This window comes from Castanea sativa, chromosome 12 (genome assembly GCF_040712315.1).
Source record: "Castanea sativa cultivar Marrone di Chiusa Pesio chromosome 12, ASM4071231v1".
NCBI lineage: Eukaryota > Viridiplantae > Streptophyta > Magnoliopsida > Fagales > Fagaceae > Castanea > Castanea sativa.
Genome location: NC_134024.1, coordinates 13,572,633 through 13,643,982, shown reverse-complemented (window position 1 = coordinate 13,643,982; position 71,350 = coordinate 13,572,633). Strand labels below are relative to the sequence as shown.

Here is a 71,350-nt window from a genome sequence, read left to right as displayed (position 1 = left end):
GCTCGTGCAAACTCTTTGAACTGCTTGTTGTCCCTAAGTGACATCCCCAACACAAACTCAGGATCCTTTAAATATTCACTTCTGAATTCAGGTAATTTTTTCTTTTGCTCACTATCAGAATTGTTGAGAGAATGCAGCTGGTCCGAGGATGCATCGTTGGATCCACTTGGAATTTCATCCAATGGCCAATTAAAAAGAGTTGGAACTAGATCTAGGTGGGATAGTGATTGGTTTGCAAAATTAGGTGGGTGTGACAATGGATGGATGACATTTGTGAGTTCTTGTGAGGGCTGATTGTTATGGGTTATGGTGGGCTGAATTGTGTAGTCATCCACAGTAATTTCATACAATTGTTCATTGGCTGGGTCATCATAGTCAGAGTCAAATCATTCATAATCCACATCTCCCATGACATCATTCCCATCCTTGGCCCTAACACCATTCCCTTCATCGACTACATTACCACCCTCCTCAAACTCATCATCCGCAAGAGCCTTATTCCCATCCTCAACATCAACTTCATCAATACCACAACCAACCAAATTTGCAGCATCAACAACACTGACATCCCTAACTAACAATTGTTTCTGAACAAGGGTTGCATGTTCTACATAAATGTCTATTTTAGGATCAATGGGGTCAAGACACTTAAATAATTCATGAGTATCACCATCAGCAGACAAATATCTTAGGCCATTGTCAAGATCCAACCCAGGCACAAGATAGTAAAACTGGAAATAATCCAATACCCCCAACTCCGCATAATAATTCTAAACCTCTGGTACAAAAAAGCAATCTAAATCCACATTATCATAAACTTTCACCTTGCCACCTATATACTTCCTCTTTTTAACTGAGTGGTGCAATACTCCATTGTAATGAAGAACTAATGTAAAATTCTGACCAATCATCTTCCCTTTGAAAGTTTAAAATGAAAAAAGTTAGCACACAACATAAGTATTTTATCCGACAAAGACAGTGTTTAATAACCCCACACACACCATTAGCCCAATAGAAAAATAAAGTGCTAACATCTAAATACCCCGTACAACAAACAATTCCTCCAAGTGGGGATCAAATTATTTCGAAACAATAAAATTGCATGTGAAGATGTTCAGCAAATAGACAATATATATATATATATATATATATATATATATATATATATATATATATATATATATATATATTATCCACTCAAAAAAAGAAAAAATAAACCATATAAAGTAGAATATCCCATTCTCACCTAACAATCAACAAAGTCCAACACAAACAAACAAAATGCAAAAAAAAAAAAAAAAACTTTTCAACAGAAAAAGTCACTAGCTTTATATAACACACAACTCATTGTTCTGCTACTACATATACCCAAAAAAAAAAACACACTAAAAGTATTCTTGTGCTTATTCTTTGCTAGGTGAAGGTATTTATGAGAGAAGTGTTGGTGGGTGAAGATATTTATGAGATGACCCATTTATATACAGATTAGTTTAGTTTAGTCATTAAGCTGCAAAAATATACCTACAAAGTGCCTGAGAAAGAAGCGGAGGACAGGCGAGGAGGAGCTACGGTAAGGCAAGGCAAAGCACACCTATCACTGATTCAGAGCAGTGAGGGTGGGGGTGGTTTACACGGTGAATTTTACGGTGGGGTGGTGTTGGTGAACTTAGTCTCTCTTTCTCTCAAACCGGCTCACTCTCTTTCTTTCTCAAAGTTTCACGGGTTAGGGATTTCGGTACTTGGGTTTTTTTTTTTCCTGATTTTTCTTATTTTAATTTCGAATTTAAAAAAAAAAAACACAACTAAAATGGCGTCGTTTTAGTGGGTCTGACGGCATCAGTAACAGACCAGTAACAGAGCCTTGAATTGACAAAAAATTGAAAATTAGAGGACTGAAATGAAAAACAGTGAAAGTTAGAGGGTCAGTTTTGCATTTTTGCCAATATAAAATGTCGATTCCAACAACACTGTCAAACTCAACGAAAACCCACAATAAAAAAAAACTACAGAAAAGAAAAAGTAGGAAAATGATATGCAGAAGCTGAGAAAATGCAATTACAATGACAAATTCATACAGATATGAACAGGGGTCTTAAAAAGCAGAGCACCAAAGATCCAATCCCACAGAATATCTCATACAAAACCCTCACTCTTGTTCTTAATTTTTATTAAACCCTCACCTTTTAATTTTGTATTCCTTTGTTCTTTTATGTTTTGGAGGAAAGAGACATAAAATGGGAGCAGAATTACATATTTAGCCTCATTTTAAATAAAAATAGGTTACGGAATCCTAACTGAGCTAATCTCGGGTAGCTAAACTGTCAAAAATTAAACCACAGATAGACAACTTAAATTTCTATCAAACAACATGTAAGTAAGTTACAATTAACCATTTTAAAAACTAGACCTAACTAGGAGCTTGGGTTGTAAGCTTAACAAAAAAAAAAAAAAAAACACTTTACATCATTTAATTTTAATTCACTTTCATTTTAGTATATAATATTTTTTTTTGAGAAGAACATTTATAGTATATTAAGTTTAACGGTTGTTAATTTGTTCATTAAAACATTAATAACATAAACACTCTTTATTCTTTAGTCTTTGTCTATTGTTGACTTGTCGTCGTTAAAAAATTTCATTTACTCCTCATTCTTGTTTTATATTTTAAAATTTAATAAACTAAAATGGTAATTTTCAAATTTAGTGGACTAAAATAATGACTCAAAGTTAATAAATTAAAAGATTTGGTTAATGTATACCCTTAGAGAATACATTAATAATTTATTTTAAGAAATTTTTTTATGGAAAATTAAAAAAATTATCAAAAAATTTAATCACTTTTTTACTTTTTTATAAAAAAATTTATAAAATGGTTTACTAATATATGTCTTAAGGGCATACATTAGTAAAACCCTAAATTAAAATAACAAATTTTAAATTTACCGAAATAAAATAATAATCAATGGGATGTAAAGTATATTTTTTTATAAAAATTTTAATAAATTTGGGAATTGGACCGGTTCAACCAGTTTTTAAATAATTGGTGACAAGTGCTGAAAGTAGAACAAAACTAAATCAAATGGAAAAAAAAAAAAAAAAATTGAGTCCGTAACGTCTATTGCTTTTGATTTGGTTTTTGGTTTGCATGTTTGATGGATATTGCTGATTGAACAGAAAAGCTTTAAAAACCATGTATAAAAATCCTTTTGGATATTCTTTTATTGTTCTAGAATCTCAGTTTTGTTAGGTGACTAAATGTGTGTTTGTATAAATTGTTGAAAAACAATGTTTTAGATTTAAAATGAGTATTTGTAAAAATGTTACTAGGAGTTCTAAGTTTTAAAAACTTGTTTTTAGACTCCAAAGCGTTTAACCAAATAGAACCTAAGTCAATTGTGGAGGAACTACTATTAAATTTGGAGGAAAGCTCACCTACAAAATCATTTCTTTAATAGTTTCATAGTATGCACCTAAAAGTAAGGTTTTCAAACCCGGATTGTTCATTGAACTGTAAAAGAGAGATGTTCAAGGTTTTTGAGGTCGAACTGAGATTGAACTAGGGTTGAACCGTGATGACGTCATAATTAATTTTATAATTATTTAAAATATAAATAATTATATTAAATTAGTACAAATATTTAAAAAATTAACTAAAATAGTGCAATTAAATATAGAGATCTATTATTCCTCTATATAAACAAAGAAACCTATCTTTCAAATGTATTTTCTACATCATAATTCATAACTTTAAGAAATATTAAATTCTAGTATTTTTTTTACGTTGATTAGTTAAATCTGTGATAATATCTAATAATGTAATAATTAGAATAAAAAATATATATGGTATTTGTGTAATTGTATTGCATGTCCGCAATGTGGCACTTAAAAATTACCAATGCATTAATTTTTTTTAAGAGAAATGATATGTTCACAATATTTTCACAACATTTTTACAACAAATCCTAAGTGGCAGGTTGTTACTAGATGTTATTGTTGGAGCAAAAAAGTAATCTTAACGTTAGGTTCAAATTTGAACCAATAGCAACTAACCACCTATAATTTATTGTGAAAATATTATAAAAATATTGCAGACATAACAACTTTTTTTTAAAATGATGAATGGATGATATTTGTATTGCATTGCATGTCTACAACGTGGCCCACTAGTAATATAAGAATCAGCTCTTTTCTTAAAAATAAAAGCAAAACATAAAAAATTAAAAACTTCAACCACTAGCAAACCAAAACGTGGCACTCCAATTAATTCTCCCACCTACCCCACCTACTACCTTGACCACTTCTCTTTCTTAACTTTTGGCCGTTAAAGCGGCGAAAATAGCAAATTAGCCATTACTTTCCAACTATATAGTTAGCAGTTCCTCTTTACAAACTATATTTTTTACCAGCATCTCAAGTCTGAAAGACTCGATTTTGGGCCTAAAAATCGAGTTTTTGAGGGTCGATTTTTAATGTCTGATGTGTCATTTTTTCCACGTGGAATCTACCTGGAAATCGAGTCTCTAAGACTCGATTTACAAACCCAAAAAAAAAAAATCTAAGTCTTTTACCATTCGTTCCTTGAAATAAACAACAACCATCAAAATCCATCCACCACGGGAAGATCACGACTGAGCAGAACCCAGCACGCACACAAAAAAAAAAAAAAAAAAAAACCAATGCTCTAGATCCACGGTTGCCTGGGTCGCGCGACCTGGGCGCGGCGGCCTGGGTCAGTGTGGGTCGGCGGCGGCTGGGCTTGTGCAGATCAGTATGAAGGAGGAAGAAAGAAGCAGACGGAGAGTAGTGAGGAAGAAAGAAGCAAATGGAGAGGTAGTGAGAAGAGAGACATGATGACTAGATGTGAAACGCAGAAAAAAGAAAAAAATAAGGAGAAAATAAGAATAGATATAAGATATAAATCGAGTCTCTAAGACTTGATTTCCAACTAGACGCCACGTGGAAAATATGCCACATCAGACAGAATTAGACCATAAAAATCGACCCTTAAAGACTCGATTTATAGGCCCAAAATCGAGTATTTTAGACTCGAGATGCTAGTAAAAAATATAGTTTGTAAACCGTAACTGCTAAGTATATAGTTGGAAAGTAATGGCTAATTTGCTATTTTCGCCCGCTAAAGCAATAAAGCCATAATTCATTATTCCAATCTTTCTCCTTTCTGTGCTTCTGTGAGCTCTCTATCTCTACTTTGGTCTTCGTCCTGGAGTAGCCTACATCTGTTTGCTGGGTTTCTTCTCCACAATCAACAATTTGCTCTTTCATCAGCGGTCTCTTTGTGTTTGCATCTGTGTTTGTGTTTGTGTTTCTGTTATCAATCAAAAAGAGTTCATTCTCTTGATTATCAAAAAAATAAAATAAAAGCTCTCTATCTCTCTCTGCAGCAGATTTGAAGATTGTGAATCACTGAAGCTTAAGCACTTCCAAAAATTGTTAGATCTCCTTCTAATCTTTGTTCTTCTTCGTTTTCTTTCATTTCTTTTTCATTTCTTCTAGATCTGATCTTAACTTCATACCGGTGTACCCAAAATTCACCGGAAAAGCTGAAGCAAAAAGAAACCGTTCGAACCTCAAAAATCGGTCACGGTTCTCAAAATCGTACGGTCCAACTACGGTTCGCACGGGTCCTTACTTTTTTTTTTCCCCATAGAACGGTTCTTGAAGCTTAAAAAACTGCAAAATTGAGAGGTACGCTGTTTTTTCGGTCGGACCATACGGTTCGGTCCGAGTTTCACAACCTTGCCTAAAAGTAAGGGCTAAGAATGACATGATCACTATCCAACAACCATCGAGAATTAAAAAAAGCACAAGTGGTTTCTTCCATTGACTATTATAGTTTTAACTTACAAATTAAATCAACTAGTTGTTAAAGATGCTTCCAAATTCCAAATAAGTTAAGAATAGATTATGATAAACAAAATGATCAACTGCTCCTACCATCTTTTAAGTTGAGCTATATGTCAGTTCATCCTAAATCACAATCTGCTTCACAAATTCATGGATCAAGCAAGAGAATTCAATTTCCTACCCCCTTTCTTTTTCCTTCTTCTTCCGCTTCTCTTTTTCATCTTCAAGCACATCAGTTCTTTATCTTCAAAAAGGCTACCTCTTCCACCAGGTCCAAAACCATGGCCTATCATAGGCAACATTCTCCAAATGGGAAAAATGCCTCACCTTTCAATGACCCACTTTGCACAAGTTCATGGCCCTCTCATTTCTCTAAGGCTTGGCACTCAACTCCTTGTTGTTGGATCTTCTCCCACAGCTGCAACTGAAATTCTCAAGACCCATGATCGTTTACTCTCAGCTCGATATGTTCCACAAGTCACTCCCTATGATGACTCTGTCCGTGATGGTAATTCGCTTGTTTGGGCCAGTGGATGCAAGGACAAATGGAAGTTTTTAAGGGCCTTATGCCGGACTGAGTTATTCTCAGCCAAAGCAATAGAGTCACAGGCCATTTTGAGAGAGCAGAAAGTAGGTGAAATGGTGGATTACTTGGGGAGCAAGGAAGGAAAGACAGTCCATATTGGAGAAATCGTCTTTACCACTATTGTCAACACATTGACCAACCTTTTTTTCTCAAAGGATTTAGTTGATTGGGAAAATCAAGAGGAGGCTTGTGGACTGAAGGATATGATTAGGAGGATTATGGAGTCGGCAACCACTCCAAATATAGCTGACTTTTATCCCATATTTGCAGGGTTGGATCTTCAAGGTTTAAGAAAAAATGCCTTCAAGTCTGTTAAGGAAATGTATGGTGTGTGGGAAGTTCTAATCAAGGAAAGAAGAGAGAGCCAGGGTTATGGTGTTAAAAAACTTGATTTCTTGAATGTTTTCCTTGCAAATGGGTTCACTGATGATCAAATCAATATATTAGTTGCTGTAAGCAAACTAGTCTATTTTCTTGTTCACACAGTTTTCAAATTTTTTATATGAATATGCACCAATTTAAAGATTTAAACTTTCTTTGCAGGAGTTGTTCACTGCAGGGACAGACACTACTACCTCAACGGTAGAATGGGCAATGGCTGAGTTGCTCAAGAATAAAGAAGCCATGAAGAAACTTCAGGAAGAGCTAAATAAAGAAATCAATACAGGATCAATAAACGAATCTCATATTTCCCAACTCCCATATTTACAGGCTTGTGTTAAGGAAACACTACGACTTCACCCACCTGCCCCATTCCTTCTTCCTCACAAAGCTCTTGAAACTTGTGAGGTTATGAATTACACAATCCCAAAGAATTCTCAGGTGTTTGTGAATGTTTGGGCAATTGGACGTGATCCCACAATCTGGGAAGATCATTTATCCTTTAAACCAGATAGGTTCCTAAGCTCAAATTTGGACTTCAAAGGCCATGATTATGAGTTTTTACCCTTTGGTGCAGGAAGGAGAATTTGCCCTGGCCTACCCATGGCCACTAAGCAAGTTCAATTGATTCTAGCCTCTTTGGTCCATTGCTTTGATTGGTCTCTTCCAAATGGTGAAAATCCTACAAATTTGGATATGATTGAAAAGTTTGGCATAACATTGCAGAAGGAACAACCTTTACTAGTTATCCCAAAACAGAAACTGTAAAATTTAGACAGGCTACTTTTTATTTCAATGTTGGTTTTGTTATCCATCACTTGTGTGATTGTTTTTTTCACCACCTTTATTTTTCAATTTTATGTAATCAGACAATAAATTTATAATGATTGCACCCTCAGCAAGCGGTTGGTGATGTCTTTAGGAACAAGAAAGAATCTCTTATACCTAAGTACCTTCGATTATTTTAATGAAAAATTATTGCAATTATTACCATTATTATTTTAAAGTTAAGGCACAGGAAGGTAGGGTTCAAACTAATGAGCCAATGACATTAAATTAAATAGTATTTTTGTTCTAGTAAAAAAAAAACCATGACCAAATTTTATTTGTGCATGAGTCAGTTTATTAGTAGAAAATAAACTAATAGAGATATCACTTAATCCAAAAGTATAAGTTTATTAATTTAAGTCCAATTATGTTATATTAATCACTAACTCTAATCATTATTTTTTTATGTGGGATTTTGCTCACATATGTATACCCGGCGGGGCCAACACTATACTTAAATAAACTAATTAAAAAAAAAAACTGAAAGCTTCTATTTGCACTATGTTCGCTTTCTCATGAAATCAGAGGACAGAAGATGATAGTTTAACATGAAAGGAGAAATTCAGACGTTGCTCCTAAATTTATTTACATTTTGCAGTTTCATGGAAGATGGGTTTTTTTTTTTTAATTTTTTTTTTAAAAAAAAGTTGTCTCAAATTTTTATTTAGTTAGTTATTGAGTTTCTATTTTGATTTGTTATGGGGAAAAAATCATTCCTTGTAAAATAATTAAAGCAATGTATTATGATGATGGAAGATGCCTCCCAAACTTAGGTGATCTTATTTTTTCATTCTTATGTTGGTATCTTAGGTTTGTAAGAGACAGAAACTGAAAGTTAGAGTAAATACATTACACATGACGAAGTTTCTTTGTAAATGTTTGATATAACATCTTGGGTCATCATTTAATCCAAAAACAAAAAACTTAAGCAAGTAAATTTGTACCAATGACATTATATCATTATGATTGTGTTTGGCATTGGCTTAAAAAGCCAACATTTTTTTTTTAGCTTATTTTTGCTACTATTCATGGGTTCTATTACATTTTTTGGTACTATTCATGGGTTTCACTGTACTATTTCAATTACCTTTAAGCTTTATTTATAGTACTTTCAGCAAAAAAATTTCAGTTTTAGCTAAATAAGCTGTTACCAAAAGAACTCATATCATTTCCCATCACTAGCCAATTTGTAATTAATCACTCATTATTTTAACCAATATTGAGTTTGACAAGTTAAAGCAAATGAATTGATTTTTTTTAATAGATATAGTAAAGTTTAAACCTAAACCTATGAACAACAAGAAGAGGCAATTAACCTAATAGAACCCTAGGGACGGAGCCAGGAATCGAATCTTGGAGGGCAAGCTCAATGTAAGCTCATCCACTTTCATTTTATTCATTATGCTACAATGAAGTAATATACAAATTTCATTGAAGTAAAACCATTATTTATTTATTTATTTATTTTTAAGATGCTTTGTTATTTTCATATCTTTCAAATATACTTTACTAGAAATTAATCCCTAACCAAAAAAACCAAATAAATATGCCCCATGAACCAAAAAAAAGAAAAGAAAATGTAAATGAAGTTTAAAGTAAACAAATATTTCTTAAAAAAAAAAAGTTAACCAAAAAAAAAAAAATAGTGTCAAGTAAAAAAGCATGTTATTTACAATTAGTGGGTTACAACCATTATTTATTATTTTTTTTAGAAAAAAAATTATATTTTTATACAACATTTTCAAAACTTATCACGTGCTATCTCAGCTATAAACCATCTGTTGCGTCCCTTACTCCCTTAACTGTTGGATCTAAGAAGCTCACCGGTGTTGCATCCATACATTGCTCGATCTCAGAAGCCCAATAAGATTGACACTCATTGTCAAGGGCTCAAGTCTCAACACTCAAGCTCACAACTACTGCATCTTTCACTCTCTCTATCTCTCACATTTAAGTGCGGTTTGGATAGCTGAACGCGTCTAGCGTCCAACGTTTCCAGCTTTTTTTTTCTTCCTGCGCACAGATTTCAACCAGGGACAAGAGGCACTGTTCATCACTGTGCGGGTACTGTTCATGCACTTTTCATGAACAGTACACACACTGTTCAGCTTTTTTTTAATTAAAAATGGGACCCGCGGTACTATTCACACATTTAAAAATTATTTTGCTACAGTGTTTTTAGTTTTAGTTTAGTTTATTTATTTTTTCTTTTTTTGGAATTTGATTGAATGATTTGGTATGTAAGATTCACATCGATTTGGTTCAAATATTTTTAAGGGCTGGGCCAATTTTTTGGTAAAATTTGTTGATTGAGCTAAGTTTTTTTTAATATTTTTTTTTATTGATTTTGTTGTTCTGGGTTTTCTAATTTGTTTTTTGAATTTTAGAACAGTAATTTTTTTTATGGGCCTTTTCTTTTTTTAGGGATAATTACACTTTACTTACCTGTGATTTACCTCTAATTCGATTTGCCTACCCGTAGTTTCATTTTTGACACTTTACCCACATGAAGTTACTTCCGTTTATGCTCTGTAACCCACCTCTGTTAAAATTAAGGGTAAATAAGTATTTTTGCTCAAGTTTTATGTCTCTCTCCTCTCAAAACAAGAAATAGCACAAAAATTCAAGAGAAATAAGATCAAAAAGTGCTATTTGTCTTGAACATGAAGAACATACCCAAAAAAAAAAAAAAAAACCCAGGTCAACCTACAAGATCACTGACTTAATCAAACATCTTCGAAAAATCATTAAGCTGTAAGATTAGAACCCAATTTTCATGGAGGGACAAGGAACTGATTCGGCTTCTTATCTTTTTTTAAATCCGCATTTAAACCCTTAAAATTTGAATTCAAATACTAATGTAGGAGGAAAATTGAGGTCATCCCCTGAACTTGAATGCATCAAAGTTTATAACATTGATAGCTTTCAGGTTAACCGATCCACGCGTATAATAGCAAAAGTATATATGTTAATCCAGATTAAGACCCACTTGAGTTTCTAGAACAATCCAATCCTATAATTGTGAAATAACATGAATCAATCATTCGAAATAGAAATAAAAAAGAATATATATATACTGACCGTCAAGCAGATTGTTGGAGAATAATTCCTTGGACTCCATTGACAAAAAGGAGAGAGAGAAGAAGAAGAATTTGGAAAGAAAAGAGAATAGGAATTGGTTGGGAAGAAACAATTGGTGAGAGAAAGTAACGAATGGTTTTTATAGAATTTGGTAAATTATTAATTAAAAGGGTGTATAGGAATCAAGAAATTGGAAACTAATTGAAAAGAGTGATAGAGAATGAAGATGAGAAGGCCAGCAATGAAGCGGCTGAGATTGGAAGAAGAACGCAGCTTGTCAAACCAGCTCATGTGTAGGAGACAACAACAACAATAGCAGCAGCAGTAAACGGCTTTTCCTTCATTTTTTGTGTCAAAAATACGATCGGATTCAAAGCGTTTAGCGTCGATTGCATAGATCGATGTTTGAGAGAGAGATCCACTCTGTTGAAGCTGAGAGATTTTGATCTAAAGGTTTGGAAGCGGCGAAGAGTGGTGACTGAAGTTGAATCAGTTCCTTGTCCCTCCATGAAAATTGGGTTCTAATCTTACAACTTAATGATTTTTTGAAGATGTTTCATTAAGTCAGTGATCTTGTAGGTTGATCTAGGTTTTTTTTTTTTTTTGGGTATGTTTTTCATGTTCAAGACAAATACCACTTTTTGATCTTCTTTCTCTTGGATTTTTGTGTTATTTTTTGTTTTGGAAGGAGAGAGACATAAAACTTAAGCAAAAATACCTATTTACCCTTAATTTTAACAGAGGTGGGTTACGGAGCATAAATGGAAGTAACCTCAGGTGGGTAAAGTGTCAAAAATGAAACCACGGGTAGGCAAATCGACTTAGAGGTAAACCACAGGTGGGTAAAGTGTAATTATCTCCTTTTTTATGAGCCTTTTCTTTGGTTTAAAGGGATTATTGAGTCAAATTGCTAAAAATTAGGTAGTTATATATATACTATTGATTTTTTTTCAATAGTACTTTATATTTGATAAGAGCATTCACAAGGGGAATGGTACATGTCATATGTGACCTCTATTTAGCATTTTCCTCTAAAAAACCTTCACCATCCGGAATTGTAAAAACTTAGAATTGTAAAAAAATTTACAATTTTGCTGCACTGCCATCCTACTTGTATGATGGCACTGTAGCAACTTGTATCTTATTTATATTATATTTTATATGCCTCCTTCTTTGAGTTCTCTCTCCGTGTCCATCTTCTCTCCAGAACTAGAAAGCTCCAAGCTTGTCTCTTCAGTCTTTTCTCTCTGTGTCCATCTTCTCTCTCTGTATCCATGATAGATTATTTTCAGGTGTGGGCGTGGGCTAGCATGGGTCTTGCAGCTTAGACTTGGTGGCGTGGGCCTGGGTCTGGCGGTGTTATCAGCTGGTGCTAATCGACGGCCTGGATTTCTAATCGGTGGCGTGGGTTTTTGATTGGCGGCTTGGGTTTTCTGATCGGTGGCTTGGGGTTGTTGATCAGGGTGTGGAGATCGGCGAGTGGGCATGGTGGGTTTCTTTGATTTTTTTTTTCTCTTGGTGGTTTTTATGGTGGCTGTTTCTTGTGATTGTGGTTGTTGGTGGTGGTTTTGACAATTTTTTGTGTTTCTTTTCCTGTTGGTGGTTGTTTCTTGTGGTTGTTGTTGGTGGTGAGTTTGGTTATGGTGGTGGTTGCTAGCCAGTGGCGTGGCGTGGTGGTGGCAAGGTGGCCGGTTTCATGTGGTTATTCTTGCTATGGTTTCTGGGTTTGGTGGTGGTGGCAATCGGCATCAATTGATTGTGGGTTTTTCTTCAATTTTTTGTTTTGCGAATATTGTTGTGATTTGCTGGGGTGGCTGGTGGTGTAGCAATGATTTTGGTCCGTGTTGTAGGTGATTGTTTTTGGGCAAAGGATGGGTAAGTGATTGTTGCTGGGTGGAGGAGGTGGTTGGGGTTTGGGTTTGTTCACGGTGGAGAGAGAGAGAGAGGGACGGGGGAGGAAGGAAATAGAGAAAAAAATTAGAGGGAGGAGATTATTTTTTTTGTTATATATTTTAGTGGATAATATATATTATTTTAATGAGTAGAATAGAAAAATAAAAATTAAAATATTGGGTGTGTTGTAAAATAGTATGGTATTATGATATAATTGATAAAATAACTTTTTAAAATTATAAAATAAGATAGGATATAATTTTCCATTAAGAATGCTGTAATTGCTCTGTTCGTGAAAGGCTGGAACCACCAAATGAATCGATAATTATGTCAATAAAGTACTTTATATTTGGTCGGGGCAATAATGGTTAGACAGTCAACATCATGAATCGAAGAGCTGGCACAGGGTCAGGCTCAGTTATGTGATATTAGACTATTAGTCCTAGTTGAAACTTTTCACCATCCAATCGATGTTCTCCACTTACAACGAGTGTGGATGTGATGCAGCAAAGAACAAACTTAAAAACAGATTTTCTCAATACAATACAGCCTTAGTGTCTCACAGAAACTATGGATCAAACGGATATACCAGTGTGGAAGACTGACATGATCTTCTTCCTTCTCCTCCTCCTTCCAATACTTCTCTTCTTTCGTTACATCAAGAAGCATGTATTCTCTAAAAATCCACCACTCCCACCAGGTCCATTTTCATGGCCTACTATAGGGAACATTCACCAAATGGGAAGGGAGCTCCATTCCATATTAGCCAACTTAGCTAGAGTTCATGGTCCCCTTATGTCGCTGCAGCTCGGCACCCAAACTATTATAGTTGCATCATCTCCAGCAGCTGCAAGAGAAATTCTTAAGACCCATGACAAAATTTTGTCAGGCAGGCCGCTTTCACATGCCACTCCAGTCATAAACCCAACACTCAACAACTTCTCAATTGGATTTGCTAACGAGTGCAATGATCACTGGAGGTGCCTGAGGGCTATTTGTAAAGCTGACCTTTTTTCAGCCAAAGCATTGGAATTATAAAAAGATGTCAAGAGAGAAGAAGGTGATGGAGTTGGTAGGCTTCTTGGGTTCTAAGGAAGGTGAGGTTGTGAATCTTGGAGAGGTAGTTTATATTACTGTTACTAATATCTTGAGTAATGCATTATTTTCAATAGACTTCTTAGATTTTGATGGTCAAGGTATTGGAAAAGAATTAAGGAAACTTTTAACGGAAGATGCAGAATTGGGTATTACTGTAAATTTATCAGATTTGTATCCTATATTGAGTGGATTAGATTTTCAAGGTATAAGAAAGAAAAGTAAGGAAATACTTGGAAAACTTATAACTATTTGGGAGGATATTATCAAAGAAAGACGGAAACAAGAAAGTGTGATTTCAGATTAAAGCGATTTCTTAGATGCTTTGATTAAAGATGGTTATACTAATGATTAATTGATTGTGGTAATTCTTTCTCTCTCTTTCTCTTACAGATGCATGTATGATAAGTTGCACGTAGCTATAATCAATGTAACTCTAAGTTTAGATGTTTGAATAATAAAAAATTTACACAATCCTTAGTGTACTTTCTAGAAATTTGAAAGTACCTCATGTAAGCTTTATCACCAACTTTAGTAATAGAACAGTGATTTGTTCTTAAAGCATTTTGCATATGTTATTTAGTAAATTTTCCTTTTGGTGTGTTATTTGTTTGCATGTCTTTAGGGTGGTTAAAAACAAGATACGGAAATAGTATATTTTAGTTGGTAGGTTATTGTTTTTCATATTTCAAATTATGAGTAAAAAAGAAATAATATGGGCATAGAGTTCAAGATAAAGAGAAATTGCTATTATTGGTTTTTCTTTATCATGTATTTAACTATTGCTACTTTTAGGTGATTTTTTTTCCTCTCTCCAAGTTATCTCCTTTGTATGCTACATAAGGCTTTCGTAGATTGTAAGAAATATCAAACAAGTGCAAGTGAAATAAGAGGCAAGAGTGGTGTGTAACAAATTAATACTTCGCTTTCACTAAGAACCCTTTCATGTATTATGTCATGAATGTGATGAGACTTATTACAAAGTATTTGATTAGATACCTTCTGTAAGCGCACAATTGTACCCGGACCCAAAAACAAGTGTTGGGCTCAGGCTCAATGAGCCTTATGCAATAAAATTTGTAGAGTATGGATTTGAAATCTAGGTTTGGGATGTTAGAAGTTTGATTAACAGGCTAGAGTGTCACTATCTGTGCAAATGATAAACGAATATGACAAAGAGACCTTCTCGGACGTAAGCCGAGGACGAGTTGTATAAATATTCTCTTTCTATGCCAAAGTTTACAATCCTTAGTTCCTATTTTTCTCAACATAAGGTGCAGATCCCCCCTCTCTTTCCTCTCTCTTCTCCTTATATACTTCTTCTTCTTCACTGGTTTATCCATGTGTCGTACAAATCTTTCCCTTGGATACTTGTCCCATCCATCGCCTTCTTGAAGTCTTCAAACTATAGCAGGGAGGCTGAATTATACTGTTCATACTTCATAGGTCACTTCCCCATTAATGTGGTCAGGGAGGTAGATGCAGGGTCTTTAATGTGGAGGTAGCAGCCTTTTCCTTAGATATTCCTCACACATCCTTACTTCTAAAGGGTGCTTGGATCACCTTCTTACCCATCAGTTTTTCCAAAATTCTGCCTCTAACCCATTTATCAAGCCCCAGGGTCATTGCTAGGCCTGTCCGAGGAGACATTCCTCCTCGGACAACTCCTCAGACCTTTACAGTGCGGACTGACTTGTGGGCCTAGAGGCCCTGATCAAAACAAACTAGTACCAGCCAATCAGGCCCAAAACCTAAATGTTTATTCAAGAGTTTTTACCCCCCACAATAGCCCCTCAAAACTTTATTTTGCCCCTCCCATCCGAGGAGAGAAATAGAGTTTTGATCCGATCAGCATACATCCCACACGCTTTGTAAACCGCCACGCGTGTATGGGTCCTTTCATTCCCTGAAAACGCTTCTGACGCTTCGAAACCCGGAACGCGCGCATGTATGACCGCAAGTTACATCATGTTCCCCACGTTCAACGGTGAGATGAACATCCAACGGTCCAGGTTGGCTCTGAAAATTTGATTGGGAGAACTTTAATTTCGAGGCCGCCTCCCGCACGTCAAAACGCCTGGGAACCTGTACCTTCATTCATTCTTTTAGAGATCTATCGCATCTAAGTGTCAATCATCACCTTTTCTCTCTAGAAGCTCGTGAAGAATCACATAACCAACTCCAGTAAGTTTTCTCTTTTCTTTATTCATTCCTTCTCGGCTTCTGTCCTCGGCCACCATTTAAACTCCTTTTCTTCCTTTAAATTTCACTTTCGCTCTCACCAAATGGGTAGATTTAAGTGTTTGGTGGATTCTGACGCCGGTATGGAGGGTTTTAGGGCCAAGTACCATATTCCCAATGACATAGGCTTGAGATACTGCCCAGTAGAAGCTGTAGGTAGCGCTAGGAGAGACGGAGAAGTCATCATTCCCATGATTGCCTTCATAGAAGGTGGGATGACTCTCCCCATGAGAAATGTGACCAGTGAATACCTTCGCAACCATAGGTTGTGCCCAGACCAGTGCGCGCCGAACGTGTTTAGGGTCCTAGGTAGTGTCGACGCTTTGAACGAGCAAATGGGCCTAAACCTCACATGGCACGACGTTGCCTATATGTACGAGTGCCACAAACTCAAAAATGTAGGATATTACATTAAATCCCGGTCTAGCATAGTTAGACTGATTTCCTGTCTTCCTAAATCCAACAAAGGCATGAAGGACGACTACCTCATCGCTTCAGGAAATTGGTATGACGGTCCCCACTGCCCAGTCGAATGGGGAGAGCCAAGTGTGACTCCTTAGGAGTTAAATTTCTTAACCCGTGATTCAATCCCATTACCTTTACCGTTTCAATTCATATTGCACACTATTACTTCTTGTCTTAATGTTTATCACTAATCTGACTGTGTTTGTTTTCTTGGATGCCTTTTTTCTCACAGATAAACAACACGTACGTCCACGCCTCAGCCTTTGCAATGTTGCTGACTTGAACCGTGTCCTCCGCTCCGAAGTATTTGTCAGCGAGGACCTACAAGTGAGGGCTGCCCACCTGATACTGGGATACGACCCCATATCAGTGGACTTCCAAGAAATTGAAAACGCAATCATCGCAGGGGATAGGCGACGCAGAAGGATAGACGTGGCAAGACCAAGCTTCCTTTCCAATCGCGAACTTCCCGACGATCCCACCACCATTCTATACACACGCCCTATCGCAGCGATTCTCCCCTCGGCGCACTCCCAGACAACCGCTGTTCGAAAAGAGCAAGCGTCCTCGCAACACTCGTTGGACGAAGAGATAGACCAATTTCAACTCAAGGACGTCGAAAGGCCTCGAGGAGATCCACTTGTTATTCTCTCGGACGACGAGCACGCGCCCGCCGAGACTTCGGGGATACAAGGTCTAGTGATTGCCTAGCCTGACTCCAACTCCGAAGAAGAAGAAGAGATGGACGCTTTAAAGCAATTGATGCACAGAAGGGGCGCGAGAGTCTCCCAAAAGGGAGCAGGTGGGTCGCAAGTCCCTCCATCACTGCCCCCACCCCCTCCTCCCTTTGATCCTAAGCCTCCCATGGCGGAGCCTAAAAAGAAGAGGAATAGCGAGGCCGAGGATACAGATGCGGAGGGGCAGAAGAAGTTGAAACAACAACAACAACAATCAAAACCTAGCAAGAGAAAGGGACGTGCCTCCTCAGTGGAAAACGGGGAGAATAGGGACCTTGCCGAGGTGCGCCGTGCACCGGCTAACTGGTCTCCCGAGCTTAAGCTGGACGGGGCACCAATCTCTTGTCAGTCTAACATTAGGGCGTTCCAACAAGGCCATGCTCTCCACCTGGCCGATGCCTTGGAACGTCCCCTTCTTCTGCCCAAGGACATGGAAGCCCTGGACAAGATGAACCAGCCACATCTGTTCCTTTCGCTAAAAAGGGACTTGGCCCTGGTAAGTATTTGAGTCTTATCCTCGCCTTATTTTTCATTACACCTTATGGTAAGAAACATTCTTATGTACTGGAGACTTGTGTTACTAATAGTGCATTCATTTTGATATTTCACCACAAGCCATCCAGGAAGTCTTTGCTGCCGAGAAGTGGGTGGAGGATTCTCGGAAGAAGGCTAGACTTGAACTAGAGCTTAGGCAGGAGACCGAGAAGTCCTTAGGCCAGGCCCTTGCGCAGAATGAGAAGCTAACCATGCAGCTGGCGGAGCTAAAAAGGGAAAAGGATGGTGCAGAGGCCAGCCTGAGGACAATGAGGACCCAGGTGGAGGGGCAACGCAAGCTTCTTCATCAAAAGGATGAAGAGTTATCAAAAGCTCAACAGGAACACTCCGACTTGAAGAAGGAGCTTGCCAAGATGAAGGACGAGGCTTGTACCTTCAAGGACTCCATGGAGGCCGCAAAGAAGGCTGCTTACAAGGAAGGGGTAGTGGCGACAGAAAACCAGCTAACTGAGGAGTTCGCTTGGCTGTGCCGAGAGTATTGCTAGCAAGTTTGGGAGGAAGCCTTAAATGTGGCAGGGATTCCCTCAACTTTCGAGTTGAGGAAGCCCGAAAACGTTTAGTTTCCCCTAGACATCCAGGAGATAGAAGAACTTCCTCCTGTTGCCCCTGCCCTTGAGACAGCACCTTCCATGCTCCCTCCTAAGATCCCAGAGCCCATTCCTACTCCTACAGAACCTACGAGTTCCAATAAAGAGAAGGAACAGGGTGAAGGTGCCGAGAAGGCTACGAGCTAAAGCGCCGAGCCTAATGTCCTTCCACCTGTGGCAATAGACAAGGGAAAACAAGCACAGTCCTCATTCGAAGTAGAGCTGAAACGCACAGAGGCTGCTAGCACTTCGGAGCAGAACCTCCCTTCAAAAGCTTAGGGTCTAGGCTAGCTAGGACTTCTCCCTTTTCTTGCTATGTAACAAATTTTTAAATTTTTTGCTTGGAATGTACATTAACAGAAATTAATGACAAACAGTTTGGTTTGATTTTCATTTGCCTTCCAATTTTTTAGTATAATAATGCTTATCAGCACAAAAAATGAATGAATGGAACAATTCACACCATTTGCAATATTTTAATTTGTCATGACTTTAAATAGAAGCACAGATACTTAGCTTATACTTTGCAAATCATGACCCACGAAAAAAACATATGTGAAACAGCAATATACAATCAAAAACTTAACTTAGAATTTAACTTGGGACGTAAAGCAATCCAAGTGTTTCATCAACCCCTCAGCACTAATGTGATATGGTTTTTTGCTAATGTTCTCAAAGTAAAGGGTTCAAAGACCCGACATAACCAAACTTCCTTTCTAGAACAAGTAGGATGCCAATTTTTACAAGGCATGTGGCCCGAGGACCATGCATGTCCAAGTTTTTATCTAATACTTAGAAATTGCAACTTGAGATGTTAATTTCTCCAAAGTAGAAGGTCTGTGGACCCGACATAACTAAGGTTCTGTTTAACACATTATAAAATATCAATTTCCACAAGGTATGTGGTCCGAGGACCCTGCATGACCAAGTTTCTGTTTGATACTTAGAAATTGTAACTTGAAATGTTAATTTCCCTAAAGTAGAAGGTCTATGGACCCGACATAACTAAAGTTCTGTTTAACACATGATAAGATATCAATTTCCAAAAGGTATGTGGTCCGAGGACCATCCATGACCAAGTTTCTGTTTGATACTTAGAAATTGTAACTTGAAATGTTAATTTCCCCAAAGTAGAAGGTCTGTGGACCCGACATAACTAAGGTTTTGTTTAACACATAATAAGATATCAATTTCCACAAGGTATGTGGTTCGAGGACCATCCATGACCAAGTTTCTGTTTGATACTTAGAAATTGTAAATTGAAATGTTAATTTTTCCAAAGTAGAAGGTCTGTGGACCCGACATAACTAAGGTTCTGTTTAACACATGATAAGATATCAATTTCTACAGGGTATGTGGTCCGAGGACCATCCATGACCAAGTTTCTGTTTGATACTCAGAAATTGTAACTTGAAATGTTAATTTTCCCAAAGTAGAAGGTCTGTGGACCCGACATAACTAAGGTTCTATTTAACACATGATAAGATATCAATTTCCACAAGGTATGTGATCCGAGGACCATCCATGACCAAGTTTCTGTTTGATACTTAGAAATTGTAAGAGATAAACCTAAGAACATATTGATAATTTGAACCACGAACGATAAAAGTGCTTTTTATTAATAATAATACCTTCATAGGTTGTTTACATTCCAGGGGCGTTGTACAATTTTTTCATCTAGATTAGCTAGTCAATATGATCCTATGCCTGCTACAGAGATGATCCGATAGGGTCCTTCCCAATTTGGTCTTAGTTTTCCCCATGCTGGGTTTTTGGCAGTACCCACAACTTTTCTTAACACTAGATCCCCAGGCGCTAGTGGCCTTAGCTTCACATGGGCATCATACCCTCATTTCAGCTTCTGCTGATAATAAGCCATTTTGACCATAGCGGCCTCTCGCCATTCCTCAACCAAATCCAGGCTTTTCTCCAGGAGACCATCGTTATTTTCTGGGCTAAAAGAACTCGTCTTTAGCGTGGGAAAACTATATTCTAAAGGTATCACCGCTTTAGCCCCATAAGTCATAGAGAATGGTGTTTTTCTAGTGGATCTGCGCGGCGTAGTCCGATATGTCCATAAAACATGTGGTAGCTCCTCTACCCATCTACCCTTCGCGTCATCCAGCCTCTTCTTGAGTCCACTGACTATGACTTTGTTAACGGCCTCGGCCTGCCCATTTCCCTAAGGATAAGCTGGGGTGGAGTATCTGTTTGTGATGCCTATGTCACTACAATACTTCCTGAAAGCTCTACTATCAAATTGAACGCCATTATCTGAAATAAGTGTGTGGGGTACCCCAAATCTAGTGATAATATTCTTCCAGATAAACTTCTTGGAGTCGATATCCCTAATATTTGCTAAGGGCTCAGCTTCGACCCACTTGGTGAAGTAGTCGGTTCCCACGAGTAGCCACCTTTTGTTTCCCACAGCCCTTGGAAAATGCCCTACTATATCCAATCCCCATTGAACGAAAGGCCAAGGACTGAACAAAGGATTAAGGACTTCCCTAGGCTGATGAATGTTGGGAGCAAACCTTTGGCATTGGTCACACTTTCTCGCGTAGTCTTGAGCTTTCCTCTGCATATTGGGCCACCAATATCCCTGAGTCAGAGCCCTATGGGCTAAGGACCTTCCCCCAGTATAGCTTCCGCTAATTCCCTCATGCAATTCTTCCAAAAGTGCCTCCGTTGAATTAGGGTGTACACATAAAAAGTATGGTTCGGAGAATGAGCGTTTATACAATTTCTGATCCTCGGATAGCCAGAAACGAGGCGCCTTTCGACGAATCTTATTTGCTTCAGACTTGTCCTCGGGAAGAATGTCGCTTTTTAGAAAAGATACCACAGGGTCGATCCAATTAGGTCTGGGCCTTATCAGATGGATATGGACGACACTTGCAGTGGTCAGAGTTGGTTCTAGCAAGTCTTCAACAAGAATAATCCTAGGCAAAAACTGAGCCGAGGATGTCGCCAAAGTGGCCAACGAGTTCGCATGTGTGTTTCCACTTCTAGACACGTGAGAAAGGATAAAAGAATCAAACTCGGATTGTAAACACTTGACTTGGGTCAGGTACTCTTGCATTCTTGGGTCCCTAGCCTCCATGGTCCCCGTTACTTGGCCCACAACTAATTGAGAATCCGAGAACATATGAACTTCCTTTCCCCCCATTCTACGTACCATATTCATACCAACCAAGACCGCTTCGTACTCGGCCTCGTTATTAGTGGTCGAGAACGCCAATCTCAATGATTTTTCAAAGACGATTCCCTCAGGGGATATCAAAACAAGTCCAACCCCAGACCCCCTTTGGTTAGCTGTCCAATCAACATACACTTTCCAAATCGGTGGTCCTTTGTTCATAATCATGCCAACTGACTTTTTATCCATGTGTGATTCCTTCGTAGTTTCTTCTAATGATGGTTCGGCGAACTCTGCCACCAAATCCGCGAGAACTTGGCCCCTCACCGAGGTGCATGCCATGTATTTGATATCAAAACCTCCCAGAATAGTCCCCCACTTGGCTACCCTCCCCGAATAGTCAGCACTTCGCAATACTGACTTGAGAGGTAATTGGGTCAAAACCACCACAGTGTGGGACTGGAAATAGTGAGGAAGCTTCCGCGTGGCATGGACTACAGCCAGAATTGCCTTCTCTAAAGGCAAATAACGCACTTCAGCTTCATTCAAAGATTTGCTGACGTAATAGACCGGTCTTTGTACCCCGCCGTCGTCCCTTATAAGGACCAGACTGACGGCATGGACGACTACATCTAGGTATGCAAACAGGATTTCATCAACCTCCGGCCGAGACATAATGGGTGGCCGGGAAAGATACTCCTTAAGTTGTTGAAAAGCAAAAGCACACTCCTTGGTCCACAGTTGGAAAAAAGGTCTGCACCTGTCAGCTGAGCGAGAGATAACTTGTTGAGGGCGGCGGTCATCCCGGTCAACTTCTGAACTTCCTTTGGATTTCGAGGTGGTTGTAAGGCTTGGATGGCTCTAACCTGTGCCGGATTCACCTCCATCCCTCTATGAGTCACCATGTAGCCTAGAAACTTTCTGGAACCCACCCCAAAAGAACATTTTGAGGCGTTAAGGCGCAACTTGTACTTCCTAAGTATTTGAAAGGTGTCATCGAGATCTTTTACATGCATAGGCACTGCCTTACTCTTTACTACCATATCATCCACATATACCTCAATGGTCTTTCCAAGTTGCAATTCAAACATTCTGGTCATCATCCTTTGGTAAGTAGCCCCGGCGTTTTTCAACCCGAACGGCATTACTTTATAGTGATAGTTCCCTGTTGGAGTAATGAAAGCAGTCTTCTCCTGATCACCCGCCGCCAATGGAATTTGGTGATAACCCTGGAAGGCATCTAAAAAGCTCATCCGAGGATGCCCGACCGTGGCATCCACAAGCTGATCGATGCGTGGCATCGGGAACGAGTCCTTTGGGCAGGCTTTGTTTAGGTCTGTAAAATCCACGCATACCCTCCACTTCCCATTCTTCTTTTTCACCACGACTGTGTGCGCCAACCATTCTGGGTAGAAAACTTCTCTAATAGCACCAGCCCTTTTGAGCTTAAGCACCTCTTCTTTGACAGCCTCGGAATGCTCTTTGGAGGATCGCCGAGGTGGTTGCCTTCTAGGAACAACAGCAGGGTTGACGTTCAAATGATGATAAATGAAACTTGGGTCAACCCCCGGGGCCTCATAAGGATCCCAGGCGAAGACATCTATATTGTCTTTCAAAAACTTGACTAATTCCATTTTCTCCTGGTGTGGTAACCGTATCCCCACTTGAAAGAACCTTTCGGGATCATCGGCTATTAGAAACCTCTCCAAATCTTCACACATGGCTTCCTCTGCTGTCACCACATCGGGCGCATCCAGAGTTTTTAATTGCTATAAGTCCTTCACAACCGAGGCCGAGGACTCTGATTTGGCTTGATGCAATACTGCAACCGATATGCATTGCCTTGCCACTGCTTGGCTACCAAGAATTTCTTCAATGAGTCCCCCCGAAGGGAATTTTACTTTAACATGCGAAGTTGAGGAGACAGCACCCAAAGCGTGTAACCAAGGCCTGGCAAGGATGGCCGTGTATGGGGAATAAGCGTCAACCACAATAAAATCCACCTCGACCGTTTCCGAGCCAGACTGTATAGGCAATCAAATCTGTCCCTTTGGTATGACAGCCTTCCCTTCGAAGCTTATCAGTGGGGAGTCATAAAGAGTGAGATCCTCCAGTTTTAACCTTAGCCCATTGAATAAGTCAGGATACATAATATCCGCGCCGCTGCCTTGATTAATCATCACCCTCTTGACGTTGTAATTCCCTATCCTCAAAGTGACCACCAGGGCGTCATCATGGGGTTGGATGGTCCCAACCTTATCCTCCTCCGAGAACCCCAAGATAGGCACAGTCTCTCTAATTCTTTTCGGCTTCAAGCCCGACTCCTCGGCCTGGGAGTGTGATACCGCCATCACCCTGGTAGGACATGAACCGGTCTTACCAGGTGCAGCGAAGATGACACTAATCGTTCCCAAGGGCGGCCGAGATGAGTTGTTCTTTTGATTATTTGAACCTAACTGACTGCCTTGCGCGTTAGGTTGGTACAGGTGCTGCTTCAACTTCCCCTCGCTAACAAGTTGTTCAAGATGGTTCTAGAAGGTCCGACAATTCTCTGTAGTATGACCCACATCCTGATGGTACTGACAAAAAAGATTCTGATTCTGGCTCGTAGGGTCCCCCGCCATCTTACTAGGCCATTTGAAGTAGGGTTCCTTACGGACTTTCTCCAGTAGTTGGTGCACTGGTTCTCGGAATACAGTATTAACTGCTTGAGGAGTGGCTGAGCCAAACTGCCCAGAGTAATCTCTCCTCGGCTTATTGTTGTGGTACCTGTCCGACCTGAAATCCCTTCTCTCCTGCAAGATAACCTTCGCCTTACCCTTACCCTGCTATTGATCTTCCTTAACCCTTTTGTACTCGTCAATACGGTCCATGAGGTGATGTACACTTCGTACTGGCTTTTTGGTCAAGAATTTTCTCAAATCATGATCAGTGGGAAGACCCACTTTAAAAGTATTAATCGCCACCTCGTCAAAATCTCCACCTATCTCGTTGAACATCTCCCAATACCTGTCGGAGTATGCTTTCAACGTCTCACCCTCCCTTATGGCCATAGATAATAGCGAGTCTAACAGTCGAGGAACTCTGCTGCATATAATGAACCGAGACGCGAATGCCCTAGTAAGTTCCCTGAACGAACCGACAGACCCCGACTTTAGTCCATTGAACCATCTCATAGTAACAGGTCCCAAGCTAGAAGGAAAGACTTTGCACATCAAGGTTTCATTGTGAGAATGCACCGCCATCCTCTGATTAAAGTGGCTCACATGTTCCACCGGGTCTGTCCGGCCATTATAAATGGTGAAGGTGAGCTGGGTGAACCGTCTAGGGAGCCTTCCATTCTTAATCCTGCGTGAGAAGGGCGATTTGGAGAGTTGGTGTAACGCTCGGCTCATAGCATCATTCCCCAAGCCCCTGAAGGGAAGCTTCCTATGCTTACGGCCTAATAGGTCATCCCCTTCACAAGAGAAGGTTTCGCTAGGGGGAGTCCTGGACCTTGAACTGTAACTGCTTCCTTGGGATTCCCCTGAAGAAGGATTGGACGGGGGTGAAGCCCGCCTTCGCCTGACACGGCGTAGCTTTTTCTTGAGGTGGTCAATCTCCCTCTGCATGGCCCTGGCATCATCCTCATGGGTGGCACTGCCTCCACCACGCGTATGACTCACGCCAGGATATACGGTATGAACACTTCACTCTCGATCCCTCCGGCGCTCAAGACGCTCAAAAAGATCTTCGGGCTGTGATCCCTGAGATTCTACATGGTGTGAACCTAAACCTGCCATGATGTTTCAATTCCTTCAATGCTAGATTTCCCACAGATAGCGCCAATTGTAAGCGCACAATTGTACCTGGACCCAAAAACAAGTGTTGGGCTCATGCCCAATGAGCCTTATGCAATAAAATTTGTAGAGTATGGATTTGAAATCTAGGTTCGGGATGTTGGAAGTTTGATTAACCGGCTAGAGTGTCACTATCTATGCAAATGATAAACGAATATGACAAAGAGACCTTCTCGGACGTAAGCCGAGGACGAGTTGTATAAATATTCTCTTTCTATGCCAAAGTTTACAATCCTTAGTTCCTATTTTTCTCAACATAAGGTGCAGATCCCCCCTCTCTTCTCCTTATATACTTCTTCTTCTTCACTGGTTTATCCACGTGTTGTACAAATCTTTCCCTTGGATACTTGTCCCATCTACCGCCTTCTTGAAGTCTTCAAACCATAGCAGGGAGGTTGAATTCTACTGTTCATAGGTCACTTCCCCATTAATGCGGTCAGGGAGGTAGATGCAGGGTCTTTAATGTGAAGGTAGCAGCCTTTTCCTTAGATATTCCTCACACATCCTTGCTTCTAAAGGGTGCTTGGATCACCCTCTTACCCATCAGTTTTTTCAGAATTCTGCCTCTAACCCATTTAGCAAGCCCCAGGGTCATTGCTGGGCCTGTCCAAGGAGACATTCCTCCTCGGACAACTCCTCGGACCTTTACAGTGCGAACTGACTTGTGGGCCTAGAGGTCCTAATCAAAACAAACTGGTACCAGCTAATCAGGCCCAAAACCCAAATGTTTATTCAAGAGTTTTTACCCCCCACACCTTCTTTCCAATTGTTAAATTTATTATTCTAACAAAATTTCAACAGCGAGGAATTTTTACTAACACCTCATATGCATTTTTATAACTTTAATGTGTTGAACGACCTTTATTTCTCTCTTTGCATAGGAGCTATTTATAGATGGCATCGACACTAGTATCATTGCAATTGAGTGGGGTGTAGCGAATTTGATGAAAAATCAAGATGCCATGCATAAACTTCGTGATGAACTTGATCGTAAAATTGGCACTGATATCATAAAAGAATCGCATTTAGCCCATCTTCCCTACCTACAAGCTTGTGTCAATGAGACACTGAGATTGCACCCACTAGGACCACTACTTCTTCCTCATCGTGCCTTACAAACATGCCAAGTGATGGGCTACACAGTTCCTAAAGACTCTCAAGTTTTGGTTAACATGTGGGCAATTGGTCGAGACTCCATGATTTGGAATGATTCATTGAGCTTTAAACCTGAGCGGTTTCTTGACTCAAGTTTGGATTCTAAGGGAAACAATTTTGAATATATACCTTTTAGTGTAGGAAGGAGAATTTTCCCTGGACAATCTTTGGCAACTATGCAAGTTCCATTTATTTTGGCATCACTGGTTCACTCATTTGATTGGTTTCTTCCAGGTAATATGAATTCAACTGAGCTAGACATGAATGAGAAGTTCACCATAACATTGCGGAAGAAGCAGCCCCTACGACTTATTCCTAAAGGAAGAAAATAGTTGTGTATCATTTCTTGTTTCTTATTATTAGTTATTAAGATAGTAGTCTGTACAAGTAGCGTTTCTTGTGAAATTGCGTCTTCAAAGCACAATTTCAATTAAAGTGTATACGATAATGTATAACTCAGCGTGTGTAATAATAATTAGCATTAAAAATTTGTGTATACAAAGGAATAAGGTGTGATCTAATTAAAGGCCCAATAGGGAGCTTAAGTGTAAACTAAAGATTGAGTTGGTTAAGTAATTATCTATCAAACCCACCACCTGCCTAAACACCTAGAATTTTCAAACGTTTAATCTTGATTTTTCCTAACCCTTTCTTTTGAAATTGATTGCCACCCTTCTATTCGAAGACTAATTAGGTGTATGATCAGTTCTAATTAGGAGAGAATACTCATTACATTCCATTCTCATTTAAACATACTTTCCATTAGGAAGAAAACTCATTTCTTTAATTAAAAGTGTGTGGTGTATGGTCATCGGCCCATTATCATTAGGCCCAAATGGTACAGACTACATGATGACTTCATATCCGACTCTCCTCCTATGCTCGGTAGGTTAGGTCGAGGCCTATTTAGGCCTCGAGGCTGCTCTTACTCTGATGCATCCCAGGATACATCGATAATGATTTAGGGGATATCGCCGCCGAGCAATATTTGACGTCTAGTACGAGTTCCAACGTTGAGTTACTAGTTCCATAGTGGGGCCCTTTGTTGTCAGGAATAATCTAAACCGGCCCCACTCACATGAGAATTGCTAAAAAATAATCATTGCTGGCCCACTAAAGGAAGGTTATAAACAGAGGAAAGGTAAGAGGGAAAGGGGTTAGACACTGTATAGAAGAGAACTAGAGAAGAGAGAGAGAGAGCGAGGAAACATAGGAGGAAGAGTGTTCGGTCAGTGCGATTAGCCATCTTTGTGGGCCTTAATCTACCTTTTCAGGAACTACACATTGTAGGATATTCACAAGTCCACGATAATAAATAAATTGTGAGCTCGAATTGCACAGTTGACCCATTAGCCGAGAATTGGGTATGCACAAAATGTATGTGAAAAATCAAATTATAATTTTATAATTATATATTTCCTTACATCCATACTTTTATAAACTTCTAAAAGTACTAGAGAATATAAATCATATTCCTCTACATTCTTTTATGATTTACTTTTCCAAGCCTCTTTTGTTTTGAGAGTTTATAAATAAAAGGGAATTTGTTTAAAGATGACCAAAACTTTCTGAATTTATAATTGCAACTATTTAGTGTTTGATTGGTTTAATCCAATAGAACTTGTTTAATTGCTTTAATCAAATAAAAGTAAAAGTGTAAAACCCTGAGCAATTTATTGGGTATACATGTGTGAGTGAAGTTCTATATTGAATAAAGATGAGAAGAATGAGTAGTTAATATAGCATAATTAAGCACATACCCATTTGAGTTTAGGCCTTTTGCGTTAAAGTGTGTATCTATATGTTATATTAATTACTCAAGGAAGGTCCCCAAGGTGTTTATCTCCCCAAAAAATGGTATTAGAGCTAATGTTAGAGTAGAAACGATGGCCGGAGAAGAAGGCAAGACTTTAGAAATTGAAAAATTTGATGGAATAGACTTTGGATATTGGAGGATGCTCCTTCTTTTGGGGAAGAAACCTGATACTATGAAGGATGAAGAATGGAACCTTCTTGATAGATAGGTATTGGGAGTTATTCGATTAACTCTATCAAGATCAGTTGCGCACAATGTTGTGAAAGAAAAAACCAACAGTTGTATCAGAGCTTGGTTGATTTAGTGGATGACTTTTTGTGTGTGAATTAAGATGGAAGAGAAGAGATTGCTTTGATTGAGGTGGAGCTATTCCAAGAGGAAAAGAAGACTACTTGATTACGGTGGAACTATCTCAAGAGAAAAGAAAACAGTTGAAGACAATTGATAAAATTTGAGTCAAGGTGGAGATTGTTGGGAAATTTCCTTAAATTCCAATTGTGACTTGGAAAGTCCATTAGGTTTCCTAATTGAAGAAGGAAAAATTAATTTAAATTTCCTTGTTGTGGATCGAAAGAAAGACTATTCCTTGGGGTGGAAGGAAAGTCTATTCCTTGTTAAAGATGTAATATATTTCTAGTCTAAGAGGGAATAGGAAAAGAGTCTTATAAATAGATAATGCTACAAAGAATTTGATAGCTTTAGCTTTAGCTTTGGCTTTGGCCCAAGGGTCCTCCCTATAGGGAGAAGGAAAATAGAAAGTGAAACTAAGAGAGAAAAAAAAAGGATTTTTGCTTGGGAGGAACACAAGAAGGAGGAGAGAGCAAATATATAGTTGCTGCCTTCGAGAAGATAGCCAAGAAGGAGAGAGCAAAGAATTGCCGCCTTCAAGGAGATAGCCAAGGAGGAGAGAGCAAGGTATTGCTGCTTTTGAGAAAACACAGAGAGTATGTGTGAGAGTAAAGAAAAATAAGAGAGTTTTTTTCTTTAGCCGTGAGACATCCACAAGAATTATTGTAATTGATTTGATAATAGTGAAATTGATTCGGAGTTTGTCCTATTGTTTTTCCCTTCAAAGAGAAAAAGGTTTTCCACATAAATTTTGTGTTCTTGTGTGTGATTATTGTTTTGGATTGCTAATATTGTTGATAATATTATTTGGGACCCAACAAATGGTATCAGAGCCCATGGTGGTGTGGGAAAAAGGTGGCAAAGGTTATCGAGGTTCATTTCGCAATGAAGCGGAATGGGGTGTGTGTACTTGAAGCCCTTTTGCAAATGGAGCAAGGCGGGTCCCTTTTGCAGTTGGAGCAGGGACAATATATTGTACTAAGAAAGCCCATAAAGCCTACACAAATGATCTTGAAAAAGGCCCAACAAAGGATGAGGTGCAAGGTTCCCATGAAGGATAAAAAGACGTGTGGGATTCACATGTGACGGCCCATAGATGATGTACTAGTGAAGGAAAAAGTTCATTAGGCAAGGGGGAGCGAGTAGGACTTGTTCATGGCCTATGGAGAGGTCTTGAAGCCCACAGAGAGGCAGAAACTCACACGTGAGGGGGATAATGGGTATACATGTGTGGGTGAAGTTCCACATTGAATAAAGATAAGAAGAATGAGTAATTAATATAACATAATTGAGTACATACCTATTGGGGCTTAGGCCTTTTGGGTTAAAGTGTGTCTCTATATATTATATTAATTACTCAAGAAAGCTCTCCAAGATATTTATCTCCCGAACACAATTGCCTTAACATCATCAACTATAAATCTCCCCTCTATGTAACACTGTTCCAGTGTTGATCAAAGAAATAAGAACTGGGTTCCAATATTCTACAGCCACCGAATCAAAACTAGCTACTCTATAGAATCGAAGTGCATGCAAAAAACACGTTTTACAGGCAATTAACATCAATTTGTATTAATTTTTGGTCCTCTTTTGATAGTATTAGGGATATTATAAATTTTATTATACAATAAGTCATTAGTCTTATAAGTTATAACATGATAAGTTTTCGGCTAAAGTGCAAAATCCACCCTCTAAGTTTTTCCATAATTCATTTCAGTACTCTAACTTTGCTTTCATTCATTTTCATCATTTTAGTTTCAGATTTATTCAATTAAGGCATTTCCATCAATTTTTTAAAAAAAAATCTGGGAAATATTTTTCAATCATCAATTGAATTTTTTTAATTTAAAAAATTTGAAGAAAAATTTGGAAAATTAACCACAACATATAAACTAGAAAGTTAGAGGACTAAAATGAACGAAAATATAGTTAGAGGACTAAAATGAATTTTGATGAAACATAGAAGGTAAGTGTTGCATTTTAACCTAAGTTTTTTATATTTGATAATTTATAAAATGATAAGTTGTAAATATTAGATAAAAAGAGAAATATCAAATTTACTAATATACCACACACACACACACGTGTGTAGGAAAGTCGCTAATAATTTTTTTATTATTAAAAATTTACAAATTTACATGACAGTGAATATAATTGGAATTACATTAACAAATAACAACATAATTAATAAATTTATTTATTGCTTTCTTAAGATTATTTGTTGGGTCATGTTAACCAGTACTCTTAAGGCAATTGTGAATAAACTATTTAAGAAACGTTTTGATACCACTTTTATGGGAAAAAGAAAAAAGTTGTCAAAATGTTAATGTTTTTTCTTTTCCCATAAAATTTTTTCTAAAATGATTCTCTAAGAAATGTCCTTAGGGCATCCGTTAACTTTTTCCTTATTTGTATTAGTTAGAACCATCATGTGTATAGTTTCTTCTTCAAGACTGAATGTTTTTTCGATTAGTCTTATCTTGATATACTTTTCTTTATTTATTTATTTTATTCAGGATAGAAATTTTATTCTAACTTAATCTAAGTATATATGTATGTGAAATTTTCTCCTGGAGACTTGAACCCCTACCCTTACCTCCCACACCTTACAAATAGTTAAATGCTTGTGAAGTGACTATCGTGTCAAAGGTGTGCGGTGGTCTATATTAATATACTTAATTAAACACTTCTCATACCTTATCAAATTTAAAATCTTGAATCCAAATCCACCCGTATCTATTTAGAAATTTTAATATTTGTTCGGTGGGATCAATAAATTAACCTACACTTATTGCCATCCTTACGTCTCAAATTAATTCATTTGGCAAATTAAGCTAGACGACAAGGTTTGTTTAAAAAATTGTATCATGCTGCTTGTTGTTTTCTGGTTACAAATCCAGTGCTTGGATTTTATTTATTTATTTATTTTTTTTGGAAAAAGAAATCTCAAGGAAGGTCATCAACAGCACTAAAAATAAACAAATAATAAAAAAGAACATGATAAATACACTCAAAAAATATTCTCAGCTCTGTAATTAAAAAAATAGGGAGTGGAAATTAAGCAAGATGCAAGTTGAGCCATGTAATTATAATTGCTTGGGCAATGATTTCACATTCTCAAAGTGCACATTCCATATATACAAAGTGTGGGCATTAGGTATTACATATTTCAAATTGAGGTGTGTATTTGAGGCATACACATTAGGAGTATGAGACAATAATTTACTTAATTTCTCAGCACCAATCCTTTGTCCATTTCACATAATAAGGGCACAAAGCCATAGTGCCCTACAGAATTGGTGACACTTGCTTCACTGTTTCTTTATTGAACAATGTTGTATACACAAAAAATTTCATAACAGTTAACTCGACAATTTTTTACTGATTTTTGTATGAATTCGTGACATAACTTTTTTATTTTTATTTTTTTTTCACTAACAATCTGCCACAGAATACTTTTGAATTCCTTCTTGTAAATACTTTTAAGGGGAGAGACGATCATAGTGTTGATTCTTTTGAACTATGGTTTTGTTGGTTGAGTAGACAGACTCAACAAAAAGAGTAGATAAGGGCACCACTTGTGTCATCATAGCTCTGCTACATACATAGAAAATGTCACACGGAGAAATGTAGTGGGTTTTTGTTTTTTGTTTTGTTTTTTTTTTTTTTTTTCAAAATGAAATCTCAAATATGGTTATCGACAACACTAAAAATAAATATAAAATAAGGCAAATAATAAAGGCACTCAAAACAATATTCTTAGCTTTTACATTTAAAAAAAAAAAAGGAGTGAGTTGATCAGTGGAATAAAGGGGCGCTTTTTCTATAATAAGAAAAGAAAAAGAAAAAAGACAAGTTGAGCAGTGTAATGATAAATGATAATTGCACCATGCACTCCTTATTATAGAAAAAGCGTCCCTTTATTCCACTGATCAACTCACTCCTTTTTTTTTTTTTTTTTTTTTATGTAAAAGCTAAGAATATTGTTTTGATGCAGCAAAGAGCAAACTTAAAAACAGATTTTCTCAATTACAATACAGCCTTAGTGTCTCACAGAAACAATGGATCAAAAGGATATACCAGTGTGGAAGACTGACATGATCTTCTTGCTTCTCCTCCTCCTTCCAATACCTCTCTTCTTTCGTTACATCGAGAAGCATGTATTCTCTAAAAATTCACCACTCCCACCAGGTCCATTTTCATGGCCTATTGTAGGGAACATTCACCAAATGGAAAGGGAGCTCCATTCCATATTAGCCAACTTAGCTAGAGTTCATGGTCCCCTTATGTCGCTGCAGCTCGGCACCCAAACTATTATAGTTGCATCATCTCCAGCAGCTGCAAGAGAAATTCTTAAGACCCATGACAAAATTTTGTCAGGCAGGCCGCTTTCACATGCCACTCCAGTCATAAACCCAACACTCAACAACTTCTCAATCGGATTTGCTAACGAGTGCAATGATCACTGGAGGTGCCTGAGGGCTATTTGTAAAGCTGACCTTTTTTCAGCCAAAGCATTGGAATTATAAAAAGATGTCAAGAGAGAAGAAGGTGATGGAGTTGGTAGGCTTCTTGGGTTCTAAGGAAGGTGAGGTTGTGAATCTTGGAGAGGTAGTTTATATTACTGTTACTAATATCTTGAGTAATGAATTATTATTATTATTATTTTCCTTGTTCAAAAAAAAAAAAAAAAAATTTCAATAGACTTCTTAGATTTTGAAGGTCAAGGTATTGGAAAAGAATTAAGGAAACTTTTAACGGAAGATGCAGAATTGAATATTACTGTAAATTTTTCAGATTTGTATCCTATATTGAGTGGATTAGATTTTCAAGGTATAAGAAAGAAAAGTAAGGAAGTACTTGGAAAACTTATTACTATTTGGGAGGATATTATCAAACAAAGACGGAAACAAGAAAGTGTGATTTCAGACCAAAGCGATTTCTTAGATGCTTTGATTAAAGATGGTTATACTAATGATCAAATTAATCAATTGATTGTGGTAAGTCTTCTTTCTCTCTCTTTCTCTTACAGATGCATATATGATAAGTTGCACTTAGCTATAATCAATGTAACTCTAAGTTTAGATGTTTGAATAATAAAAAATTTACACGATCCTTAGTTTACTTTCTAGAAATTTGAAAGTACCTCATGTAAGCTTTATCATCAACTTTAGTAATAGAACAGTGATTTGTTCTTAAAGCATTTTGCATATGTTATTTAGTAAATTTTCCTTTTGGTGTGTTATTTGTTTGCATGTCTTTAGGGTGGTTAGAAACAAGATACGGAAATAGTATATTTTAGTTGGTAGGTTATTGTTTTTCATATTTCAAATTATGAGTAAAAAAGAAATAATATGGGCATAGAGTTCAAGATAAAGAGAAATTGCTATTATTGGTTTTTCTTTATCATGTATTTAACTTTTGCTACTTTTAGGTGATTTTTTTTCCTCTCCAAGTTATCTCCTTTGTATGCTACATAAGGCTTTCATAGATCGTAAGAAATATCCAACAAGTGCAAGTGAAATAAGAGGCAAGAGTGGTGTGTAACAAATTAATACTTCGCTTTTACTAAGAACCATTTCATGTATTATGTCATGAATGTGATGAGACTTATTACAAAGTATTTGGTTAGATACCTTCTTTCCAAGTGTTAAATTTTTTATTCTAACAAAATTTCTACAGCGAGGAAATCTCAACACCTCATATGCATTTTTATAACTTTAATGTGTTGAACAACCTTTATTTCTCTCTTTGTATAGGAGCTATTTATAGCTGGCATCGACACTAGTATCATTGCAATTGAGTGGGGAGTAGCGAATTTGATGAAAAATCAAGATGCCATGCATAAACTTCGTGATGAACTTGACCGTGAAATTGCACTGATATCGTAAAAGAATCGCATTTAGCCCATCTTCCCTAACTACAAGCTTGTGTCAATGAGACACTGAGATTGCACCCACCAGGACCACTACTTCTTCCTCATCGTGCCTTACAAACATGCCAAGTGATGGGCTACACAGTTCCTAAAGACTCTCAAGTTTTGGTTAACATGTGGGCAATTGGTCGAGACTCCATGATTTGGAATGATTCATTGAGCTTCAAACCTGAGCGATTTCTTGACTCAAGTTTGGATTCTAAGGGAAATAATTTTGAATATATACCTTTTAGTGCAGGAAAGAGAATTTGCCCTGGACAATCTTTGGCAACTATGCAAGTTCCATTTATTTTGGCATCATTGGTTCACTCATTTGATTGGTTTCTTCCAGGTAATAAGAATTTAACTGAGCTAGACATGAATGAGAAGTTCACCATAACATTGCGGAAGAAGCAGCCCCTACAACTTATTCCTAAAGGAATAAAATAGTTGTGTATCATTTCTTGTTTCTTATTATTAGTTATTAAGATGGTAGTTTGTGCAAGTAGCGTTTCTTGTGAAATTGTGTCTTCAAAGCACAATTTCAATTAGAGTGTGTACGATAATGTATAATTCAGCATGTGTGATAATAATTAGCGTTAAAAATTTGTGTATACAAAGGAATAAGGTGTGATCTAATTAAAGGCCCAATAGGGAGCTTAAGTGTAAACTAAAGATGGAGTTGGTCAAGTAAATATCTATCAAACCCACCACCTGCCTGAACACCTAGAATTTTCAAACGTTTAATCTTGATTTTTCCTTACCCTTTCTTTTGAAATTGATTGCCACCCTTCTATTCGAAGACTAATCAGGTGTATGATCAGTTCTAATTAGGAGAGAATACTCGTTACATTTCATTCTCTTTTAAACATACTTTCCATTAGGAAGAAAACTCATTTCTTTAATTAAATGTGTGCGATGTATGGTCGTTGGCCCATTATCATTTGGCCCAAATGGTATGGACTACATGATGACTTCATATCTGACCATCCTCCTATGCTCGGTAGGTTAGGCCGAGGCCTGTTCAAGCCTCGGGGCTGCTCTTGCTCAGATGCATCCTGGGATACATCAGTAATGCTTTAAGGGATATCACCACCAAGCAATATTCAACGTCTGGTACGAGTTCCAACATTTGAGTTACTAGTTTCATAGTGGGGACCTTTGTTGTCAAGAATAATCAAAACCGGCCCCACTCGCACGAGAATTGTTAAAAAACAATCATTGCTGGCCCACTAAAGGAAGTTTATAAATAGAGGAAAGGTAAGAGGAAAAGGGGTTAGACACTGTATATAAGAGAACTAGAGAAGAGAGAGAGAGCAAGTGAGGAAACATAGGAGGAAGAGTGTTCGGTCAGTGCGATTAGCCGAGAATTGGGTATGCACAAAATGTATGTGAAAAATCAAATTATAATTTTATAATTATATATTTCCTTACCTCCATACTTTTATAAACTTCTAAAAGTACTAGAGAATATAAATCATATTCCTCTACATTCTTTTATGATTTACTTTTCCAAGCCTATTTTGTTTTGAGAGTTTATAAACAAAAGGGAATTTGTTTAAAGATGACCAAAACTTTCTGAATTTATAATTGCAACTATTTAGTGTTTGATTGGTTTAATCCAATAGAACTTGTTTGATTGCTTTAATCAAATAAAAGTAAAAGTGTAAAACCCTAAGCAATTTATTGGGTATACACGTGTGAGTGAAGTTCCATATTGAATAAAGATGAGAAGAATGAGTAGTTAATATAATATAATTAAGCATATACCCATTTGGATTTAGGCCTTTTGGGTTAAAGTGTGTTTCTATATGTTATATTAATTACTCAAAAAAGCTTCCCAAGGCGTTTATCTCCCCAACAAATGGTATTAGAGCTAATGTTAGAGTAGAAACAATGGCCAGAGAATAAGGCAAGGCTTTAGAAGTTGAAAATTTTGATGGAATAGACTTTGGATATTGGAGGATGCTCCCTCTTTTGGGGAAGAAACTTGACACTATGAAGGATGAAGAATTGAATCTTCTTGATAGACAGGTATTAGGAGTTATTCAATTAACTCTATCAAAATCAGTTGCGCACAATGTTGTGAAAGAAAGAACCAACAGTTGTATCAGAGTTTGGTTGATTTAGTGGATGACTTTTTGTGTGTGAATTAAGATGGAAGAGAAGAGATTGTTTTGATTGAGGTGGAGCTATTCCAAGAGGAAAAGAAGACTACTTGATTACTGTGGAACTATCTCAAGAGGAAAGAAAACAGTTGAAGACAATTGATAAAATTTGAGTCAAGGTGGAGATTGTTGGGAAATTGCCTTAAATTCCAATTTGTGACTTGGAAAGTCCATTAGGTTTTCTAATTGAAGAAGGAAAAATTAATTTAAGTTTCCTTGTTGTGGAAGGAAAGTATATTCCTTATTAAAGAGGTAATATATTCATACTCTAAGAGGGAATAGGAAAAGAGTCTTATAAATAGACAATGCTACAAAGAATTTGATAGCTTTAGCTTTGGCTTTGGCTTTGGCCCAAGGGTCCTCCCTATGGGGAGAAGGAAAATAGAACGTGAAACTAAGAGAGAAAAAAAATGATTTTTGCTTGGGAGGAACACAAGAAGGAGGAAAGAGCAAATATATAATTGCCGCCTTCGAGAAGATAGCCAAGAAGAAGAGAGCAAATAATTGCCGCTTTCGAGGAGATAGCCAAGGAGGAGAGAGCAAGGTATTGCTGCTTTTGAGAAAACACAAAGAGAGTGTGTGAGAGTAAAGAAAAATAAGAGAGTTTTTTTCTTTAGCCGTGAAACATGCACAAGAAATATTGTAATTGATTTGATAATAGTGAAATTGATTCAGAGTTTGTCCTATGGTTTTTCCCTTCAAAGAGAAATGGTTTTCCACGTAAATTTTGTGTTTTTGTGTCTGATTGTTGTTTTGGATTAATAATATTGTTGATAATATTATTTGGGATCCAACAAATGGTATCAGAGCCCATGGTGGTGTGGTAAAAACGTGGCAAAGGTTATCGAGGTTCATTTCGCAGGTGAAGCGAGAACAGGGTGTGTGTACTTAAAGCCTTTTTGTAAATGGAGCAAGGCGGTTCCCTTTCGCAGTTGGAGCAGGGACAATATATTGTACTAAGAAAGCCTATAAAGCCCACACAAATGATCTTGAAAAAGGCCCAACAAAGGATGAGGTGCAAGGTTCCCATGAAGGATAAAAAGACGTGAGGGATTGACATGTGAAGGCCCATAGATGATGTACTAGTGAAGGAAAAAGTCCATTAGGTAAGAGGGAGTGAGTAGGACTTGTTCATAGCTCACGGAGAGGTCTTGAAGCCCACAAAGAGGTAGAAACTCACGCGTGAGGGAGAGATTGGGTATACATGTGTGGGTGAAGTTCCACATTGAATAAAAATGAGTAGTTAATATAACACAATTGAACATATACCCATTGGGGCTTAGGTTTTTTGGGTAAAGTGTCTCTATATGTTATATTAATTACTTAACGAAGCTCTCCAAGATGTTTATCTCCCCAACACAATTGCCTTAACATCATCAACTATAAATCTCCCCTCCATGTAACACTATTCCAGTGTTGATCAAAGAAATAAGAACTGGGTTCCAATATTCTACAGCCACCGAATCAAAACTAGCTACTCTATAGAATCGAAGTGCGTGCAAGAAACACGTTTTACAAGCAATCAACATCAATTTGTATAAATTTTTGGTCATCTTCTGATAGTATTAGGGATATTATAAATTTTATTATACAATAAGTCATTAGTCTTATAAGTTATAACATGATAAGTTTTCGGCTAAAGTGCAAAATTTACCTTCTAAGTTTTTCCATAATTTATTTCAGTACTCTAATTTTGCTTTCGTTCATTTCCATCATTTTAGTTTTAGATTTATTCAATTAAGACATTTCCATCAATTTTTAAAAAAAAAAATCTGAAAAAAGAGAAATATCAAATTTACTAATATACCACACACACACACCACACACACACGTGCGCATGTGTGTAGGAAAGTTGCTAATAATTTTATTATTATAAAAAATTTACAAATTGACATGACAGTGAATATAATTGGAATTACATTAACAAATAACAACATAATTAATAAATTTATTAATTGTTTTCTTAAGATTATTTGTAGGGTCATGTTAACCAGTATTCTTAGAGCAATTGTTAATAAACTATTTTAGAAACGTTTTGATACCACTTTTATGGGAAATAGAAAAAGCTGTCAAAATGTTAATTTTTTTTTTTTTCCCATAAAATCTTTTCTAAAATGATTTCCTAAGAAATGTCCTTAAGGCATCCGTTAACTTTTCCCTTATTTATATTAGTTAGAACCATCATGTGTATAGTTTCTTCTTCAAGACTAAATGTTTTTTCGATTAGTCTTATCTTGATATACTTTTCTTTATTTATTTTTTTTATTCAAGATAGAAATTTTATTCTAACTTAATTTAAGTATATATGTGTGTGAAACTTTCTTCTAGAGACTTGAACCCCAGTTTTTGCCCCCACACCCTATGAGCAGTTAAATACTTGTAAAGTGATCATCGTGTCAAAGGTGTGCGGTGACCTATCTTATACTTAATTCAACACTTCTCATGCTTTATCAAATTTAAAATCTTGAATCCAAATCCACCCGTATCTATTTAGAAATTTTAAAATTTGTTCGGTGGGGTCAATAAATTAACCTACACTTATTGCCATCCTTACGTCTCAAATTCATTCATTTGGAAAATTAAGCTAGATGACAAGGTTTGTTTAAAAAATTGTATCATGCTGCTTGTTGTTTTCTGGTTACAAATCCAGTGCTTGGATTTTATGTTTTTTTTTTGGAAAAAGAAATCTCAAGGAAGGTCATCAACAGACTAAAAATAAACAAATAATAAAAAAGAACATGATAAATACACTCAAAAAATATTCTCAGCTCTGTAATTAAAAAAATAGGGAGTGGAAATTAAGCAAGATGCAAGTTGAGCCATGTAATGATAATTGCTTGGGCAATGATTTCACATTCTCAAAGTGCACATTCCATATATACAAAGTGTGGGCATTACTTGTAGCTGAATTGACACATCCCTAAGTACAAAGTGCTTAGGGGTCTAAGGGAGAAATGGTTCGAGCTGCAGGGTTAGTAGCATGTTGTAATTATTTCTCAAAAAAAAAAAAGTGTAGGCATTAGGTATTACATATTTCAAACTGAGGTGTATTTGAGGCATACACATTAGGAGTATGAGACAATAATTTACTTAATTTCTCAGCACCAATCCTTTGTCCATTTCACATAATAAGGGCACAATGCCATAGTGCCTTACAGAACTGGTGACACTTGCTTCACTGTTTCTTCATTGAACAATACTGTATATACAAAAAATTTCATAATAGTCGACTTGACAAGTATAAATTCGTGACATAACTTATTTTATTTTATTTTTCACTAACAATTTGCCACAGAATACTTCTGATTTCCTTCTTGTAAATACTTTAAGGGGAGAGACGATCATAGTGTTGATTCTTTTGAACTATGATTTTGTCGGTTGAGTAGACAGACTCAACAAAAAGAGTAGATAAGGGCACCACTTGTGTCATCATAGCTCTGCTACATACATAGAAAATGTCACACCGAGAAATGTAGTGGGTTTTTGTTTTTTGTTTTATTTTATTTTTATTTTTTGTTTTTTTTTTCAAAATGAAATCTCAAATATGGTTATCGACAACACTAAAAATAAATATAAAATAAGGTGCATAATAAAGGCACTCAAAACAATATTCATAGCTTTTACATAAATAAAAAAAAAATAAGGAGCGAGTTGATCAGTGGAATAAAAGGACACTTTTTTCTATAATAAGAAAAGAAAAAGAAAAAAAGACAAGTTGAGCAGTGTAATGATAAATGATAATTGCACCATGCATGGAGCCCTACAGAAATGAGGACACTCGCGCGGCTTCACTGTTTTCTTAAATGAGATACGTTTTTTTTTTTTTTTTTTAATTTTTGGATAACTCATTATATTAATTAATAAGCAGATATAATACCCAAAGAGACAGTATATTAGTTGGATTGAAGAAAGCTTTTATTGTATAGAATATGCTCTCATAGAATATTGCTGTAATTTTTTTTTTCGTTCAATTTAATGAAATTTCAGTTTCTTATCAAGAAGAAAAAAGAGATAAACCAATAAAAAGGCCAAAACAGATATTTATAGAAAAACAAAGTATAGAATTTATTTAAAGAATACTGAAGTTTCAGAATTCATATTCATAATTTGTTTAGTGTTTATTTGCTTTAACTTAATAATTAAAATTTGTAATACTAAGGTCTAGATAAAAGATTAACCCTTTAGCCTATTTTTTCTTTACGTTTTCAAAACTTTGAGTACTTTTTTCCAATATCTACACAGTCTTGGAATCTTAGATTTATGAGAGTTTTAAAGTTAACCCCTTGGAAAGTCTCCCTGTAGCCTTTTTTTTTTTATTTTTTATTACTTTTTGATTGAGTCATGAGGACTAAATCACCTTTTATTTTAATATGTTAATTTTCTGAAAAATTAGTAATTAGAAGAAAAAAAAAAGTGTAGGAAGTGGACCATTATAAAAGGATTCAAAGATATAATTTTGGGGTCTTGTGTTCCAAATATTAATAGCTCTTTATATATAATGGTCCACTTCCTATCCAAAATAAATAAAAAATAAATAAAAATCTCTATAGATCACTTTAAAAAACACTTTATAATAATAATATTTTTATTAAAAAAAAAAAAAAGGTCCTTAGCCCCACGCCACCTGCCCCTATGTTGGGGGCACCTTCTAATTTCAAAAGGCTAATATATGTTGGGGTCCAACAATTAATATATATATATATATATATATATATATCACTTATTCTAATTCTAATTGCTACCTAATATGGAATTCAACCACTCAACCAATTAAGCACACTGTACTACAAAAAAAAACATATAAAATCCAGTACAAATTTGAAAAATCTAAACGATAAAATCTTTTTTTTTTTGATAAACCAGAAAGATAGAATACAGTGATCAATTGACATTTCAATGGCCAGCTTAGCTAGGAAGCTAACATTACCTATCACAACCTTAGGGACACAAATATACTAGACCTGTTTGAGCTATACTACATCTATCCTCCACCAAAACCTTCTCCTGCCATGTTGGTCTAAACGATAAAATCAATGTCCACTTCGACATGTTAAAGCTGAACTGATTATCATGTGAAAATAGCCTATAACCAGCTCAATGCGTGGAATTTTTATTTTTTTTTAGAATTCATTTTAAAATATCTTGTTGACAAAATATGCAAAATCCCTTGATTTTAGGTCTAATAGCTAAAACCGTGATAAAATTCTAATAGTAGAGTTTTATGAACAAAATTTAGCTACAAAATTGGTTGTAACTTAAGGTTACAAACTCACTTAATAAAATAAATATTACCACATATTTTGAAAATCTAACCGTTAAATTATATGTTCTTTACACTCTTAATACACATGTCGAATTTTGTGTCAATCAAATATTATTTATTATATATTCTATAAGCTTATATTTTATACATAATTTCAAATTACAAAAACTTGTAATTTAAAAAGTTTATTGATGACATAGTTAATTGATCTTTAATTTTTTTAAAATTTTACAAACATGAAGGATATAAGGAGAAGATGTAATTTAATGACATAACGTGAGACACTTTAAATTTGGTTTAAATTGAACATTGTCTCAAGAAGTTTCTTTATATTTCGGCATGGGGTCCATTGGTTGTTTCTCAATCAACATTATGATTTTTTTTTTTTATTGAAACCATAAATAGGAATATAAATTATATAAAAAAAGTAGGTGGATAAGCGGGTTAAGGATCCACGTACGAAAGGGACTTTTTTAATATAAAAAATCACAATTATATGATCTTTGGGCCCAAAGATCATAATTGAATCTTTATTTACAACACTTGTAACATGTGGATTATATTTAGAATAAATCAAACCGTAAAACATGATTTTCTCACTCTATAAATTAGGGTTACAACTTAATTACAAGTTCACAAATGCAATACAGCTTTAGTTTTTCTCACCAAAACTATGGATCTAAAGGTCTTCTTCAGTCTCCTCCTTCTAATACCCTTCTTCTATCTTTACTTCAAACACATATTCTCTAAAAGTCCACCACTCCCACCAGGTCCATTTGCATGGCCTATTGTAGGGAACATTTTCCAAATGGGAAGGCAGCTCCATTCCATTCTAGCCAACTTAGCTAGAATCCATGGCCCCCTCATGTCTCTACGGTTTGGCAACCAAATTACTGTCATTGCATCATCGCCAGATGCAGCAAGAGAAGTTCTTAAGACCCATGACCGAGATTTGTCAGGCCGGTACATCGCAAACGCTGTTCCACTCATAAACCCAAAACTCAACTTTGCATTTGGAGCTTCCCCTGAGTGCAACGATTATTGGAGGGGCCTAAGGGTTATTTGTAAATCTGACCTTTTTTCAGCCAAAGTATTGGAATCTCAAAACCACATAAGAGAGAACAAGGTGAATGAGTTGGTAGGTTTCTTGGGTTCTAAGGAGGGTGAGGTAGTGAATCTAGGAGAGACAGTCTATGTTACTTTTACTAATATTTTGAGTAATGCAATATTTTCATTAGACTTTTTTGACTTTGTGGGAAAGGGTATTGGTAACGAGTTGAGGAAGCTTATTGTTGAAATAGTAGAGTTAGGAATGATTCCAGATTTATCAGATTTTTATCCAATATTAACTGGATTGGATTTTCAAGGTATACAGAAGAAACGTGATAAAATAGTTAAAAATTTTATTACTATTTGGGATGATATTATCAAAGAAAGACGGAAACAAGAGAGTTCTATTTTAGGTCAGAGAGATTTCTTGGATGCTTTGATTAAAGAAGGATTTACAAATGATCAGATCAGCCAATTGATTTTGGTATGCTCATTCTCTCTCTCTCTCTCTCTAAACCCTAAGTTCGCTTTATATGTGAAATTTAGAATGTCATATGTATTTTCATAAATTTAAATTTGATAAAAAAAAAAATCATCTTTTTCTCTCCATGTATAGGATCTACTTATCGCTGGCACTGATTCCAGTAGTATGGTAACTGAATGGGCAATGGCAGAATTGATGAGAAACCAAGATGTCTTGCACAAACTACGTGACGAACTTAAACGTGAAATTGGAACAGAAATGGTGAAAGAATCCCATTTAGCCCATCTTCCATACCTAGAAGCTTGTGTCAAAGAGACACTGAGATTATACCCTCCAGGACCATTACTCCTTCCTCGTCGTGCCTTACAAACATGTCAAGTAATGGGCTATACAATTCCTAAAGACTCCAAAATTCTGGTTAACATGTGGGCAATAGGACGAGATCCTTCAATTTTTAATGATCCATTAAGGTTCAAACCTGAGAGGTTTCTTGACTCATGTTTGGATTTGAAGGGAACCAATTTTGCCTATACGCCTTTTGGAGCTGGAAGGAGAGTTTGTCCTGGACAACCTTTGGCTACTAAGCAGGTTCCACTTATTTTGGCATCATTAGTCCACTCATTTGACTGGTTTCTTCCAGGTAGTATGAAATCAACTGAACTAGACATGAATGATCATTTCGCCATAACACTGAAAAAGAAGCAACCCCTACAACTTATTCCTAAAGGAAGAAAATAGTTGTGTACCATTTCTTGTGTATTATAAGTTTTTAAGATCATGTTTGTGTGCCATTTCTAGTGTGCTATTGTATTATAGTTGTTACCATTAAACTAAACTGTTGTGTATTATTTCTTGTGTAATATTAGTTGTTACGTATTGGTCTTGTAATAATTATTTTCCATGTTAAGTAAGAATTTAAATGCGCAACTCAACCCTTATTTTTTTAATATGGTTTTGTTGCCCTTTGCTCTCTCTCTCTCTCTCTCTCTCTCTCTCTCTCTCTCTCTCTCTCTCTCTCTCTCTCTCTCTCTCTCTCTCTCTCTCTCTCTCTCTCTCTCTCTCTCTCTCTCTCCTTTTAGTCTTTACCTTAACTTGTGTTAGTGAGACTAGAAGACAGGCACAAGGGAAATCAGTTTCTCTACAAAGGGATGACCAGTTATTGTTACGAGGCTAGCTTACGGTCTGCCTAATTATCCCCCCCCCCCCCCCCCCCAAAAAAAAAAAAGGGAGTACATCAAATTAATAATTTCCCAATAGTTTGGTGATTTCATATCGTATTGGTGAAAATAGAAATCATTTGCATTGCTGAGTTCAGACGTAGTTTCAACTTTGTTCATAGATAAATAAACCTGCATCTTGGAATTATATATTATGTGGTAGATAAGTTCTAGTGGAAGAGGTATCTGAGGTCTATATATATACCCTCATTGTCCATAGATAAATAATAATAATAATAATAATAACAACAACAACTTAGCAAAATAATAATGCTAATAATATAAATAAATCAAATGAAGGAAATAAACAAAAATAATATATAAAGGATTCGAATAAAGAATAACCTACAAAGAAGATAGAGAGGAAAAAAATTCAAAACAAATAAACAAAAGTTTTTTATTTTTATGTATAGCTTTTTAAAAGCTTAATTTTTCCCCCATTTTCTCATTTTTTTCAAATTTTTTCAAAGTACAAGTAAATTTTAGCACACTTTTAGCAATAAATTTTCAGCAAAAAGCTAAATAATATATTTCCAAACAGATTTCTAGAGTTTAAAATTTCAAAAATTTCCCCTTTCTTATATTGTAACTATCAAATTATTAAAATAATAGAAATTAGATAAGCATGATTAGCTTGATTAAACAAGCCTTTATGTACTTATCAAAAAAAAACAAACGAACCTTTATGTACACACCAACTACTCCACAATTTTATGATATAAATTAAAGAAACTTAAATTTTCTGCGGGCCCGTGATCATAAACTAATCATATTATCTTTATTTAACCAACGTGGACTTTAACATGTTAAAGAATTTGAATTGATAGTCACGTATAAGTTTCTTTATATTTCGACATGGAAATACGACAATACTGCATTGGGGTCCATACTCCATAGGTTGTTACTCAATCAACATTATGATCATTTTTTTTAATTTTGTTGTTGTTTACACTTAAAACTAATCGACATTAGTCATTAGATACTAACTAATATAAATTAGTCTTTGAAACTTTTTTCAGGGCCCCAAGATCAGGTTCAAGATCCACTAAAGCAAACTTGACAGCTCTTCATTTCTGACAATAATCAATTGATAAGTGAGAGCGGTCCTCCAAACATTTACTCTGGCCTCTTAGTCACTATGCAGTCAATAATTCAATATCTTCATCTAAAACGATTGGACGTAGAGCAACAAAGAACAAACTCAAACAGATTCTATCACTCACCTATAAATTTGAGCGATAACAAGTTCACAATTACCATATACAGCTTTAGTTTCTCACCAAAACTATGGATCAAAAGGCAATAGCGAGGGGGACCTACCTGTTTTTCTTCAGTCTCCTTCTCCTTCTAGTAACTCTCTCTTATCTTTATTATTACAAGCACAAATTGTCTAAAATCCACCACTCCCACCATGCCAGGTCCATTTGTATGGCCTATTGTTGGAAACATTTGCCAAATGGGAAGGGAGCTCCATTCCATACTTGCCAGTTGCCAACTTAGCTAGAATCCAAATTAGTATAATTATTGCATCATCACCAGCCGCAGCAAGCGAAATTCTTAAGACCCATGATCGAATATTGTCAGGCCGCTAACGTTACACATACCTCTCCAATCATAAACCCAAAACTCATCTTCTCAATTGGAGGTGCCCCTGAATGCAACTATTATTGGAGGTCCTTAAGGACCATCTGTAAAGCTGACCTTTTTTCAGCCAAAGTATTGGAATCTCAAAAACACATAAGAGAGAAGAAGGTGACGGAGTTTGTGGGTTTTCTGGGTTCTAAGGAAGGTGAGGTGGTGAATCTTGGAGGGACAGTCTATATTACTGTTACTAATATCTTGAGTAATGCGATATTTTCAATGGACTCTTTGGACTTTGAAAGAAAAGGAATGAGCAAAGAGTTAAGGAAATTTATAAGTGAAATGGCAGAGTTGATGATTACTCCTGATTTATCAAATTTGTATCCTATATAGAGTGCATTGGATTTTCAAGATATACAAAAGAAACGTGATAAACTAATTGGAAAATCTGTTACCATTTGGGAGGATATTATCAAAATAAGATGAAAACAAGATAGTGCTTAGGTCTTGGAGATTGTACGTTTTTTAGACCCCTTTAAACACAACCAGATTAACCTAGTTATTTAGCCAAATGATTAACTTAGGTAAATTATGCAGATTTAGGTTAACACAGATAAATCATATCATTGAAACAATGCGAAAAATAAATAACACAACGATCGATATAATAACCCAATAAAATTAAACCAGTAAAAAACCTGGGGAGGATTTAACTTAACTATTCTCAAGGTAAAACAGATCCACTATGAAAGAATTGAAGTTTACACAATATCGACTTAAACCATTAACATCCTATTGCTACCTCAAGTATGAAACTTACTACCACGACCACATGACAGCTTTGAGTCCAAGGACTACTTCTTTCTTGGATTCACAGCAAGTATAAGCACTCTCGCTTGTGTGTTTTTAAGCTCTTAATGCAGCAACTGAATGATTATCAAGCTCTTGACATAATTTTGATTATTGATAACCCTAAGTATATATGAAGGCAAATACATCTAAATCTCACAAGAGATTCACATACACAGCATAAACAACAACTGTAACAACCTTAAAAACGTGGCTAGGGTTTTTTCTTTTATACCTAGGGCAAAACATAAAACCCTACACGTCAAACGGGTTTGGGCTGCGTTGAAAAATTTTGTAGAAAAACAATAAGCACAAGGTTCGATCGATCGAGTCTAATTTTCAATTGATCGAGCTAGGTAAATTTACACAATAAATCCTGCAGTGCACTCGATTCCAACTTTACATATAAACGTACTTTGAGTAAGTCTAAAAACAAGACTAAACATTTTGATCATGGTTTGTCAACATTACAAAATGAAGTTTTAATATATTTGAAGCTATAGTCTTAGAACCCAACAGAGATGTTTAGGATACTTTGATTAAAGATGGGCACACAAATGATCAGATCAATCAATTGATTATGGTATACTCTCTCTCTCTCTCTCTCTCTCTCTCTCTCTCTCTCTCTCTCTCTCTCTCTCTCTCTCTCTCTCTCTCTCTCTCAAAGCTTGTTTTGTACCTAGCTATGTATTTTTAAAACTTTCATGTGATAAAAAAAAAAAATGTTTTTCCCCGTGTATATATAGGTGCTACTTATGGCTAGTACTGACTCTACTAGCATTGTAATTGAATGGGCAATGGCAGAACTAATGAAAAATCAAAATGTCCTGGATAAACTCCATGATGAACTTGAAAATGGAATTGGTACAGACATTGTGAAAGAATCTCATTTAGCCCATCTTCCTTACCTAGAAGCTTGTGTCAAAAAGACGCTTAGATTGCACCCTCCAGGACCACCACTACTCCTTCCTCACTGTGCTTGACAAACATGCCAAGTAATGGGCTATACAGTGCCTAAAAACTCTCAAGTTTTGGTTAATGTATGGGCAATTGGTCGAGATCCTATGATTTGGAATGATCCATTGAGCTTCAAAGCTGAGCGGTTTCTTGACTCATGCTGAGCGGTTTCACACTCCCAATGCCCACATTTTACACACCACACATCAATTTGAAAAATGTGGATACTATGTGGTTTTTTTGTCCACACTTTGTAAACAGCTGTGTGGTGTGTATCGAATGGTGAATATTGAGAGTGTAAGACAATCATTGTCCTTAAACTAAGCAGTTGTGTATCATGTCTTTTGTAAAATTAGTTGTTACTAATTGTTCTTGCAACAATAATTTTCATAGTTATTCTTCAAGAAAGAATTTGCCCAACTCTACTATTTTATATTCTACTTTGTCTTGAAAGTTATTGATTCACAAGGGTCATGTAACTCAATTGGTTGACATTTTTTAGTGTTTCAAACAGAACTATTTAGGTTTCAAATCCGGACACTCCCCAATTATCCACAAAAAAAAAAACAAAAATAGAAGAAGTCATTGATTCTTTTCCCCCTTAACTTAAAATTGAGACATAGATACTTCCCTGGACTTCTGACAAGTCATGCAAACCTTGATTTTTTCTTACTTTGCACTGGACCCAGCCAGAATCATTTATTTGTATTGGTTAAGAGGATCACATATATAGATCAACAAAAGGAGTGAATAATTTCTTGATTAGAATCTCTTGAAAAGTTGAAATTATGAATCCCAATCCATCCTGTATCTATTTATATTTCAACAGCACTAATAATAAACAAAGCACCATGATGAAGGCACTGAAAAAAATATTCTTAGCTTTGTAGATAAAGAAATACTGGGACTGAAATACAAGACGCAAATGATGACACTTTGGCTTCAGTACTGTTTCTTCATTTCCTTCCCACTTCCACTTAAATTAATAAATAAAAGGAGAACTGAAGAAGGAATGCAATAGGAGAAATAGTCTTGAAATCTGGTCGATGAGTAATGCTGAAGAAATAACACCTTAAAAATACCCTAATAATTGAGAGTTTAATATAACATATATGTTAAATTGTTAATTTCCGTAAAGGGGAGGTAGTTTGGTGTGCTTGAGCCGTGTAGAGGATTTTTTTTGAAACATGAAAAATCTCAAGGATGATCATCATAAATAAAAATAAAGCACGTGGTAAAGACGCTCAAAATATATTCTTAGTTTTGTCAATAAAAAATAGGGAGTGGATGATCAGTGGAATAAAGCCATGTAGTGATAATTGCACCATGCCACCATTGCCACATATAGAGCCCTACAGAAATTATGACACCCAGCTCCACCGTTTTCTACGTACATTTGCTTTCCCTTTATACTAAAATAATAATAATCTGTATTTTTGAAATCTGAAAAGAGAACTACCAGTGTCTTTAGATTTTAGAGCAAGAAAATATGTCTTTTCTTTTCTTTTTATATATATATATATATATATATATATATATAAAAGTTGGATCGTATGTCGACTTACTAATTTGCCAAAGTTTGGTTCGTTCATATTGCATTGATGAAAATAGAAATCATTTGCATTGTGGAATTCAGAGTTTAAACAATATGTAACCCGATTAACCCAACTTGTAATCCAATTGACTAGTCAGAGTACTCTATTTACTTGCGGCCTGTTAAAGACAACTCATTTTTAACCCAAACATTATCTTACCTGAACCCAAACACCCCCCAACTCAACTTTAGCTTGAGCCGACCCGTTTATCAAGTCTAGCCGAGCACCTACTTGAACCAGAAGGCTGGTAGGTTTGGGACTAAAAATTAATATTATATCAATCACTTATTCTAGGTATTACTTAAATAGAATACAAATGTGAAAAATATGAACGACAAATCAATAACTTTTCGACTTCAACATGTTAAAGAAAATGATAATCATGTATAAGACTATATTTCGACATGGAAAACCCGCAATATAATACTGCTATCAGTGCTATGGGCCGGGTCCATTGGTTGTTACTAATCACCATTATGAATTTTTGTTTGCTTCTTTAATTTTAAACTAATCAACATTATGATTGAAGTCAGGCATGGGCAAAAAAACAAGTTAGATAATGAGGGTCAGGTACTCAGGGTCCGCTAAACTAAACGGACATTTTTTTTTTATTAAAAAAATCCCAACTAAACCACTAACAATTATATGATATAAATTAGTCTTGGAAACTTTTCTTCTGGTCCAAAAGACATAAACGAATCTTTATTTACAACATATGTAATTAACATGTGGGTTTAGAATAAATCAAACCCTTAAACATGATTTTCTCACTCTATAAATTTGTGTTATAGCACAAGTTCACAAGTACAATACAGCTTTAGTGCAGGTCTCAACAAAACTATGGATCTAAAAGCAATAGTGAGTGAGACTGACCTGATCTTCTTCAGTCTCCTCCTTCGAATACCCCTCTTCAATCTTTACTTCAAAAAAAATTTCTCTAAAAATCCACCACTCCCACCAGGTCCATTTGCATGGCCTATTGTAGGGAACTTTTTCCAAATGGGAAGGCAGCTCCATTCCATACTAGCCAACTTGACTAAAGTCCATGGTCCTCTCATGTCTCTAAGGCTTGGCACCCAAATTAATATCATTGCATCATCTCCAGAAGCAGCAAGAGAAGTTCTTAAGACCCATGACAGAGAATTGTCAGGCCGGTTCATAGCAAACGCTATTCCACTCATAAACCCAAAACTCAACAACTTCTCACTTGCAGCCGCCCCTGAGTGCAACGATTATTGGAGGTCCCTAAGGGCTATTTGTAAAGCTGACCTTTTTTCAGCCAAAGTATTGGAATCACAAAATCATATAAGAGAGAAGAAGGTGAGGGAGTTGGTAGATTTCTTGGGTTCTAAGGAAGGTAAGGTAGTGAATCTTGGAGAGGCTATCTATGTTACTTATACTAATATCTTGACTAATGCAATATTTTCAGTGGACTTCATGGACTTTGAGGGTAAAGGTATTGGTCAAGAGCTAAGGGAACTTATAGTTGAGGTAGTAGAGTTGGGAATGATCCCAGATTTATCATCTTTCTATCCTATAATAAAAGCTTTGGATATTCAAGGTATACAAAAGAAATGTGATAAAATAGTTCAAAATTTTATTTCTGTTTGGGAGGATATTATCAAAGAAAGACGGAAACAAGAAAGTATTATTTTAGGTCAAAGAGATTTCTTAGATGTTATGATTAAAGATGGCTTTACAGATGATCAAATCAGTCAACTAATTTTGGTTCTCTCTCTCTGTCTCTCTCTCTCAGAATACCAAGTTTGCTTTGTACATGAAATTTAGAAAGTACAGTATATATATATATATATTTCCATAGCTTTTATTTGATAAAAATTTATTGTTTCTCTCCATGTATAGGACTTGTTGCTGGCACTGATTCTAGTAGCATGGTAACTGAATGGGCAATGGCAGAATTGATGAGAAACCAAGATGTCATGCATAAACTTTGTGAAGAAATTGAAAGTGAAATTGGCACAAACATTCTGAAAGAATCCCATTTAACCCACCTTCCTTACCTAGAACCTTGTGTCAAAGAGACATTGAGATTATACCCTCCAGGACCACTACTCATTCTTCATCGTGCCTTACAAACATGCCAAGTAATGGGCTATAAAATTCCTAAATTAAGACTCCTTTATTTCGGTTAACATTTGGGCAATAGGTCGAGATCCTATGGTTTTCAATGATCCATTGAGCTTCAAACCCGAGCGGTTTCTTGATTCATCTTTGGATTTTAAGGGAACTAATTTTGACTATACGCCTTTTGGAGCTGGAAGGAGAGGTTGCCCTGGACAACCTTTGGCTACTAGGCAAGTCCCACTTATTTTGGCATCATTGGTCCACTCATTTGATTGGTTTCTTCCAGGCAGTATGAAATCAACTGAGCTAGACATGAATGATCATTTTGCCATAACATTAAAGAAGAAGCAACCTCTGCAGCTTATTCCTAAAAGAAGAAAATAGTTGTGTACCATTTCTTTGTGTAATATTATTTATTAATTAAGACGGTTTTTGTGTACCATTTTTTGTGTGTTGTGTAATATTAGTTATTAAACTGATAATTGAATAAGAGATTTGGGTTTAATCTCCGCCTACACCAAAAATCAACTAGTATCTTGGTTTGTTAATAAAGAGTTATCATCAGAAGCGAACGCTATAAATTGAAACTCTTAAAAAAAAGTTATTAAGATGGTTTTTGTGTACCATTTCTTGTGTGCTATATTATTTTTGCTATTACCATTAAATGAAAAAGGTGTGCATCATTTCTTGTGTTTTATTAGTTGTTAGATATAGGAGTATTATTAACAAGCACCTAGGCCAATATATTCCATCATCAAACTATAAACTACCTTTTAAATTATCAATATTTTTTATTGAATAAATTAGAGATTACAAACTTAGAGGGCATACTGCTAGTTTTAAAAATATTATCATATAAAGATTTAATTAATTTAAAATAATTTTAAAATATAGAAATATTAATAAAAAACTAAATGAAAACTATATTTATAAAAGACATGCAATAGAGATCTCTAACTGACATTGGAGCACCTTCTTAACCCAAAAACCTAGTAGTTTGGGTTCATCGATTAATATTATATCAATCGCTTATTCTAGTTATTGTTGTCTGATATGGAATTCAACCACCCAACCAACCACACTATACTCCAACAAACTATAAATAGGGCCAATTTGAACAATCTTAACGAAAATTTTTTTAACCAACGTCGACTTCAACATGTTAAAGAAAATGAACTGATAATCATGTATAGGTTTCTTTATATTTCGACATGTGATGATGTAAAAAATCGTTAGTAAGCTACACGGTCCTCACGTGCTTTAAGCAAGACCTGCACAACACAAAGAGAAGAAGAAGAAGAAGACCCTACGAAGAGTACTGGTATGGTACCAGCCAAATACTCTCCGACGATCAAGTTAGAGAATTTCTCACAACTCTAGAGTGCCAGAGGTGGGGTGAATTATGCGTATCTTGTTTTGTGAGGGCTTTGGGGTTTTTATAGTAATGTAGAGTTGGGCGGAGAAGATCTTTCCTTGTAGAGAAGATTCTTACTATTGCACGTATCTTATGGAATTATTTCCTTGTAGAGATCTTCTTGATTAGGGTTATTCGTGGGGCACAAGATGTTTCCATTTATACCCATTCATGGAGTCCAAGCAAGGCCATGTTGGGTCTGTTAGGAGCTTCTTTGTTCCTGTCAGTTTAATCCCGTTAGCTTCCCATCTTGTCTAGACGTCCAAGTCGTCAGCTCCAAAATGCTGTCTGCTTGGAAGACGAGTCGATTGGTCAAGATCAGAGTCATCGGCTTTGGGTGTGTAGACGTCGTCTTCTTTATTAAATGTACGTATGGCTGACAAGTTCACTGAACCTGACGGTTTCATCCTTTGTGAACGAGTTTGATACTTTTCCAAAATTACCCTTATCAATTGCCCCCTACTCCATGACTTCATTAGCCTCAACTGACGAGTTAGGGAGTTTGATTGGTGCCTTTTCATTTGTTCAAAAAATGGCGCGTTCATTAATGGTTCCTCAAGCAACCATAATTTAATGCTAAGGAAACGTGGCATAGGCTGGTTGGCCTTGTTTCTGAACAAATGCGTCGCTTTGTCTTCCGTGCATCTTTCGTCCTATATGTCTCATCCCCTCCCCTCATTTCTCTTATTTCATCCTTGTTGATCCTAAGAGAGAGAGTTCGTCATTTTTAGCAATCTTGCTTCAGTCAGCTTACTGAAGTCGTCAATCCTCAAGGAACCGTCTACTAACTACATAAGTCTCCTTTCATATCCCTCCATCTTTTGCTTTCGTTATCCTAGTTAGAAGTTAATTTTAAAGAGACCGTCAAATTAGGTTCTTAGAATACCACTGTCGCTTGTAGGTATATAGATGTCTAGAGTAGCGACAAGTGAGCAGACGTCAGTCTGTGAGGGAGCAGGCTACAACAAGGTTTTCTAGTTAGGTCATGAGCCTGAGGAGGGCTTCTCAGGGTCGTTAGAGAGGGAGTCATCCGCCCATTCTCCTGGAGACGAAGTGGAGAGTCATGTTGGAGAGGAAGGTGAGGAAGTAGAGGGTGACGACGATAATGATGAGGGAAGAGAGGTTGAAGAAGACACGGGAAAGGATGACGGGGGCGAGGGTGATGGTGACGAGGGAGCTCTTGAGGAAGGAAGCTCTAGAAGCCCTGGTGATAGCCACACTCGTCCTTTTATACTCCCCAAGATCTGGACAACAAACGACTTCTATTCGACAATGACGACCAAAATATTTAACAGTTTGAGGGACTGTTACCAAATTTCTGATAACATTCCAACCCGTCTACCCGGGATGTATGAAAAATGCTACTCTAGTAAGACCGTGGACGTTAGTATGTATCATGTCATGTTCGCGGCAAGATTGAGGCTGCCTCTGACAGCACTACATTGTCAGTTGGCCACCTACCTTGGTCTGTTCATCAGTCAAATTACCCCAAATGCTTGGAGGATATTTATAGGGGCCGAAATCATCTGGAGTCGTCTTAGTGGAGGAAATCGTCAACTTACCGTGGACGAGTTCTTTTGGTGCTACAAACCCCAACGCATCTCCTCGTCCAAGAGTATATACCATTTGGCCACGAGGCAAAAGACACTTAGGTTGGTGTCAGATATGCCCGATTCCAATAGGAATAGGAAGAGTAGGTATTTTTTTTTGGTTAAGGGACAAATTGGGTGTGCCATCGGGAAGAGTGGGTGAAGATGCCTCATGGTTTTGACAATACTTAGGGCATCGTCAAAGATTCATGTTTAGTGCCGTCAGTTTTTCCTTTTACTTCTTTTTATGTTTATTTGCAAGTTTTTAACGTCGTCGTTCCTCTTTTTCAACCAGTGTTCGTCCACGCATAACCGATGAGTAGGAGGCTTTTATACATCGGGTTTCGGAAATCCCTTTTGACAAGCAGAGGTGCCAGGACCTAATTACCTTAGATACTTTGTACGCTTATTGCGGTGGTCCTAAGCTGACGCTTGTAGCTTGTAGACTAGACGCGTACTCCCGTCGGCGTAAGTAGTATTTTAGTTCCTTTCTTCTAGTTGTTTTTATCGGCGTCTGCCTATCTAACATCTGTTTCTTGTCCTTCACAGAAATGGAGGCAGCAAGGCAAAGAGCCTTGGTGAGGGCAGCTGCCATGAACAAGAAGCAGAAGGAGAAGGACGGAGTCTCCTTGTTTGCTCCTAAGGCGTCATCAAGGGGACACCCAAACAGAAGAGTGACGGGAAGGATGACCGTCCCTTGAAGAAAGGTCCAGGCGTCATCATTGGTGAGAAGCCAAAGAAGTTGTTGCCTTATAAACCCAACCATGGACAGGAAAGGGTCTAATGATGGAGGTCGGTCCCGTCGGCCAAGGAACCTGTCACCTTCTTACGCATAAGGGGTATGCCGTCGAGATGGTTGAGTCAATCATCAAAGAGACAAACGTGGAACCGTGTGCTGAACAGGAGATGGAGGACCTAGGCACGTCAGGTCTCTTCAACCTTTCAAGGGTGTGTTTTTCTCAAACTCTCCTACCCCTTTGTTTATTCGTTAGTTGACGGTTATAATTCATTTTCAGGCCCTGGTGCGCATGAAGGCCCTGCAAGACAGGTGTGTCACTGAGGAAGGGGTGATCACTCGCCTTAGGAAACGGAATGAAACCCTCACCAACGAATAGGCACAATATAAGGAGGCCCTTTGTCACGTCCCAATCAGCCCCTATATATAAAAAAAAAAAAAAAAAAAAAAGGTCAAATATTTTTGGGTTCCCACGTGCCCCACCTAACCCCACTCCCCACCACTCCTTTTTTTCTCTTATCTCTTCTCTTTGTTGGCCGGCTCTCTCTTTTCTTTCTTTCATTTTTCTTACTTTTCTCTTCACTTAAACACACTCATTTCTCAAGCTCACTCGCTAGCCTCCACTCCAAACCACACCATCTCACCATCATTTTTCTGGCAAGATCACCGGAAAAATACTTAGGAACCCCTAAGCATCTTCATCATTTTTTTTTTAGGTAAAAATTTCTAATCTTTTTGGTGGGTTTTACACTTTTGTTTGAGGTTATTTTTATCTAAGCTTTAATAATGATACCCATGTGATTTATGAGCATTGGAAGTGATATTTATGTGTTTTTATGTATGGGTTTTCTATTGGTGGAATTATTTGATGAGTGGGTATATAATTTGTGCTAAAAATGGCTACTTAAAGTTTATGTATGGTGGAAAATTTAGGGGTTTTAAGTTATAACATGTGATGGTTGGTAAATTTAATTTTTCCATTTCCATTGGGTTTATTTGGAGTTAGTTGAAGTTCTAAATTTCTTGTCTTGGAGGATATATTGATTTTTGCTTTCATGGGTCTCTAAATGATGTAGGGTAAATTTTATGAAAGCTAGTCATAATGTTGGAGACGATATTATATGGGTTAGCTTTATAAATTGGAGTTGATGCCTTGTGAATCAATTTGTTGAGAAACTTTGGAAGTGGTATATATTATTAATGAGGTTAAATACTAGGCTTGCCTAATTAAGTGTTTATTTGGAAATTCCTAAATTGTGGCTAGATACAATTTCAAGCTCTATACTTATTGTGATAGGTTTACTTGATATTGTTTAGATTCTAGCTAATCTTCTTGAAGCTTAGAGAGTTAGGCTTTTGTGGTTGCAAGGTAAATAGTTTCTTAATGGGATATTTTTGGAAAATAACCATGTTTCATAAATGATGTTTTTTGGTCAAACACATTTTGAAAAATTATATATGGATATATGTTTTCTTAAAAGTGTTGTATTGTGACCCTATTATATAGTAATATATATGAAAATGCATCATATTTGATATTGCATTTGGGGAAATGCATATATTGTTGATATAAAAAAATGAGCATCTTTTATTAATCTTTGATAAGGAAATCATGGATTTTATGATATATTAGAAAATTAAAGATGCTTATCTTGTCTTGTTATTGGGAAATTGATATAAAATCTTTTTGACAAGAATGAAGTTGAAAACCTTACAAACCTTGTGGAAGTTAGATTATTTAAGGTTTTCCTGAAATTACCTAGATAAAAACTATGTGTATCAAAGTATATGTAACCTATGAGTTTTATGTGGTTTTAACACCATGCCATGTGTGATTTCCCGGTGATCACCCGATTTGGTTTTTGTAGTCTCTGTGACAACGGAATCAAATCCAGGTCAATGCCCTTTCACTTTGGATGACGCGTTCTTTCTTGCTGCCCATATGGGGAAGATGTTCTTTGATTGTGTGTGGGTGAGGCTGCTGTCCATGGGGCCAAGAGACCACATGCAAGAGAGGTCCTATTTGACGCATTCTCTATGCTGCCTATGGGGAGAGAGAAAAACCTTGAGGGTATGGGTGAGGCTGCTTTCCATGGGGCCAAGAGTCTGCATACCAGAAAGGACAATATCATGCCAGTTGTAAATGGGTGAATCCCCTGACCGATCTATGTGGTAGTGTGGTATATTTGTGATAAACTGCAATATGTTAGATTTTATGATTTTGAAAATTATATCGTTAGTGCTCACAAATTATAATATATAGTTTCAAGTTATTTACTTTGAGAAACTTTATGTTTCATTATTTAATCATTCTTGTCATATTATTATTATTGAAGTTGAAACTTGCATTTTCCCCACCTCCATTAATTATGCTACTTACTGGCTTCTGTCTCATCTCATTATTTTTATAAACTTTTCAGAGTAAACAACAATATTTTGAGACAGCTTTTTGGTAGCGAATAGTAGTTAGACTAACTACTGATGGAGACTGAACTTTTGTAATGGAGCTATTTGATGTTGTACGTCTTAAAATTGGCTTGACTCATTTATTTGTATATTATAGTGGTTGTGACTGCATTCCCACTAATGGGACAAGCTGTGGATATGTAATTATTTATTCAGACCTCTATTCTTTTGTGGCCAATGATCCTTGTAATTAATGCTTAGAGCTCTGACTTACTTTGAGAGTATATTCAATGGAATTATTATAATGATTCTTGATGTTGGTACTTGATAGGATTTATGTGGATTGAATTGTCAAAAAGTAAAAAAAATTTACAGGTCACCATGGACGATCCCTTGCCGTCTACTCCAACTGGTGACATTATCCTTGAGGAGAACGACAACTGCACCCAGTCAGAGCGGTGGATCCAAAGAATGATGGTGTTGTTCTTGCTCAGCCTGCTATGGAGAAGCCTGATGCTCCTTTAACTCCGTCCAATAAAGCTCAAGATGTTGAAAATCCCTCTATTCAGGTCGGCCAAGATCCTCCTTCCAAAGATGACGAGAACCCTTTAGCTCAGAGCGTCCAAGACCTTTTAGTTTAGTTTTTTGATAATTTACTATGTATTCCGTCCATTTTCCAGACGATGTTAAATGCCAATCTGTTTTTTGGGCTTTGTTTGTAAACATTTTACTTTATTTATGATGCGTCATTTTATATCCATCGTTTTTGGCATATGTGTTGGTCTTTATTTTCTGATATGCATGTGTCCATCCATTCTTGTATCAATGTGTTGAGATGTATTCGTCCCTTAGTAGACTCGGTAAACATGTAGGATGAAAACATCTGTTTTGTTGCATTCGTCTACTTATGAACTTGTCCTTTTGGACTAGGTAACGAATTTGATGTGGATTCCAATAAACTCGCCCACTTTGTGGGTTTAACAGACATGTCCACAAAGTGGACGTGATTTCCTCAAAACTCATCCATTTAGTAATAAACTCGTCCACTTATGGACATAATTTCAATGCATCCTTATTGGATAAGCTCGTTCACTTTGTGGACTTAATGGTTGTAATTTCATCCGCCTTGTGGATTTAGTAATAAATTCATCCACTTATGGATTTAGTAATTTTCAAGGCGTCCTCTTTGGACGAACTCGTCTACTTTGTGGATTTAATAGTGATAAATTAGCCCACTTTGGAGACTTAGTAATAAACTCGTCCACTTGTGGACTTAGTAACAGACTCGTCCACTTGTGGACTTAGTAGTGATAAATTCTCCCACTTTGTGGACTTAGTAATAAACTCGCCCACTTGTGCACTTAGTTATAAATGCAGTTTTGTAGAGGCAAACATATACACAGGTTATATCTAAATAACTCATCTTATTGTGATAAATGCATGCATAAGTAGAAAATTGTTCCAAAAAAGAATAAAAACATGCCCCTTGGGCTTAAAAAGTACTGTAGATAACTATAAAAAATAAACTGGAAATGAGGAGTAGAGCCCTTCATGCTGTCTTCTACCGGTAGTACTTCTTGAGATGTTCGACGTTCCATGGATGGGGTAACTTCTGCTCGTCTAATGCCTCCAAGTGATAAGTGTCTTTCCTTTGCCATGACGTGACTCTGTAGGGCCCTTCCCAATTAGGTTCGAGCTTTCCCTGGGTAGGGTCTCTTGTGGTAGCCGTCACCTTCCTTAAGACGAGATCTCCTACTTGGAAATCTCTGTGTCTAACCCTGGAGTTGTATTACTTGGCCATGAGGTTTTGGTACCGTGCTAGCCTTCGCTCAGCTATTGCCCTGACTTCATCCACTAGGTCGAGCTGTAGACGCATGGCCTCGTCGTTCTTTCTCTAGTCATAATTGTCCACCCTGTAGCTTATGAGTTCGATCTCAACTGGGATAACTACCTCACTTCCGTATGCTAGTCGAAACGGCGTCTCTCCGGTAGGTGTTCTGGCAGTTGTCTTATATGCCCATAGTACGCTTGGCAACTCTTCTGGCCATATACCCTTTGCCCCTTCGAGTTGAGCCTTGATGACTTTAAGCAAGGATCGGTTTGTAACCTCAACCTGTTCATTGTCTTATGGGTGGGTGAGGGAAGAGTGGTGGTTTTTAATTCCCAGCTGTGAGCGAAAGTCCCTGAAAGAGTCATTATTGAACTGCTTCCCGTTGTTTGAGACCAAGTTTCTAGGGATTCCATATCTACAGACGATGTTCCTCTAGAGAAAACTTCACACATTCTTCTCTGTGATGGTGGCCAGGGCTTCAACTTCTAACCAATCGCTTACTTCCTAATTCCCACAAACGATGCCAACCGATGATGCCGAAAATCGTTAGTAAGTTACACGGTCCTCACGTGTTCTAAGCAATACCTGCACAACACAAATAGAAGAAGATGAAGACCCTACGAAGAGTACCAATGTGGTACCGACCAAATACCCTCCGACGGTCAAGTTAGAGAATTTCTCACAACTCTAGAGTGCAAGAGTTGGGGTGAATTATGCGTACCTTGGTTTGTGAGGGCTTTGGGGGGTTTTTTATAGTAGTGTAGAGTTGACACCCATTCCTTGGCAGAGAAAATCTTTCCTTGTAGAAAAGATTCTTACTAATGCGCGTATCTTGTGGGATTATTTCCTTGTAGAGATCTTCTCGATTAGGGTTATTCGTGGGACACAAGATGTTTCCATTTATATCCATCCGTGGAGTCCAAGCAAAGCCATGTTTGGTCCGTCAGGAGCTTCTTTGTTCCCTTCAGTTTAATCCTGTCAGCTTCCCATCTTGTTTGGACGTCCAAGTCGTCAGCTCCAAAATGCCATATACTTGGAAGACGAGTCGACGAGTCAAGATCAGAGTCATCGGCTTTGGGTGTGTAGACGTCATCTTCCTTATTAAATGTACATCATAGCTGACGAGTTCATTGAACCTGACGATTTCATCCTTTGCGAACGAGTTTGATACTTTTCCAAAATTACCCTTATCAACATGGAAATACTGCAATACTGCAATGGGAACCATAGGTTGTTAATCAACATATGACTTTTTTTTTTTTTTTTTGTTTACTGTTAAACTAATCAACATTAGTCATTAGATACCAACTAATATAAATTAGTCTTTGAAACTTTTTTCAGGCCCCAAGATCTGGTTCATGCGCCACAAAAGTAAACATGACAACTATTTATTTTTGGCAATAATCAATTGTTAAATGAGGGGGATCTTTGAAACATTTACTCTGGCCCCATAGTCACTATGCAATCAATAATTCAAAAGCTTCATCTAAAACGAGTGGATGTGGAGCAACAACGAACAAACTTAAAAAGATTTTGTCACTTATAACAAGTTCACAAGTGCAATACAGCCTTAGTGTCTCACTAAAACTATGGATCAAAAGGTAATAGTGTGGGATGTTGTATATATAGTTATATACAAAAATAGGTTGTAATAATGATATGGTTGGAGAGCAATCATTACAAATGAATAAAGTGGAATTTTCTAAGTGAAATTCGAAATTCTGTATGTTTGATCGGTCGAAACTTTTGTTCGATCAATCAAAGCAATGAAGGAAATTATCCTGGAGTCTACTCGATTCTTGTTTGATCGATCGAAAAAAAATTCGATCGATCGAGGCTCGTGAAAACCGAATTTCTACAGAATTTTTTGATGATTGTTTTGAACGTTTGAAAAAGTTTCAAGCCTTGTGAACGGTTTTATGAAACATTTTAACTCTCCATATGTACTTTTTTATAGGTTATAACTCTATGGGTATAAATAGAGGTTTAACTTTCTAAAATAGTAAGTTACAAAGAAACACAATAAATTTTGTGAGTATTCTCCAAAATTGCTATTTGTAAAACCCAATAAACTTGGTTGTATCCACGGGACAAGTTTATAAAAATCATTTAGCAACTTGTGTATGGGGACAAATACTGTCTAAGGATAACATTCAATTGTACCTTCAAGTTAATCACTAATTTCTATTTACTTGATGTGTTCATTTTGTTATTTTATTATTACTCCTTGATTTGGTGAAATCCCCAACATGGGAGACTAACAATAACATGATCTTCTTCTTTCTCCTTCTCCTTCTAATACCTCTCTTCTATCTTTACTTCAAACAAATCTATATCTATATATATTGTTTTATTTCTAAAAGTTTAAGCGTAACATTTATTGTTGTTATGCTCCAATTAAGCCACATCATCACCATGTCACAATTTTTTTTTTTTTTTTGGGATTCCACTTCACACAATATTCACTATAATCAATCATCTTTTCTCTCTCTCAACTCATCATCTTCCCATCATTAATTTCTCAAATTATTTTTACACATTCTCCAACCTTTCCCCTTCCTTTTATATCTTCATATCTCCTTTACTAACTACCTTAATATCACTCTTCCTCTATCTCTTTATCTTCCTTTTATTTTTGGATCTTCTTATTCATATCCTCTTATCATAAAATTGCAATCCACTCTCTTATCCTGTGCATAGTTTTCCCACACACAAAATGCTATTTTTCTCTCTCTCTCTCTCTCTCTCTCTCTCTCTCTCTCTCCTAATTTTATATTCTTCCTTACAACTCGACTTTAGGTTGATGAATCATTGTTTTTTTTAAAACTCTATTTTGGATTAATACATATTGGTGTTGTATATTTGAGTTTCCTATCACAAGTTGTCTATCTCCTCTTACAGCTTTCATTTGATTTTTGTTTGAGTTAATACTTAGTTATTTTGAAAGTGATAATTGAAATTATATCAAAACACAATATTGATTATGAATTTGAGTGTGCCTATACTTGTGTAATATTAAGTGCAATTTTGTTATGATTTTTTATTATCACGATGATGTCCTTTAAGAGGATGAGGAATTTGGATAATTTATTTGAAAGTTAAATAGTATAACATAATTTTGAAGAATATGTACAACCTCATAAAGGAATAATACCAATCAAACGCTCCCAAAATAATAGCATGATATATTGGTAAAGATCGAAAGATGAAATAGTTTTAGAAAATGTTTAATGTATTAAAGGTAACCTCTTTTTTCTCTAGAAACATGGATTTGTTGTATTTTAGGTCCTGAAAATAGTTGCTTCATTTATTTTTATTTTTTGGCTTTTGGATATGTTTTCCATGCTTTTGATATTAGGGAGAGAAAGTTTGGATACTAAGAAAATTTATCAAATTTCTAACAAAGCTTATGTACAAAATTATGTCAATAAATATTATATGGAAAGGGATATTTTTATGCTTCACCTTTTAAGTTCTTGATTAATATTGTTTTGTTTTTCATTCTTTTTTACAACCCTACTTTAGGTTGATGAATCATTATATTTCTTATAACTCTATTTGGGGTTAGTACTTTTTGGTGTTGTGTTTTTTGAGTTCCCTATCATATCTTCTCTCTCTCCCTCTTATAGTTTTGGTTCAATTTTTGTTAGAGTTAATACTTGGTAATTTTGGAAGTGAGAATTTGAATATATATCAAAACACAATCTTGACTATGTATTTGAATGTGCCTTCAATTATTTGAGAAATACCAAGTGTAATTTTGTGATGAGTTTTGATTATTATGATAATCTTCCTTAAGAAAGTGAGAAATTTGAATAATATATTTGAAACTTAAAATTTTTAGTTCTAAAAAAAAAAAAAAAAAAAAAAAAAAAAAGGGAACATATCAAATTGGTCATGTTCGGTCCATCAGTCTACTTCGGTCCATTACGGTCCAATTCAATCCACTTTGGTTAATTTGGTCTACATCGGTCTATTCGGTCCAATTTGGTCCATTCTATCCACTTCAACCTATTTGGTCTAATTCGGTCTTAGTTCACTTTGGTCCAATTCAGTGTACTTATTTAAGAACGGAAAAAGACAAGTTTTGGTTAAGATTACTATCAATTATTTGAGTAATATCAATTGTAATTATAAGATAAGTTTTGGTTATCATAATAATCTCCTTAAGAGAATGAGAATTTGAATTATAACTTTAAAACTTAAAAATTTTAGTTGCACAAAAAAATTAGGAATGCATAATAACAATATTTAGTAGAATATGTACCATTTTAAAAAAGAATGATAATATCAATAAAAAAAACATAAAAAATTATGTATTTGTAAAAATAGAGTGATGAAAATTAGTTTTTGAAATTGTTTAATTTTTAGGAAGAACAAACTATCTACAATAAAATTTAGCTAATAAATTATACATATTCAATATAAGACTATAAGTTTGTTATGGGTTTTGATTATCATGATAATCTCCTTTAAAATGATGAAAATTTTAAATAATTTATTTAAAACTTAAACAGCTTAGTTGTACCAAAAAAAGAAAAAGAAAAACATAACATGCTATAACATAAGTTCGAAGAATATGGACTACTTATATAGGAATAATATCAATTAAATACACCAAAAATAATAGAATGATATATTGATAAAGATATATAGAAAGATGAAAAATAATTTTAGAAATTGTTTAATTTTTAGGGAGAACAAAATTATTTTCAACAAATTTTAGAGAAGAAATTATACATTATATTACAATTACAAAATTATTTATTTTCACGCATCACGTGGGTCTACGACTAAAATTCTCTAAAAATCCACCACTCCCACCAGGTCCATTTGCATGGCCTGGGGACAAATTTGCGTTTCTCTCTAACTTACTATTCTGTGATCATTCTTTAAAAGTACTATCTGTAGAACCCAATATCTTGGTTGTATCCTGAGGACAAATTCGCAATAACCCTTTGGTAACAATAGTGTAGGGGACAAATATTGTCTAAGGAAAACAATATTGTGCCTCTAAGTTATCTATTTTCTATTTTTCTTTTGTCTTAACTTTATTCTTTTATTATTACTTTGTGTAATATTCCCAACAAACAACTCTAACATATAATAACTTGTGGGTGACCAGTTATGAAGTTCTATTTATAAACATATTTTTTTAGTTTATTCAAATGAAATTTCGCTTGTGTTGGGGTCTATTCCTCGGGTGAAATTTTATGCTTTTGAGAATCGTCAGTGGAAGTGCTCCTTAGTAAAATGTGATTTTGCAAGATGTGGGCTGTTTAGTAGAGTGTTTTGAGCAACAGTTTTCAGTGTTTAAATAACATTACATGCATTTCCACATACTTTTTCACCTACACATATTTCCAAAAAATATAAACAACGTTTCTAGAACAACATTACCAAGATTATCAAAAGCACAATCTTAAATAATTTTCAATGGGTTGTGTTAACCGAAAGTAAGGTGTCCATTAACACCAAATTTTATGTTAGAAATTTTGTCTTTATGTCTGTTTTATTAGCTCTATACGCTTTAGGCTCAGTTTTATACACTTTAGAGTCAACTCTATACCATTTCTCCTATTTATTCATTTTTTTATTAAGTGAGACTTATATTTTTTTAACCTTAACAAGCACCAATGGTGCTTGTTCACATTTACCATTTTGAATTAATCTTTAATCTCCACCCCCACCTCCCAATAGATCAGTAGATTCATGAAAAAAAATAAGCTGACTTAACTGAAAAATCAAACTTTATTCTCTCAACTATCCACGCAACTAGTGGATCTCACAACTAGTGGATGCACACAGCTGTTGTATATTCTTATGCTATCTCTAGTGCTACAGATGAAGCCATGTTTGCAAGCATGAAGAACGTTAGTTGTTTCACAACTGGCAACTACAATTCATAGAGCTGCACATACTATTTCTTTTGGTAATTAGAAACTGTTTGTCTAAGCTAGTAAAAGTTTTTGTCTTAGTTCTGATAAGTGATGAAGAGTGATTGCCTTGTATAATAGAGGATCTCTGCCAAATAAATGGATTTTACAATTTGTTCCAATCCATCATGATTCATATTTAACTTAATTGAATATTGAAAGGCGCATTGATACCTGCTGAAATGATACGCTATTTATTGTAATGTACTTGAACTGCTGCAGTTCACAATCATTTTTAGACATCTAGTGACTAGTGTACATGTAATTCAATTACTGCAATGCTGACTGCTTACATATGAAAGCACCTCTGTCGCAGCACCAATACGTGTGCTTCATTACAAGTTACCGTGAAAGGGACCAATGCTCACAAGATCTTTTAATCATCATTTATGTTGCACCATAATAATATTATTTACAGTGTGGCATAAAGTTGATATAAGGAATGACCAAGAAATTATAGGACCTTTTTTTTTTTAATTCTCAGCACAAACACAAATTTCTCACTGTATCATGTTGTCTACTACAAGAATCTCCCCCAAATATCCTCTCCCTAGCTTTTGACTCCTGAAACATCAATAAAAGTCTAACTAAGCATAAAGTTTCATAACCGCCCCCCACACACTAACCCACCCACACATGATGTATACGCACATACCCATTGTATCTTTTACTTGTACTTTTTTTTTTTTTACCCAAACTTTTATTTTATCAATTATTATAAGTTATTACACCAATTAATAATTTGATATATATCATAACAATTCATTTGTATAAAAAAATTTAAAAAAAAGCCCCGCTTAAAATTCAATAAATATTATTTAATTAATATTTAAATATAAAAAATGTCCTATTTAAAATTTTTGCCTAAGGCCATCAAAGTTATTGAGCCAGCCTGGATGTTTCAATTGCCACCAATTTGAACAAAATATAGATTTGACACCAATAATCCTAATCTAAAATAGTTAGAAGGTCTGGAATATTCAAGATTTACAATCAAGTTGAACATAAATAAATTGCAGTAAGAGAGAGAGAGACAACAACTATGTAGAAAGGGAAGTTTTTTTGTACTAAAACTAATAATCCTCTTTTGCCAATTTGTGAAACTTTTTCCTCGAGCAAGTAGAAATGCTTTTACAATAGACCCTGTGTCTGGCTGTCTCTAAATTGTCCAAAGGACTTTTAAGTATACAACAAAGGCCAAAACAGCACCTACTGGACTCCCAGCCAGATAATATGCTTCAAGATTGACAGTCTCCCATATGTTTTCAGCCGATTCCTCTAGCAATGTGAAAGAAAAATCATGACTTCTACATTGGCCTGATATGCTGATTTATTTTGGAAGATGGCTAGACCATAAATATGAACTAGACAAGTCCCAGAAAGAAGATTTCTTCAAGGACGAACTTGTTTGAAGCTTTCAACACAGTTTGGTGACTTTTAATTGCAAGGAAATATTCTATATTGAAGACTTAATTAATGATTATCAATCGTATGGCATGATTGATAAAAAGTAATAGCTTCTAACTTCACCAAAATTCACAACTCATGCTCTCGTAGACTTTAACTCAAATACACTACTACATAAGAGAAATGTGAGAAAGTTACCCAAAAGTATAACTAGTATGCCATCAAATGACAGTAGGCTCAATTGAACTTCATCCTCATAACTGAAACCATATAACTCATATCTGATAAGGATTAGAACCCTTAAAAAACAAAAAAGAAAAGATCCTGGCTCTACATTCATTATGAAAAAAGACGCAACAATATGTCACTAAATACATTTCCAAAGCATTATAACCGAAACCATATATAAATTCAATACAACGTACCAGGACTTTAATCTAAAGTTTAAAAAAAAAAATTCCAAGGCATTGACAGAAATGTCCATGCACATCCAGTAGCAGTAGCCTCAACTGAAATTCATACTATAAAAATCCTCCCTATGTAGCAGCCAGTCAAAGTAGAAACAGAACATGAGTGTCATCCTCTGCAGACATGTGAATCTTTATTATTCGCATATATGTGAAAACTTGAGTTAGTATGGTACTATAATAAATAAATAAATAAGTAATTCTCTCATAAATAATAAGTATTACTGGAGTTCCTCCTCGCCGTTCCAAGAAGGCATGACACAAATGGTTATGAAGTTAAATATGGTAGAGAAGGAAGTACTATACAGTCTCTAGTTTTCATGTTTCAAAAATTTATGAGGAAAGATTCTCTTACTTTTGACAACACAACGCAAGGTTTATATAAACATTAGCATAACACTTACAAATGGGATGTCATAATAGGACTGAACCAACTACCTTAGAAAAATCCTTAAAAGTTTGAAATCAAAAGCCTCATGAAACTACGTCAAATTGAGTTCCTATTAGACAATTGGTGGATTAATTAAGGAATGAACACTGTTACTTCGAAGAATTTAATTAAATAGTAACAAAAAATTATTCCTTTACTATATCTATATATTTACTAAGCAAAGAAGCTGAGCTAGGAAAGTTAGCACTCAAAAAATTTAGATATAAAACAACAAAATTTTAAAAACGAATCACAAAAAAAAAAAAAATCTGAGAATTAATATAGAGCATTGCTTAAGAGAAGAGATCCTTGCAGATGCTGATATCGACGAGAGGAAAATTAGAGAGAGATGTGTGTTCTGTAGAGAGAGATTGTCACATTCTGTAGGTAGGTGACAAATCGATAATGAGATACTATTTGTAATTTAATTTGGATGATAAAAAAAAGCGTATGTCTGTATAAATTTACCATTTTTATTTCAATTATAATTCATACTCACATACTGACATAATTTAGCTGAGGTTCAGTCAAGCACAAAGGTAGTCTAGTTTCAACCAGACTGAAGTTTGGATAGCCCGATACTCAATTGAGCTGAACAATTTTGCAGCTCTACTATGGATACATATGTTACATTTGTGACTGGACAATCTAAAGGTGTGCCTTCTATTCTACCCTGATAAAAGCAGGGCATTGGCACAAATGTAGAAACGATTTGAAGGAAAAGAAAGCTTAAGTCGCCAATTTGACAGCACGTATGGTTGGTCTGAACAATGAAGTCCAATAAGTCGCAAGCCACAATCAAGAAGCGGTTGGTCTAATTGTAAAGAACCTAAAGGTCGAGTTACTTTGGTGAGAGTCCCTCAACCCTTGTTTTGCAGGTTTTTGTTTGTTCTTTTGAGTAAGAAATTTCATTAACAATAACGTAAGAGAGTGGAAACAGCAAAACTAGAAGCAAGAAAATAAAAATCAGCTAGGAGTAAGTCATTTGATTCACTCTAGCTATTCCAAGACATGCATTCTATAGGTGCCTAGTAATGAGGAGTAGATTAGGCACTCAGGAAAGAATGCTGCATTGGGGTAATTGCATAGGTGATCTATATTATGCATTTTACACAAAAAGTATGGAATGTAGAGCACACTTGTATTTTGGGTTCCCATCAAGAAAGAAAATTGAACACAAATGCACAATAAGAAAGAAATGGTGGGTCGGGGTAACAACTTTCACAGAAAGGAAGGATTTTTCTTTTTTGGTACTAATAACCTGTTTTTGCCCATTAGTAAAACTAGAAGGTTGCCCGCGCATTGTGCAGATAATGCTGTAAGCTTTTATGTAAAATAGTTTTTGGAATTTTTTTACATATATTATAGCATAAATGGTGGATAATTTCATTGCTAAAATCACCTGCAATTATAATAGAAACTTTGGAGCATGTAGGCATATTTTGTTGCATACCATCTATTAATTGTAAACCAATTAATTGCAAGCATACATTATGCATATCAAACTCCTTCAACCTATCCCTTGTCATACGAAATGACTAACTAAGGCGTTGATCTTATGAAGCATCTTCAATAATATTTTAACTATAGCAGTACTAAGGTTGCATAGTGATTCATGTCTAGGCAAAGCAACAAACACACTTTGATATTGTCAAGGCTCTTGTGGACAGCCATACATGATACTTGACCAATAAATAAATAAATAAAGCAAGTAGTTTCAATGATGGTTGAGGTAGACATGATTCAACATATTTAACAATTTTTTTAACAAAGGTGTACCGGTATAATATATTTAGTAATTTTTTAATACCATTTTGAGTTTATATAGATTCTAGGCTAACCTTCAATTAATGGGGACACCACATAATTTTTTCTGCCCACTAAGTTCTTAATTTGTACCTTTGCAATTCTATTGTTTCTTTCTTTGTTCTTATTTTTAACAATTGAGTTTCTATCATTTAGTAGGACATAGAATATGTGTAGATTGTGGAGATTATTTTAAAACTTTGCTACCAAATAATACTTAACCCCTCAATAGGTAAAAGAAAATTATTCACCTAAAAATAATAACAACTTTCTTACCCGTAGCTAATTTAATTTGTTTCACTCATGTCAACTATAAAGGCTGCTACATCATACAACGAAATAAAAATTATAAATTTTCTGTAAAGCATTTTATCAAACACTATGGATTCAAAATAAAATATATAATTACTCTTGGGCTCTTTGCACTTCAAATCCCACAAAAGTTTTGCCTCCATTGGCGCTTTGAATGTGACCCAATCCATATAGATACATGAGTTTGTGCTCCAACTACATGTGGCATGGAGGAGCTTGATTTATTGATTAAGCTTCTTCCTCATTGATCTTTCTACCTGCCCAACAAAACCAGATTATTTACTCAACCTGTCTTTGCCTTAGGGTCTAAATAGTACCCAATTTTCTTAATCACATCCTCATGTAACATATTTAAATCACTCACCAAAAGCCAAATCATAAAGTACAAAAACGGTGTGGCTCAGTAAAAATCTTAACCAGTAAACAATTCAAATGAAAAGAAACAAACCACCATCTAGTTTGATTATCAAAAACTCATTACCAAACAACAGCAAAGAATGAACAAATTGAGTATTAGTATTTTGTACCTCTTAGGACTTAGATATTGAAGAACGGTTTGATAAATTAGGAGCCGGTGGCTTTTTCTCCTTGGATTTAGTGACTTTAGTCCCTGGCCAAAATAGGTAAAGTTGAAGCTTCAATCTCCCTGAGTCTGTCATCCCTCAAACATTGCAAACTGCAAACTCAATATCCCAAATAAAATTTTGAAAAAAAAAATGAAAGAAAGAAATAAAGAGAGAGAGAGAGAGTTGGCAATATTTATTTACAGACACTAAGAAAGGAGCTTTTGTCCATGAACTCATAAAGGAATCGTTGATCCATCATCAATATATAATTTTCAAAAGAAACAGGCACGTAGTGTGCATTTAATTGAAAGGGGAAGTGAAAGAGTTTTTTTGTTTTTGTTTTTGTTTTTGCTAGAAGAAGTGAAGAGTTAAGAGACAGAGAAAGAGAAAGAACTGAAGAGTTAAGATAGAGAATGAGTGAAATTTAAAAAATTTAAAGATAGGTTTGATCTAATTGGAAATTACTTGGAAAGTATAATATTATTGTAAAGGTGTAATAGTGCAAAGCTTGGTCTCATTTTGTCAGGTGCTTATCCATAGTGTGCATTTAAATTTGAATGGGGAAGTGAGTTTTTTTTTGTCCGGAAGAAGTGAAGAGTCTTTTTTTTTTTTTTTTCTTTTTGTAATGTTAGGAGAGAGGAAGAAGTGAATTGATTTTTGATGAAGCAATAAGTGC

General features: G+C 36.0%; 2 protein-coding genes, 1 long non-coding RNA gene and 4 pseudogenes across 3 annotated transcripts; all 7 read left to right on the top strand.

The window, feature by feature from the left end:
• Nucleotides 1-5,922: 5,922 nt before the first annotated feature.
• Nucleotides 5,923-7,666, top strand: LOC142621019 (putative (S)-N-methylcoclaurine 3'-hydroxylase isozyme 2). Its single transcript, XM_075794340.1, has 2 exons — nucleotides 5,923-6,903; nucleotides 6,995-7,666. The coding sequence occupies exons 1-2, from the start codon at nucleotides 6,016-6,018 to the stop codon at nucleotides 7,598-7,600; spliced, it is 1,494 nt and encodes a 497-aa protein (XP_075650455.1). The 5' UTR covers nucleotides 5,923-6,015; the 3' UTR covers nucleotides 7,601-7,666.
• Nucleotides 7,667-13,153: 5,487 nt separating this feature from the next.
• LOC142618233 (putative (S)-N-methylcoclaurine 3'-hydroxylase isozyme 2) lies at nucleotides 13,154-26,779 on the top strand (annotated as a pseudogene).
• A 5,854-nt stretch (nucleotides 26,780-32,633) lies between these two features.
• LOC142621319 (putative (S)-N-methylcoclaurine 3'-hydroxylase isozyme 2) lies at nucleotides 32,634-34,977 on the top strand (annotated as a pseudogene).
• Nucleotides 34,978-42,579: 7,602 nt separating this feature from the next.
• LOC142620925 (putative (S)-N-methylcoclaurine 3'-hydroxylase isozyme 2) lies at nucleotides 42,580-44,444 on the top strand. The gene is made up of 2 exons (XM_075794234.1): nucleotides 42,580-43,490; nucleotides 43,623-44,444. The coding sequence occupies exons 1-2, from the start codon at nucleotides 42,630-42,632 to the stop codon at nucleotides 44,226-44,228; spliced, it is 1,467 nt and encodes a 488-aa protein (XP_075650349.1). The 5' UTR covers nucleotides 42,580-42,629; the 3' UTR covers nucleotides 44,229-44,444.
• Nucleotides 44,445-45,881: 1,437 nt separating this feature from the next.
• Nucleotides 45,882-48,258, top strand: LOC142620212 (putative (S)-N-methylcoclaurine 3'-hydroxylase isozyme 2; annotated as a pseudogene).
• A 2,244-nt stretch (nucleotides 48,259-50,502) lies between these two features.
• LOC142621102 (putative (S)-N-methylcoclaurine 3'-hydroxylase isozyme 2) lies at nucleotides 50,503-52,286 on the top strand (annotated as a pseudogene).
• Nucleotides 52,287-56,089: 3,803 nt separating this feature from the next.
• On the top strand, nucleotides 56,090-58,582 carry LOC142618269 (uncharacterized). The gene is made up of 3 exons (XR_012841228.1): nucleotides 56,090-56,229; nucleotides 57,382-57,660; nucleotides 57,934-58,582. It is a non-coding gene; the product is annotated as an uncharacterized LOC142618269 (long non-coding RNA).
• The last annotated feature ends 12,768 nt before the right edge of the window (nucleotides 58,583-71,350 follow it).

Excerpts from the sequence above, each read along its gene's own strand:
- LOC142621019 (XM_075794340.1), top strand. The coding sequence starts at position 6,016 with ATGGATCAAGCAAGAGAATTCAATTTCCTACCCCCTTTCTTTTTCCTT. Across the intron at positions 6,904-6,994 it reads AAATCAATATATTAGTTGCT|GAGTTGTTCACTGCAGGGAC; the intron begins GTAAGCAAACTA and ends CTTTCTTTGCAG.
- LOC142620925 (XM_075794234.1), top strand. The coding sequence starts at position 42,630 with ATGGATCTAAAGGTCTTCTTCAGTCTCCTCCTTCTAATACCCTTCTTC. Across the intron at positions 43,491-43,622 it reads AGATCAGCCAATTGATTTTG|GATCTACTTATCGCTGGCAC; the intron begins GTATGCTCATTC and ends CTCCATGTATAG.